This window comes from Rhinolophus ferrumequinum, chromosome 12, assembly GCF_004115265.2.
Source record: "Rhinolophus ferrumequinum isolate MPI-CBG mRhiFer1 chromosome 12, mRhiFer1_v1.p, whole genome shotgun sequence".
Taxonomy (NCBI): domain Eukaryota; kingdom Metazoa; phylum Chordata; class Mammalia; order Chiroptera; family Rhinolophidae; genus Rhinolophus; species Rhinolophus ferrumequinum.
This window is the reverse complement of record NC_046295.1, coordinates 48,283,890-48,355,978: the sequence shown is the minus strand read 5'-3', so window position 1 is coordinate 48,355,978 and position 72,089 is coordinate 48,283,890.

Genomic DNA, 72,089 nt, shown 5'->3' with positions numbered 1-72,089 from the left:
AAATGTCTAACTATTACATTGTTTTACACACCTGAAACTAATAAAAAAGATGTATATGGCTGTCCAAAAGTAGGATAGAAAGAAACTTAGTGTGTTTTCACAGTCTTCAGTGGGTATGTGTAGACTTCCTCTAGGAGCATTTATTAGGTTCCTATTATACGCATAGAAAAACCTCCTGCAGTGGGCATGGTTTTTGGGGGACCCAGCATCTGAACCTCCTTTTTCCGTTTTTGGGAATTCTTTTAATTTATAAGCGTGGGGGCGAGGTAGGTCCTACTTCCTTTTATAGAAATTGGTTTCAAGTTTCTAAGACTTACAATCTGGAATCCCCAAAATATAGGTATTTTTCTGAGACTTGCAAGGGTTGTGAGGATTCTCCTCAAGGGGAGTAATGGTTCAGGAAGAGGAAGAGGTCCTGGAGCAGCAAAAGCTCCAGTGTTCACAGTAGTGTCCAGGATCCAGGTTGGACATCTTTGGGGGTTGGGGGCATGATGTAGCTTCTAATACCTGGTGGTCATGGCCAGGGGCACCTTCACCAGCAGTTCTGTAACATGGTTTCAGGCATTGTTCCTGTAGGCAAACTCCTGAACGTTGTTCTTCAGCCTTCCCAAAATTTCCATGAGATATGTAACACCTTTTAATAATTTTTTTCCTACCTATGTCAGTTAGAGTTGATACTGTTGCTTTCATATGAGAACCCTGAGTGACACCTAAAATAGCACCAGGAATGTTTGCAAGTAACTGACTTTCAAGGAAACTGGGGAATCTGGAATTTTTTGTATGCTCTGGTTGGGGCTGAAGGTTGTGAAAATTCAGCTAAATTTCTTTGTTTGTTTGTTCTTGTATTTTTAGATCAAGTAGACACCAAAAATATGTGTGGCTATAGAAATGTATATATATTCACATGCACATACACTTTTACTTTGAAATAGGGAATATGCAATTTTCTTTCTTTTTACATTTTGACTCTCTTCACCCATTTCTCCCCCACTGCCTCCCCTCCCCCACCACTGCCATCAATCTGTTCTCTGTATCTATGAGTTTGGTGGTAGCTTTCAGATTCCACGTATAAGAAAGATCATATGATATTTGTCTTTCTTTGTTTGACTTATTTCACTTAGCATAATGCCCTTCAGGTCCATACAAATGGCAAGATTTTATTCTTTTTATGGCTGAATAATATTTCATTCTCTCTCTCTCTCTCTCTCTCTCTCTCTCTCTCTCTCTCTCTGTATGTGTACACTTGAGTTGTTCCCATGTCTTGGTTATTGTAAATAATGCTACAATGAGTATAGAGGTGCATGTATCTTTTCAAGTTAGTGTTTTTGTTTTCTTTGGATAAATACCCACAAGTGGAATTGCTAGACTGTATGGTAATTCCATTTAAAATTTTTTGAGGAACCTCCATACTGTTTTTTTAGATTTATTTATTTATTTATTTTTTAAGGAGGGCACAACTTACTTACAATGGCCTATGTGGGGGTCGAACCAGCAACCTTGGTGTTATTAGCACCCACACTCTAACCAACTGAGCTAATCAGTCACTCCATCCATACTGTTTTCCATAGTAGTTGCAACAATTTACAATCCCACCAACAGTGCACAAGGGTTCCCTTTTCTCTACATCTTCTCCAACACTTATCAATTTTTTGTCTTTTTAATAATAGGCATTCTAACATTTTAATAATAGCCATTCTAACAGGTTTGAGGTGATAGATATCTCATTGTGGTTTGATTTGCATTTCTTTGATGATTAGCGATGTTGAGCACCTTTTCATGTACTTGTTGGCCATCTGTATTGGCCAACTAAGTATTAAAGTGGGGACTCTCGTAGCTAATGACACATAGTTGGGAAACAATTGTGAAACAGTTGTGAGTCAAGTAATATGTGGGAAGGGCACTGAAAGACTTTACCAAGTTATAGATCTTCAAAGTCTGTAAATTGGTATAGGAGTGGATTCTCAGATACCTATATAAGGGAAGAAAGAATATAATATTAAATAAATTAAACTTATTAATATGGATGCTCTTTACAAGAATTCTGGATTCAGCGTGCTAGTTCAAGTGGTGGGGAGTAGTTCCAACTGGTCGCTGGTTTTAGTGCTAGATGAAGTTGAGATGCCAGAATTCCTTTGTTATTATATAGGGGAAGAAATTCCAACTCTTTGAAGATGAGAATGTTACAGTGGATTTATCATGTTTAATCTGCACATACTAATTATACCCATTGATAAATACAAGGGGAAAAGATGCATCAACACTTTTGTAACATCCTATAGTATCTATTTTACATAGGCTGAAGATTTAATGTAAGATGTTGAAGTTCAAATGTGTTCTCTGGTTTGAATGTGGAAACCAGAAGTTGGTTAGGTACCACATTAAGAAAGAGAGCTGGCATCAGAACCAGAATTTTCTGATCCACAGGAATCTTTGGTGATGGCAATTGATCAAGGGACAGTAGGATAGAAATGGATGGGCAGCCCATTGAAATATTATTTGATTTGTATCACTGCTAAACAGTAAACCTGGTGAACAGAGGCCTGATTTGAGCTGCCAGAATAGAGGCACAGCCCGGTTTTGTGCTTGGGTCTTAATTTATAAAGTTAACTGAGAGATGACACAGAGAAGCCAATGCCACTGAAAGATTTTTCTTACATTTCCTGAGAGAAGGAGGCACACCATGCAGGGCCCTAGGGGAAGCGTGGGGTTTTGGTCAGGAGGCAGAAGCGGGAGCGAGGGGAAATCTTAGGCCATGTCCTTTACTGGGGTTTCTGTGGGAAAGGCAAGGAGGGGCATGGTAAACAGTTTAGGATTGGCCAATTTGAATGACATCAGTGGGCTCATAATTTACTGGCACATCAGTTTGACTTTGTCAACTTTTATTTTAACCTTTGTTAGGATAGACCCAGTGTAGTCCTTATTCTATTGCTCACTGAAACCTTAAACACATTTTGTGGTTATGTGACCACTTATGAAAGTGTGTCTATAATTCACATGTCAGTTGGCAGAGTCCCTATCCTGGAGTGGTGGCTATTATGGTAGGACAAGCCAAATGGTTGTCCTTAGAACTCCCTCTCCCTGCCCAAATAAGAAACCAAGAGCAATAAACATCACCTGGGAAAATCCCAGAGTTGAAGATCACCAACAAAACACTGAAAGGTGCAGGGATGGTGACCCTATTACATACCTACCCTACTCCTTAGTTTAGCTTATGTTGAAGATGGTTTTCCTGATCAGAAAGGATAGCTACTTGCAGCTACTGTTCCAGATGTGCGCTCCTAATACAATCAATTGATACATCTTCTAATTATAGGTACGCAACTATTAACACAGTGAAACCCTTTTTTTCTCAGGAGTCAGCAACCTTTTTCTTAAAGGACCAGATGATAAATATTTTAGGTATGTGGTACCATCTGATCTCTATTGCAACTACTTAACTCTGACACTGCAGTGCGAAAGGAGCCGTAGACGATATATAAGTGAGTGGGTATAGCTGTGTTCCAATAAAACTTTATTTATAGGTAGCTAGCCCCGGGGCATAGTTTGCCAACCACAACTCTGTTTTAAAACCAGAAAACATAAAAAATAATTCGCTTTAACCAGGATAGGTCAGTGGTACATCTTTACCTGCAAGGCTGGAACAAAGGCTGTTCTAGCAATAGGTATGTGCTGAGACCAGGGCAAATCTCCACCAAGATCAGTTCAGCCCCAAGATTCCATGGCTCTGATGCAAACATTTCCATCCCTTTTTCATCCTATTCCAACATGTGGAAAGAGACACTACAACACCTTATTTGCCTATGAAGAATTTCAAGTTTCTTTGGAACAAGCTACAAATGTCCAGTTACACACTTCTCTCAGAATATTGGGTGGGACTTGTTTTCATTCATATAATTAAAAGGTTCCATTTCCATGACTTTCCCAAACAAAGAATTAGTCTGATATAAAGTGAGTCAGTAAATTCAAGAACAAACTTCCAGCAATTTATCCTTCTAAAAATTAAGTAATGAAGTCTGCCCCATCTAGCACTCTACCACATCTATAGTTCTTTCTCTGTGCTTTTTAATAGTGTAATTCTGGTTGAGAATAATCATTCTGGCCGAGAGATCTCAAATCTGGTATTCCCTCGGAGGACATCAGATATGTTACCTTATTAACAGACTTTAGGACTCAGGTTTGAATGGGGATGAAGCTGAGTATTTTTTTTTTTTTTTAGCTATGCATTTCTAAATTTCAGATATGAGAGCTTTGCTATGGGAAAGAATGCCCAGGCTATCACCTCCTTCTTAATAACTTTTGTCTATTGAAAACTGATCTCTCCCCTGTAGAGATATGCCACGGGTTCTGAATTGCTGTGTGACGATCCTATTAGTCATCGTAAAACTGCTAATGTGCCCCATTTAAACAAGCACATTGGATTTCAGACCAGCGAAGTGATAGAAAGCAGAGCTGACAGCTGCTCCGTCAATCATTTTTCTAGACTGTGCCTTGCAGCTGTTTAGCATTATCACTTATTTACTGTTTAAAATAGACACTTTATAGCAATAACTCAAAAGCCAACATGGCCGCAAAGGGGAAAAAACTGGCCCCTGAGGTCTGGGGAAACTTTGTGGTCCAATGTATATTTAAGCTTATGTTTTTTGAATACATCTCATTACTCACTCTGAGTGACCCTTACTCGGCCACATTAAAGTGATCAAGCACACCGCAGAGTGACTAAATGGAAATATAAAGCCCACTTTGCCTTTAAACCCTTCTCATGAAATTAAAGTGCTTAAATACCTAAGAGAGATTTCCCTGATTCCAGAAGTCAATGGCTATAGCTTAAATGGCTTAGCTTTCGGTCTTGGTTCCTATATACTAATTAAGTTTACCGAGTGCTGGCTCTTTCCATGAGAAGTGTATAAACCCAGTAAATTTTTCTCTTAAGCCAATTTGTGGCAAAATGCAGCAAGTAAATTCTGAGAGAGGGAGCGAGCAAGTGAGAGAGAGAGAGAGAGAGCTGAAGATGACAGTGATTTAGGCTTTGTTTATATATAAGCTGGCTTAGGAAATTTGAGTATTTCAGTCATTGTCATCACTGCCATAAATCAACACAGGTGAATAGATAGTGGTGAGGTCCATTTTGCCCATTAAAATGGCTGTGCCATAGTCCAGCATTCTGGGAATATAAACTGGACCTCAGATATGAATTGTTCTGAAGGCAGACTAGTTAACCACATAAACTACACTGAGCCTATGAAACCTCAAATAAGATATTCTAAAGATAACTTCCCATTTGTTGCCCAAGGGAAAATGTAACGGAAGAAAGATAGAGAGAAAAGCTTCTCTTAATATCTGCTCTAGAGCAAAAGAGCTCTCCTTGGTTTCTCCCAATGTCAGGACTAGGAATTAAAGTGCACAAAAATTAAGGGAAATTCCACTGGCATTATCAGGCAGTCAACCTTGATGAATTTATGTGAACTACAAAGATAAAATAGGAATTTGGGGTTTTATGTATAAAAATCAGCTGCTTGTTAACTAAAAAATTATTTGTGAATGGGTCAGATGTAAATTTATGGTACCTATTATCTGTGAAATAAGGTTTAAATTACCTTCTGTTTATATTTGAATAAGATATATGTTTTGTTTTTTATCAATGGATTTAGTTGCCTTTGAATGGTTTTATTTTTCACTCTGTGAAACTTGAACTTAAAAAAATTTAAAGATCTCAAGAAATCTTTTAAAGTGGAATATTTTTCAAATTAAATCTATGCTTATCTTCAGAAAGAGGAAATTTATTTTGACAAACCCAAATGAAATTACCATGTTTAAATATCCAGGGTTTTAAAATGCTCTCATTTGATGACAATTAAACAATTAAATAAATTAAATACAATTAAATAAATACCAAGTTCTTTTGGGGGGGGACATTGAGAAGTTGTGGGGGAGGGTTTATGCCTGGCTTTCCCAAGCTTTGCCAGCCCTTTTCCTCTCACACTTTCTATTGTCTCAGGAGTACAACCATCAGTGGATGAGGAAGAGAGTGTGGTTGGCACCCCTGCACTGGATACCAACCTAAAACTGTGGGTAAGGTAAGGGTGATTAGGACTGTTGAGGGCAGGAGAGAATAGCAAGATGAAAGAGTAGAGGGGCCATGTGAAACGGGAAGTCTCTGACCCCAAATTCAGCCCCTCTGTGGTCCAGGGTCTTTACACCAGATGTGCAGCCTTTGTGTTCCAGTTAGGATTGAAATAACTTTGCATGTTCAGGACTCATGGACTCCATCGCCATGTGATCCATGACTGTTGTGCACACAGGATCAGGATCCTTTGTGAGGCCATTTGTCTGTCTCTGTATGGAGAGGTTTTTGGTTATGGCTGCAAAAATCGACTGAGGAAGACTTCTCCATCCTTGAGCACTGGGGAAGGTGGCAGAACCATCCCCGTTCACAGACAAGAAAATTAAGGCTCAGAAAAATGGTGCACCCCAACCTGGCCATGGGGGATGGAAAGGGACTATTTGGGGAGCCTATGTCTCAGCCAGAGATGGATGGCCAGAGGGCAGGGGCACATGGGGTGACCCAGGCTGTCTGTTGTCCCTGGATTGGCTAAGACCCATGGTCTCCACGAACCTCAGTTTCCTTCTGTGCAAGTGGCTGATGACACTGGGGGCTTTCCAGGAGCTTTTTATTCCAAGAGGCCAAGAGGAAATAGTCTCAGGAAAGGCTGTGCGTGAGGATGGAGAAGCTCAGACCTTTGCTCAAATTGCCTGGAATTCTATGTCCAGATCTAACTCCAGATCCCTCCCTCTCCTCCTAAAAGTGGTTTTGAGTACAAATGGATTCTCTGAGGGACAAGGAGATGTGCAATTTCCTGCAGAATGTGACTGAGGTTTTGGGCCATCCCTAATATTTGTGGGGTCCTAAGAAAGAATACAATTGGCAGTCCAGCAACCAAATGCCTGTATGTTTACAATGGAAATACCAAGCTACAAACTAAGTAAAAATTGAAAATAAAATGGATCAGGAGAAGAGTTGGCTGGCTGGCTGGCTGGCTGTCACAGGTGCCATATTCCTGGGAAAGACATATCTGTAGTTTGTATGTTAGAGCATCTCCATTCTGATGGAGATAAGAATTACAAATAAGAATTACCTGGAGGCATTTATAAAAAATACTCTTGTTGGTACCAATCTAGAACAATTAAATACAAATACTGTGGGTTGAGTTTGCATAAGCATTTTTAAAAAAGACTTTTTAAAAGGATTTTTATTTTATTTTATTTTTTTTAGACAGGATACTTAGAGATCAAGGGAAAAAAAGACTTAGGCGATTCTAATGTACAACTAAGAGTGATAATCTTTGATTCATAAAAGAAGGGATTTATTCTCTTAGCACTCTTCTGGCTCTTAATATATAAGATTCTATGAAAATTTCATTTCACTGTTCCAAAGTTTGATTTGTTCGTATACTTTTCCCCATAGCTAAATCATTCTGTATTTCCAGGCCACCTTTGCACTGTAACAGCTTTACAACTCTTTTGGAAGAAACACTGTAGCCTAATGCCCTGGTCTTCTAGCTTCATATTCTCTGTATGTACTTTTCCTGCCAAAATTTACTGTATCTACTTAACATCCAGCCACTATTAAACCAATCAACATAGTTTTTTCTTTTCCAATAGTTATTTCTCATTCTGCCCCAAAACACATTTTTCACTCTGGTTCTGGTCAGGCTCTTTTTTGTAAAACTATTAATCAATAAGATTAATTCATTTAACCATTCATTCCTTAAATAGATGTATTTATATTAGGTGCCATCTATGTTCATCTACGTTCACCATCAAGATATTGAGGGTGGTTTCAAATGCTTGGTACACATATATATACACTACACTTCACACCTGTCATTCTAATACTGTGTTTCCCCGAAAATAAGACCTAGCTGGACAATCAGCTCTAATGCGTCTTCTGGAGCAAAAATTAGTATAAGACCCAGTCTTATTTTACTATAAGACCGGGTATAATATAATATAATATAACATAACATAACATAACATAACATAACATAACATAACATAACATAGCATAGCATAGCATAGCATAGCATAGCATAGCATAACATAATATAATATAATATAATATAATATAATAAATATATTATAAGGCCGGGTCTTATATTAATTTTTGCTCCAAAAGACACATTAGAGCTGATTGCCCACCTAGGTCTTATTTTCAGGGAAACACAGTATCTTAAGATGTTAGTCATCCAATTGCTCTAAGCAGGAAAATGATTCTTATTCTCAGCTCAGATATGTAAGGATGGTGTTTTGGCCAAAGAATAAGAGCGGAGAAATATTATTCTTCTGGACCCTTCTATGTTTTGGGTTAATGGACGTTAACTTTCTTTTCTTCCCCTCATGATTTCTAAGAATTGAAGGAGCAATTTATCATGGGCCTATGTGGATTAATAAGTAAGAATCCAGGTGTCACCCCTCCCCATCTCAGCACTCCATTCTGAGATTGCAGCTTGGCTGTCATTTAGGGGATGGGCCTTGGGCTGTCAGTGGTTGTACAACAAAAGCAAGAAGCAGCAGGTGCTTGGAGGGACCTTGAACCTGCCAAAGCCACGAGGTGCCAGGATCCTGCTTTGCCGATGTATAGTATCTCTATTGGAACAAGTATTTTTGTGGTTAATAGCAATAAATCTCCTCTCGCTTGAGTGGCAGTTTGTTGCCACTATTTCTTTCGATTTTGGCAAATTTGTCACAAGAAAAGCAAACCCACATGTTCTGGAGGGGAGAGACTTGATTAACCCTTCAGGTGGAGAGTGAGAAATGTGGAAGGTATATGGGAATTAGGAATTGAATGCAGCCCCTCCTCCCCTGTATACAATTTTAGCAACTGTGTACAGTAGGACATAGTTCTCAGCCAGTGGAGAACTTAATGATGAATGGGTGAAAAAAACCAACCAACCAACCACCCAACCAACCAACCAACCAACCAACCAACCAACCATTGGCTGATCATCTCAGGATGTGAGAAGGGCGAAAAATGAGGTGCACAGGGTACTTAGAGACTAACGAGGTGGGCACTTAGTCTGTAGTGAGTCTTGAAGTTAATCCTTCAAGTAGATGAAGTGGTGGGGCTTGGTGGAGAGGAAGGGTGCTCATTGTTACTGATTGCTCAATGTTGTTGCTTCTAGGACCTCTTGGCTGACAGAGCAAGACAGTATATTTGTGTAGGTATATTCACATACCGACAAATATTTATAATGTAAACATCTGTTTTAAATTAAACATGAGTTCATGCATGATGTCTCCAACTCTAATTGATTCCCACAGAGATCAATCTAGTCTTCTTCCCTTGTTTGTAACTTTGCGCTCCAATCATTCACTTAATTGTTCAGATCCAGTATACATGTATGGTACTTTCAGGATTGTGAACCCATACCCCCTGGGAAACAACTTAGCTACTAGAGCACAGTGCTGGTGTGCTGTTCCTTTTGTTTATGGGGACCACTCATTTCCAAAGTGATGTAGGTTAGCACCTTTTCTTCCCACCGCTTTCAGTGAGGTGGTTTCATATATTTTATATAGTTAGATTATTTTGTCATAGTCTATTAGGTGGTGCAAAAGCAATTGCCGTTTTTGCCATTATTTTTAACCTTTTAAACTGCAATTACTTTTGCACCAACCTAATGTATTCCATCCTCGAAGCCTCTGACCACCTAAATAATTTTTTTTTTTTTGCATTTTCATACATCAAGGCTCACTCTTTATACTGTAAAGTTCTACCACCCTAAAATTTTCTCCTGTGTATATCTGTTCAACACACTCTTGTCCCTTTACCCTCCAGGAAACCTGGCAAGCACTGATCTGTTTACTGTCTCTATACTATAGTTTTGTTTTTTTCTAGAATGACCTAGAAATAGAATCATACCATATGTAGCCTTCTCAGACTGTCTTCTTTTACTTATATGCATTTAAGATTCATCTATATCTTTGCATGGCTTGATAGCTTATTTCTTTTTATTGCTGAGTAGTAATCCATTGTATGGATGTACCAGTTTGTTTATCCCTTATCTTTTAAAGCACATCTTGGTTGTTTCCAATTTTTGGCAAGTAGAAATGATGCTGCTATAAACATTCACATGCTGGCTTTGTGTGGATACAAGTTTTCAAATCAGTTCAGCCTAGGAGTATGATTGCTGAATTTTATAGTTAGATTATGTTTATCTTTGAAAGAAACTGCTGAGCTGTCTTCCAAAGCAGCTGTACCATTTTGCATCCCTACTAGCAGTGAACGAGAGTTCAATTGCTCTTGCCAGAAATTGATACACACTTTTTGAAGTTCAGCCAATTTAATAGGTATGAAGTGGTATCTTGTTATTTTTAGTTGCAGTTTTCTAATTGCAAATGATATTGAACATCTCTTCCTATGCTTTACTTACCATCTGTATGTCTTTTTTGGTGAGGTGTCTGTTCAGATCTTTTGCCCATTTTTTAATTGCATTTTTTGTTCTCTTATTGTTGAGTTTTAAGAGTTCTTTGACTACTTTGTATATGAGTTCTTTTCAAATATGTGTTTGCAAATATTTTTCTCACAGTCTGTGGTTTGTCCTTTCATTTTCTAAACACTGTGTTTCATGGAGAAAAAGTTTTTAATTTTATAATTAAAAACTATATATAAATATAAATTTATTTATCTTTTTTTTCTTTCATGGATTTTGCTTTTGGTATTGTATATAAAACTCATCATCAAACCCAAGGTTATATGTATATTTTTTCCATCTTTTCTTCTAGAAATTTTACAGTTTTGCCTTTTACATTTAGATCTATGATCTATGTTGAGTTAATTTTTGTGAAAGATGTAAGGTCTAAGTTCACAGTTTTTCATATGGACATCCAATTTTTCTAGCACCATTTGTTGAGAAGGCTATCTGTTTTCCATAGAACGGCCTTTGTTCATTTGTCAAAGATCAGCTGACTTTTTATGGCGGACTGTTTCTAGACTCTATTCTTTTGTATTGATTTATGTTTCTATTATTTTGACAATTCATTACTATCTTGGTTATACCATCTTTATAGTAAGTCTTGAAGTCAGGTAGTGTCAGTCTCCAATTTTATTTTATTTTTTGGTATTGTGTTGCTTATTCTAGGTCTTTTGCCTTCCACACAAACTATAGAACCAATTTGTCAGTATCTACAAAATAGCTTGCTGAGATTTGATTAGCATTATGTTAAATTATAGTTAAGTTGGAAAGAATTGAATTGTAACAATATAGGGTCTTCCAATCCATAAACATAGGATAGCTTTTATTTATTTATATCTTTGATTTTTTTAATGAGTGTTTTGTAGTTATCTGCATATAGAATCCCATAATATTTTGTTAGGTTTATAACTAATTATTTCATTTTTTGGTCCTATTTTAAATAGTATTGTGTTTTTAATTTCAACTTCCATGTTTTCATTGCTGGTGCATTGGAAAGCAATAGACTTTTGAATATCAACCTTGTATCTTGTGACCTTGCTATACTCCATTATTTGTTCCAGGAGGTTTCTTTTGTAGATTCTTTAGAATTTTCTACGTAGACAATTATGTTATTTACAAATAAAGAGAGTTTTATTTCTTCCATTCTAATCTGTATATCTTTTATTTCTTTTTATTACTGCACTAACCAGGACTTCCAGTATGATGGTGAATAGGAATTGGGAGAGAGGGTATATTTTGTATTGTACCTCATCTTATGGGGAAAGCATCTACTCTCTTACCATTAAGTATGATGTCAGCTGTAAGTTTATTTTGTAGCTGTTATTTATCAAGTCGTGGAGGTTCTCTTCGTTAACATTTATCTATTTATTTGTTTCAGCATTATTGAGGTGTAATTGACAAATAAAATTGTAAGACATTTAAAATATGCAATGTGATGATATGACATGCATACATGTGGAAGGATTAACAATGTATTCACAATTTTATTTGATGAGAAAATTTAAATTCTACTTAGCAAATTTCAGTTTTACAGTGTTATGAATTATAATCACCATGCTATACATTAGAATCTCAGACCTCATTCATCTTACAGTTGGAGGTCTATACCCTTTTACCAACCTCTGCCTATTTCCCCTATCCCCCATCCCCTGGCAATCACTTTTCTGCTGTCTGTTTCTATGTGTTCTACTTTTTAAAATTTGTTTTATTTCACATATAAGTGATATGATGCAGTATTTATCTTTCTCTGTCTGACTTATTTCACTTAGCATAATATCCTCAAATTTTATTCATGTTGTTGCAGGTGGTGGGATTTTCTTGTTTTTTAAGGCTGGATAATACTCTACCATGTGTACAAATACCACATTTTTTTTTTTATCCATTCATCTATCAATAGATATTTGGGTTGTGTATATCTTGGCTATAGTGAGTAATGCTGCAATAAACATGGGATTACAGATATTTGTTTAAGATAGTAATTTTATTTCCCTTGGCTATATACCCAGAAGTGAGATTATTGGATCATACAATAGTTCTATTTTTAATTTCTTGAGGAACATCCATACTGTTTTCCATAGTGGTTGTACCAGTTTACATTTCTCCCAATAGCGTTCAAGGATTATCTTTCCTCCACATCCTTACCAACATTTGTTATCTCTTGTCTTTTTGACAATAGACATCCTGACAGAAGTCAGTTGACATCTCACTGTGGTTTTGATTTGCATTTCCCTGATGATTAGTGATGCTGAACACCTTTGCCTGTACCTGTTGATCATTTGTATGTCTTCTTTGCAAAAATGTCTATTCAGTTCCTCTGCCCATTTTTAAATTATTTTTATTGTTGCTATTGAGTTGTATGTGTTCCTTACATATTTTGGATATTAACCCCTTATTGGATATGTGAGTTGCCAAAATTTCCCCCTATTCCATAGATTACCATTTCATTTTATTGATGGTTTCCTTTGCGCTACAGAAGCTTTTTAGTTTGATGTAGTCCCACATTTTAATTTTTTGCTTTTGTTGCCTTTTCTTTTGGTGTCAAATCCAAAAAATCACTGCTAAAACCATTGTCAAGAAATTTACCCTCTATGTTTTATTTTAAATGTTTAATCATTTCAGATCTTACAGTCAAGGCTTTAATCTATTTTAAGTTGATTTTTTGTGTATGGTATAAAATAGTGGTCTAGTTCGTTGAGAGATTTTTTTAAAATCGTGAATGCATGTTGAAGTTTTTCTAAATGTCTTCTTTTGCATCAGTTGATACAGTTATACGATTTTTCATCTTTAGTTTGTTAATATGGTAGAGTGCATTGATTGCTTATCTAATGTTGAGATCGCCTTGCATATCTGAAATAAATGTTGGTCTTGGTGTATAATTTTGTTAAGCATTGTTCGTTTCTGTTTGATAATCTTTTGTTGAGAATTTTTCTTTCTATGTTCATGAGAGTTACTGGTCTGTAGTTTTCATTTTGTGTAACGATTTGGTATTAAGATCATGCTGACCTTATAGAATAAGTTAGAAAGTGTTTCCTTTGCTTCTCTGGGTACAAGCAAAGTCCTAAAGGATGTGAGAATGCTGGCCTGGTACCTGACATGGTCTGTCTGTTTGTCATCTGTTGGGCTGAGTGGGGTTGCTGCCACTGAATCTTTCACTTTCAGCTTCTGGTCCACCCAAAGTCTGACTATCATACAGCTGTGTCCTGGGTGCTTTGGACCCCAGGATAAATATGGTTTTGTCCCCATACTTTCTGAGGGACTCTGAAGGTAGATGTCTCCTGCCTGCTCTGTCTAGATAGCCCACACATCCATTACTCCTTTATGGTTCTCTTAGTTTAAGAAAAATTATCCACAACTTGAAAATAAGAAAAGACATGGCTGGGTGTTCTTTAAAATTAATTGTGAAGCATCATCAAACAAGCCCTCTTATGAGTCATGAGATGCTTTAGGGTAGCATTTCTCAACTGGTTTTTATGATCCCCCCACAAGGAGAAAAATTAAATTATAGTCCAATTTAATTCTAATTTATTAATTTAATTAATGATCAATTGATTGATTAGCTGGTTTGATTTACCCCTAATGAGAGAAAGTAAATAGGCATATGATTTTTCAGGTATGGTTGAGTTTTGGAGGGCCAAAATAGGTACGGGTTTAGCCCAAATTTTATTTATTTTCCCAAATTGCATTTGAGAAACTGGCATGCCAAATCTTAATGCAGCAAAGATGTAATGGGATTCTTGTCACTTACCACTCAAAATCTAATCAGTTGGCCAGTTCTTGACGTTGGAGACATAATCTTACACCACAACTTCTCTCAGGTGGTAAAATTTTGTCATAATTTAAGTGCTTAGCATTGTCCTTCCTGAACTTCCTGAGACTCCCATGAATAATTCTGGCAAATGTTATTGCCAAATAAGATGCTCAGTTCTGTGGGTTCATTTAACCAATTCTGCATATACAGTGAATGCTGGCCAGGGCCTGTGCCAGCTGCTGCTACTCTCAGTTTCTAACCCCTAGAAAGTTCCATTGGAGCCTGGGTCATGTTAAAGTTGAAAACCTAGCTTTCATAGAAATATAAGATGAACTTGTATCAGAGATTTCTTCAACTCTTTGATGAAGAAACCAGTAAGATTGTAAAGCTGATTCAAGGAATATTTGAGGAACTGAGTATTTATTCACAAGCATTTAAGAAATGTTAGAATAAATTACTAGGTTAGACACAATAAAACTTGTTAATACCCTCTAGGGCAAATAAAGCTAAAGTGTTCAGGGATTTTTTACGTACCAGACAAAAATCATTACTGTTTCTCCTGGACAGAAATCTATAAGTTATAAAACTTCATGGAATGTAATTACTAGATAGCAAAGCCAAACACATCTGTATTCTCCTAGATAACTGAATAACATTTGTCAGGTCTATTAAGCCATGTTCCAGTGTGACATTGAAAAGACGTGATTCGTCTTCTTTGCCTTATCTCCAAGTTTTGGATAATATATCTTTTCTCCCCCCTTCTTTCGCCTCTCCCCATTCTGGTTCAAGCCATTGTTTCTCAGTCTAGTTGTGTCGGACACAGCTCCCTGGTCCATACTGGTATTATGAGCCTTGCTCTCCCCCACTGAGGCAGTCAGTCGCCAGTTGTCGGTCGGCCACTCACAGCAGCACACAGCAGCCCACGGCAGCTCAAGCCAACCCAGCTCCAGGGAGAACTGTTATTCACAATCTTAGCTGTAGAGGGTGCAGCTCACTGGCCCATGTGGGAATCGAACTGGCGACCTAGGTGGTAGGAGCACAGCACTCCAACCACCAGAGCCATCGGGGCATCCCTGGATAATATATCTTAATAGCAGCTTTTTGAAATGCTGGTGACCGTTTCTAAGACTTATCTTTGAGCAATAATCGCTGCTAAATCAGTGCTTTTGGGCATGAATATATATACATGTCATAGTTACAGAAAACACACAGCACATTGCAGGAGGGCTCAGGCTTGGAGAGATGCAGGGATCAACAGGGATGTGCAGGGAACTAATGGCATTTTATGTCATTGAGCTACATGTGATTATTGTTTTGGACTCAAAAAAGATTTTGGTTCAGTTTGGGTTAAAAGAGAAAACAGAGTAAAGACAATAGGTTGCTTAAATTTTGGTTCAGACACTGACTAAATGCATGACTTGGGCAAGCCACATAAGATTGCTATAAGTGGGGGTGGCCAGATGACTCAGTTGGTTGGAGCGCGAGCTCTTGACAACAAGGTTGCTGGTTTGAGTCCCACATGGGCCAGAGAGAGACAATGGTTTGAGCTTGGAGCTGTAAGTGGTAGACGGCCGGTTGCCTCTGTGGTTGGAGCATGGTGCTCATACCATCAAGGTCGCTGGTTAGAGTTCCACATGGGCCAGTGAGCTGTGCCCTCCACAACTAGATTGAAAACAGCAGCTTGACTTGGAGCTGAGCTGTGTTCCCACAACTAGATTGAAAAGACAACGACTTGACCTCCTGGAAAAACACACTGTTCCCTGATATTCCCCAATAAACAATAAATAAATAAAGATTGCTGTAAGTACCAGCTTGTCCCCAAAGATGGCCCCCAGTGAGCCTGCCTCTACTTTAATACCCTCTTGCGGTCCCCTCCCAGCATTGGTGTGATGTGAACTGGCCCTATGCTTTCTTTTAACGGATAGAATGTAGAAGGAGAGACACTGCCAAACCTTAGGAAGGCCTGATAGCCTCTGCTCTTGTGGTCTTGGCTGCCAGTCTGCATGAAGTCTGACTGTCCTGTTGGAGAGACAGGCCGTCTAAGGGGGCCTGGAGGATAAGGGGCCAGGTGGAGAGTAAGGCCTCAGGGTGGAGCTCTGTGAGTGACGATGCCATCGTGGATGCTCCAGCCCAGCTGAGCCTCTTTAGACCCCTTCATTATATGGCAGCAACCACATGAGAGACCCCAAGTGAGTCTAGCAGAAGTGCTGAGCTGAGCCCTTGAACCCACAGAATTGTGAGAGATACTAAATTGTTGTTGTAATGCATTAAATTTTCTGTTGTTTTGTTCCATGGTGATAGGTAAATGAGACACCGTTCCCAGCAAAAATTCCTTTTCAGATGGACTTTTCCTTGATTCTTCCTCTGATGGACATAGGCATATGGAGCCTGTGAGAAGAGGCTCTCAACATTTATTTTAATGGAGGAAGTATTTTGTTAAATTTGAGAGAGGCGGTAACACTAGTTTGTGGAAGGAAACTCTTGGAAAACAAAATGAGGAATTTTAGTAACTTTCTCTTTACCCAAAAGGAAAACTTCAGCCTAGGTATAAAGGAACCCAAGCCTGCTAAATACCATATTATATTTTCCTCAGGTTTCTTTGTTTGAATTTTTCATGTCACTCCGGCTTTTGTTCAAGCACCATCGTCTCACAGAGACAGATCTTCACTCATCCCCCTGTCTGCAGTAGCACCCCTGCCACGTTATATCCCGCTCCTGTGCTTTGTTTTGCTTCGTCGTGCTTCTTTACCCAATATTATATAACTCCTTGTTGTTGTTGTTTGTCTCTCCTGAGAATGTTGGCTTCTTGAGAGCAAAGACTTAGTGTTTCCTGCTCATGTAACATCTCCTGCTCCTAGAACATTACTTGGAACATACTTGCTAGTCAAGGAATGCTTGTTGAATTGACTAGAGTCAATTACTACTATTTCCCAATTTGGAAAAGAAAGACTAGAAATATGAAGGGCCTTGGGGGTCCCAAGAGGAAAAGCCCACGATGTCTTGAAGGAAAAAGTCTTGTGCCTCTACTTGGCTGCACTGAGAGAGAAGACAAACCAGGATGTTACAAAAATGCAGAGGAATTTAGGAATAAACCTCTATAATGGTGAAAACACTGGAGCTAAATGGGTTTAAAAAAAAGCAAACAAAAGGCTATTAAAAAAAAAGCTAAAGATGATTTAGGAGTAAACTTTAATAATGGTGGAAACACTGGAGCTAAATGCCTTAAAAACAAGCAAACAAAAGTCATTTTAAAAAAGCTAAAGTTGTCATTGCCAAGTAATGACAGACTGTGCGAGAGGCCCCTGAGGGGCCTAATGAGGAGTTGAACCTAATGAGGAAAGAGGGGTTTTGGAGGGAAAATTAAACTTAATTGCAATGATGAATAGTTGTGGCATATTCTTTTAACAGAAGCCAATGGATGTTACTATTTCTTGAGTTATTGTAAAGTTGTGCAAATCACTGGAAAAGATGCCTTAGGGAAGACTCCCGCGAGATACTTGGTGAGAAAAAGAGAGGCTCTAGATGACCAGATAGGTCTTTCCCATCTCTGGATGGTTTTATTGCTGCATAGCTAAGAGCTCAGAGCAAACCTGAAAATGGAAGAATTACTTGAGGATGAGATTTACTAGAGCAACAAAATATTTGTCTTCCAAGGAAACCTGGTTGAAAAACAAAGTTTATAAGATTTTAAACAGAAACATACTTTATTTAAAAAATACAATAATCTCATGATTGTTTTAAAGTACTTGAGCCTACCTCAAAATTAGCTATACTGTCCATAAATCTTGTCTGCAGACTAATTTTTGAATTTAGAAGAACTAACCTTTGAAAATGTGTAATTCAATGTAAAATAAAACTAAGCTCTCTTTCCTTTGAATTATTTAGAATAGCAAATTTTAATATTTACTGACACTGTAAATGAAGGCTTTCAAGCTCTGCAGTGTAATATCAATAAAGAAACATCAGTATCAAATGCAGTCTTAGATGTGGTTCTCGGGTTTTCTTAAAAAATTCTAAAACCTCCAACCTCAAGTTGTTTCTTTCTGTCCACTGTTTGTTCTGTGTTAGTGACTCAGTTTATGTTTTATGAGCCATCTGCTGAATCCAAGGTGCCCGTGTTATGTTTGTCTCTAGAATCTTTTCTTGAGATCTGGGAGAGAGGCAGGAGAGGATTCACCAGATCCTGAAATATCACAGGGAATGAGAATAGAAGGTCATGGAACAACACATAAGAAGAACATCTGTTGCAAAAGAGATACACACACAACTTGATTCCGAGTTGAATCTTCCTCTCAGCTCTCAACACTTTTAATCTGAAAGGAGCTCCAGAAATCATTAGATTTCCATTTTGATAGCCAATGACAAAGACAGAAAATATGGAAGAAACTGTTTTAATGGCTTAATATTATAGTTAAGGACACCAAGGCTCATAGAAGTGAAGCAATTTGCCTAATGATCCAGAATGAATTAATGATAGAATTTGGACAAGGGTGTGAATCACGTTCTGGTAACACTTAAGAAAAACTTTGATGCAGGGAAATCATGGATAATCTTTACATGTCATGACCTTATGTGTTCCTATATGTTTTCCTAACCACAAAATGTTTTGTACAAAGAAGCATTTAGGGCTTCCAAACTGTTAGGATTTTTTGACTCTGTCAGATAATAGATATAAAGGAACCTCTGTGCATATGAAAACTTGCACATGGATGTCGTCTCTTATGGTTAATTTTATTAATATGATTTTTGCACATAGTTTATAACAATAAAAATCTGCTCTCTGTCTCACTTGATGACCACCATGCCATTTTTCTTCTTAAAGGAACCACTTTCTTCTAAGTCTTCTGGTATTTATACCTATATTTCCATATAATAGGCTATTTTATAGAAATAGCAAGCTGGCCTAATTCTCCTTAATTTTGGACATTATTTGTTAAGTTCCAATTATGGCAATTGAGGATTTAGTTGTGTTATAGGAAGGTGAATGCTGAAAGTGGGAGTGAATGCTGACCTTACCTTATTTGAAGAACAGCTTGATTCTACAGCAAAGACCATCTGGGCTTTGAAGATCTTGGATCATTTATCTTGGAAAAGTCAACATCTGCTTCATTTTTTCATTTTACTTATTTGTACATTTAGGATATTGAAGGAACAACTAATGTGAAGATACTGCCTGTGATTCAAAGAAACAAATTAAAATACATGCTTTTGATAACTCTATGAAAATGGTGGTGGTGTTGGCAACAACTTAGGTTTTTGAATTTTTCAACTGTTCCTAAAAAGTAGAGCAATGAGATAACAAAACCAAAAGCCCACGGGAAACATGAACAAAGTCCGACAACAAAGTATCCCCAGGAATCTCAAAATATAGGTGAATGTGGACCAACCATCAACAGACACGAGAGCTGTGTGCTATCGTCTTCTGTGTGAGAGAAAGTGGGGTAACCACAAGGCACATGGATGTGTGATAGATGTGAGAACAGGAGAGTTAGCCACATGGCCAGCAGGGTTTCACTGGGAAGTAAAATGGGAATTTGAGGGCAGTGCCTGAAGCTTAGAGAGTTTATTAATTACCATCCCAGTTAAGTATTATATAAGGGGATGGTGTAAGCAAGACCTGGAGGCCCAACTCCTATGAGCTCTCAGGCCTGAGCAAGCATGGCTTTCTTCCATGACCAGGCCCACACTAAGAGGGGCCACTGGGTGGGATCAAGGTTAGCAGGTGAAGGATAAGAGAAATAAAGAAAAGAAAGTGCTCAGACAGAAGTGGGAGAGGACATGGGGCAAGGGCATCCCAGGAAGCAAAATACCTTAAGGCTTCATACGACGTGGGAATGACAGAGGAGGGAGCTCTGTGAAGTTAGACGAGCTGCTGGTATGACGTCTTTGTCTAAAATTTCAGGAAAATGAAATTCACATGAAAATGAGCAGCAGAACAATAACTAGTGAAAATTCCACACACAGTTACTGAAGGATAAAAGGAAATAGTGAACAGAATAACATCTTTATGGATGATGAAAGCATGTTAGAAAGACACACTGCATAATGTTGTTTAACCTCTTCATATTAAAGATGAGGAAAGTGAGAACTGCAGAACTTTGGCAAATGGCCACATTTTCAGAAAATTAAATAATGGCAGAGCTAGGATGTCTGATCCATAAACATGTAGACCTTATGGATTTTAAATCTGATCCTTTAAAATATCATAGATAACTTTGAACCCTTTAAAAATTATTCCTTGTCGTCCCTTGGGTATGTTCAGTGAGAAGCTCAGACTGGGGTAAAAATTCTCCTTTGAGATGCTACAGGGTGACAATTGATCAAAAAATTTGAAATACAATTTGTGACTTTCTGGCTTACTTTTAGTTCCATTAGAAGAAAAAAAAGAAAAGGAAAAAGTACATTTTAAAGAAGGAATCTTATATGAAAGAAACCCACAATGTTATAGAGGCACATGGATATGTATTAGCTCTGCATACTATATTTAATCTTGTTCTCCCTAAAGGTAGAGAGATTTGAGAAGATAAATGGGGCAGAAGGAAAATAGGTCAAGAAAAATTGAACAATATACATTCTTAGAATTTTGTGTGTTTGAATTTGTGTGTGTGTGTGTGAAAGAGAGAGAGAGAGAGAGAGAGAGAGAGAGAGAGAGAGAGAGAGAGAGAGAGAGAGAGAAGAGAAGAGAAGAGAAGAGAAAGGAAAGGAAGGGAAGGGAAGGGAAAGGAAGGGGAGAGGAGAGGAGAGGAGAGGAGAGGAAAGGAGAAAACAAAAAAGAATACAGGGAGTTAATAAAGCTAGAATTAGGCAAGTGCCCTCTTTTGTGTCTTTGTTACTATTGAAAAGAATGTAAGTTTCCTCTTGGTCTCAGCTTGGTCTTCAAATTGCCTCTTATTGTGCAATTTGTGACTTGGTGAAGTAGACAGTCTACCCCTCGTGTCACTATCACCTCCATGATTCCATTCTGGTAGTTGTCCTCACAAGATGGGGCAGGGAGATATATCTGGGCAGGGTTTCTTAAGGCCCAGACAATCTTTAATTCCAATCGGACCCTCCGTGGGGACCCCCTGGTGGCTCTGAGATGGTGAGTTCAGGGCTGAGTACGCTTCCACTTGGCTCCCTACTGTGCTTCAGAAGTTTATTTCCCTTAAGAATTCAAATTTCTCCATTTCTGTTTTTCCTTGTTATCGATGTTCTGCTCACTCCACCTCTTTCCTTTATCTGTCTTTGATATTTTATAGACTTCGTGAGTGAAAAACTAATTCTGGGCTCTTCCTGTCTCTCATGTCATTCCCAACTATTGTTTGTGTTTTTGCAGTGGATGACTCACATCTGTTTAGTTACAGGGAGGAAAGAATTCCTTAGGGTATAATTGAAAAAAATTGGTGAGAATAGAAAGGGTTAGAAACACAAACTAATGTTTAGAAATATTACCCCACAACCCTGACATTATGCAGACAGTTTCTTTGCTCCATCGCTTCTCTATAAGTGGGCACCATATACACTTCCTGATCACCATGTCTTTGAGAAAAGGTAACAGTATCACCTTGATAGAACTGAAAATGGATCTAGAAAAACAAAGACAAAAGATATATAAAAAGAAGGCACAGCTGGAAAAATTTCCCATATATGTACAATACATTTGCTTTGTGTGCACAAGAGATCCAAAGTTACAATGTTGACAGAACCCCCATCATGACCTCTGAGACTAAGCTGTTTGGGTTACTACAGTTTGCAAATCTAAGTCATTCTAAGTTGGTACATTTTGGCTGTTGGCCAATATAAGGTCTGAAGTCTAGACCTCCCAGTGACTGAGTACAGAAAATTGTTAATGCTTTGGAAGTGTTTCAAATCCTTTGGGCCATTAGGGGACTATTTGGTATTCTAAGAAAGATAATTCACCAAAACAAGCTGTAATAGTATGAAATAGCTAATGCAATTCTCCAAGTCTCCAAGTTGTTTATTTCTTTCTCCCTAGCAGACTAAGGGCACACCAGTTGGCATTCATCCCTTCCCACAGATTCTCACACTGCCCTTTGAGTGTTACCCTGTAATAACACTTGGGCCAATCTGCCTTGTGTTAAAGTTGTTTGGTACTAAAGTAAAACAAGACTGTATCATAAGGGTATCAGATGAAGCCGGCTGAGTTGGAGGACCAGGTGGGCCCAAGACCCATGGAGGAGTCAGTGGGACAAGAAAGGGCTCCCTGAGGTTTCCATAGTGGGGAAGACACATGTAGATGTTCCAGTTGACTGCGCCCTCTGAGCTCTCAGCCAACAGCCAGCCACAGCTGCCGGCCATGTGCTTCTGCTAAGCTGCACGCTTGCATCAAGATGCAAGATGCAAGCCATGCATCTTGAAGCCCCAGGTGACATCTGACCTCAGCCATGTGAGAGAGTGAAGCAAGAATTGTCCAGTCCAGCCCTCCCCAGATTCCTGAACCACAGAACCATGAGCAAAAGAAAATGGTGGTCTTAAGCCATTAAGTTTTGGGGTAATTTGTTATATAGCAATAATAACTGGAATTGTTTCCATCTCTTGTCAACAACCCTATGGCTTCCATATGGCCCTGAGGAAGGCAGGGACCCCATTATAACACAGAGGAGTCTCCTACCAGCCATGTAAGATAGAAGTCCTGAGTCAGATTGATAAGATTTTACTTTTGATATAATACGAGTTTTCCTGCATACAATTCCCCTTGTGAAGGGGAATTCACACTTGCTATACTTATCTGCCCAACTTTTCCTTTAGAATGAGTTTTCCCTTGCAGTTCCTCATCCTTTCTGTAAAGAGGCTGCTGGGAGACCTACCCCAGAGCCTCGTCAGACCTGGCAATCATGTCTGAAATTTGTGGTGAATACCGCTGAGACTCAGGTTGGAACCTCAGCTGCTCTCTCCACTCATGGGTTACTGTGAGAGAACTGGCACAGTTAATTTAGTCTGTGACACCACCAGAACACAACTGCCCTTTCGGTCACCAAAGTAGGCCACATCAGTGGCACTGGCCATCATCACCATATCCACTGCTGCATACTCAGCCCCTGGCATGATGCCTGGCTCATAGTAGCTGCTCAGTAAATATTAATAGAATGCAAAAACTAATATTGATAAATAAGGCCGAAAGCATGGAATAAAGGATTTAAGTTAAATTTAGGACAGGAGAGTTAACAAATGCTGTATTTTTTACTTGCCAATTTCCATAGTGCACGTGCACGCTCACGCATGCGCGCGCGCGCGCGCGCGCGCGCACACACACACACACACATCTTATCTATTGCTTCAACCTAGAGGAACTCCAGTCCTTGTCCAAAAGGGAAAAATTAATTCAACCTCTAGGATTAGTCATAAGTGGAGTAATCCATAGATAAGTTCAGGTTTCAGTTTCAACTTCTATTTCTCCCTCTGTCAAGCTGATTGCTTTAACAATTCTTTTCATCTGAAAGAGCACATTTCCCTTTAGAAGTTGCTCTAGCTTAATTTATTATCAAGCTTAATTAAAAAATAGTACTTCAGGCTTCTGAAGCATTCCGGTTCCTAGTTGTACAAAATTTAAATGAAATATTTAATTGCTCTCTCTCTAATTTTTCTGCTTGGCCAATAAGTCTGGGTTGACCACAACACTGTGTTCAGATCAGATTCCCTTCAAAGAGAGTCATTTTTAGGTCTGGAAACAAAAGTGAATATTTATACAATGGAATATTATCTACCCAGTTGTCTAGAGGGTAAGTCTGTGCAAACTTTTACAATCATGACTTTCATCACTTCTGTTACTGTCAAGTACAGGAGTTCAGTTTGAATTCCTACTGCTGCCTCTTTATTTTCAATTTGAAAGTAAATTAAATAAGTCAAGGACAAGTTTAAGATAATTTCTATAGGGATCCCTTCTGTATGAGTAGCATTTGCATAATAGTATTTGCAATCTTGCTATTTTAGATATATTCTTTCAAGAATGGGGATAATGATACCTGCTTCATAGGATTGTGATAGTTATTTAAAGAAGTTAAGTTATTGATGTTCTCTTGCCAATGTGCTACATAAATCACACTTTTGTCCTTTGAGTTCCTTGCATGTTCCTCTCTTCATTAGCCATGTTGCCAGCATCGCATGATTCTGCACTTAAATACCATTTTGTATTGTTTATTATTTTAACTTTGTCCATCTTATTTTTGCAACTGGATTGTAAGGTTTTAGACTTCTGTATTCTCAGAATGGCAAGCATGGCGATGAACAATGTCAGGCCTCAAGAAACACGTGCTTCTTTGTCCTCCCTTCACGTTTTCAAATCTGTGTTCTTGATATCAAAAGATACTTCTGAGTTGACTGATGGCTGACTTATTCAGACCCGCCTTTATTTTGGAAAAGTCTGCTCAGTGGTGAGCCTTGTCTCCGAACTCTTAGACACATATTGAAGAGAGGACATTTTTCAGTGGAGCCATTGATGTGCTTCCAAAACTAACAGAAGTTTTATTAGGAGGGTGTTTATTAAACGAACGTGTCCCCATGTTTTGAATAAAGCTGGGGAGATGTATGAGCTAACTCTCTTCATTAATAACGGGACCTCTGATCTCTGAAGGGAGGGTTCAGTGTCATCACCTAGCCAAGAAGTGCTGAAAGTCAGCTCCAGAGCAAGGAGGGAAGAAGGAAATGTGTGAACAGTGCAGCCAAACCCAGCTCCAGATGACAAGACTTCTCAGGAAAACATATGTGGTGAATTCAAGCACATCCTGAAATAATCAGTTTCAGGAGACGGACCTTTCGCTTGCTGTCTGATAATGGGGACTGTCTGAGGGACAGTCTCGGGGACATGGTGGCAATGGTGTGCACTGAAGTCAGTGTCCTTATGCTGCATCTTCACATGGGCTTTCTTCTTGGGAGACGCAGAGCTGGACGCAGGACAGCAGGTGGTCCCCTGCATGTTCCCTTATTTCCTACCTGAGTGACCTGGAGCACTTTGTTTAATCTCTCTACACCTGAGTTTTGTCATCTATCACATTGGGTCGATAATATCTACCTCAGAGGATTGTTGGGATGATTAATTAGGGGAATGTGTATAAAACCTTCCAGGTGGTTCTTGGCAGTAAATGGTAGTATTGGAATTCTTATGTCTGCTTTGGAACCTTCTCCTATGGCATAACAGTTTGCTCACAGTCTCCAGATAGAAAGGACCCTGTGTAGAAACTGTTAAAACCACCAGTCCAGGTGTGGTGCATGGCTGGCTGTTGTGAGTAAAGAGGAGCCTGAGAAGGGGAGACCAGCTGAGACCAAAAAAACAAGTTGCTTCTCTGGGGAGCAGAGAGATTTTTCTCCCTTTGTAGCAAAAAGTGGCTCTCTGGACCCTACTAAATGAATCATAGTACAAAGAGGCTTCAGACCAAGGGACGTCGTTCAGCTCTCATCCTCCTTGCTTGTCCTTAGGGAATGGCTGATGCCTCTTGGGAAGAATTGCAAAGAGTTCTGTTTTTAATGGTAAATCTGCACATAGATTATGCTTTTATTACTATTTCTCATTCAAACTTTATTACCCAGGACATGTGCATGGAAATAAGCATTTGGGTTTTAAAAGATGGTAAGCATTTAGTCGTTGAAGCATTTGGCTAGTGCCACTCAGCCTCGGTGGAACCACAGTTATGGCTCCTTGGAGGGAAATCCCACTTCTTGTTTTAAGGCAGTTTAGCAGGACAGGATGCTATCATCCTTTTCTTTGGGTTTCAAAGATAAGCTTTCTGTTTTCCTCCTCATTCTGACTGCAAAACACATGGGTAGCAGGGTGCCAGGTGCACTTTCTGGGGAGACACTGTAGGTATGAGTGATGAATAGAATAAATCCTTGAGGGGCCAGGCAGTTTTTGTGGTTTTATGTAGGACACAGGGAGAAAGAAAAACAGTCTTTCTGTCATGCAGACTCCATGTCTCTGGTGGGTATCCCCGTGGAGTTTCAGGCAGGGCAAAACCACTGGGATGTTACAGACATTAGCTTCTTTTGAAAACAAGGAGGTTGTTAAATCAAGATGACTTCAGAGTGAGACGATGTGGGGAGAAAAATGGGGCTGATGGGGGCTCTGGGTCATTCTGTGTGTGCTCCGAGGCCTTTTCAAGGCATTCTGGAAAATGTTTCATCATGCTCCATGAAAGCATCATCGGTTATTAATTGCTACTTTCTCTTGGGTGGAGAACAACCCCCCAGCCCCCACTCTGTCTTCGTTTACATTGTTCTGTTTTCAGCCTTTGTCAAGTGCAAAAAACCCTGGATGTCTCTTCTCCCATTTCCTTACTAACTCCACAAGCCTGCAAGGCTCCTTATGTTCTTGGTATTCAGGGGTCTGTGAGAGGCATGGATGGGGGACAAGTCACCTTAGAAAGCATTTATGGAGGAACCTGGAGCTTCCATGACTCCGCCACGGATTGTAGAGCATCTCCCTTCCCCTGACCCAGCCAAGCTGCTCTTCTGTCTTCTTCTATCTAAAACATAAGCAATTACCTATTGATTGCTGAGATATGTTTTAAAAGCATCTGGAATCAGGCAATTAGTTTCTGCTTAATGCAAAATGTCAAATCGGGGCCACCGATTCTCTAATTGATCAATTGATTCATTATTTCCCTCGCATGATTAGATGTGGACCCAGGCCAACGGGAGAAATGAAGTAGAAGGAAAAGTTGAGAAAGTGGAACCAAAGATTTATTAGACCCCAAAAGAAATACGTTGTTTATCCATTCATCTCCCAGTAATTGCTTGTTTATTAAGGTGGCCACTCAAAGAGAAAGCCAATAGCAGAGATTGTCGATAATAAAGAGGGGTTATGTATTTACTGTAAGTAGATGGTGTTGTGTTTCAGATCTTAGAGCTCCCAGATCATGCAGAAGCACAGTGGAATGCCTAGGCTATAAAACTAAATATGCTCTTGTCCATAGGGAAGGGGAATATCACTAGAGCCTATGGGCTTTCAGAGAAAGCTGCTCTGGGTAACGGGAGTTACCGGATATGATCAAGTTACTCTTTGGAGCTGAGTCCTTGGGAGATAGTATGTTGCATTGCAAAGAGTGGAGGTTTTTAGGTCAATTAATCATAGTTTCAAGGACAAGTTTATTAGTATGAACTGCATTAGCAACTGTGCAACCTTGGGCTTGTTTCTTAGTATCTCTGATCATTTTTTTTTCTTTTTATGAATGTAGTCCTTTCATTTTTTAAAAAAATTTATATTGGGGAATATTGGGGAAGAGTGCGTTTTTCCAGGACCCATCAGCTCCAAGTTAAGTCGTTGTCTTCAGTCTAGTTGTGGAGGGTGCAGCTCACTGGCCCATGTGGGAATTGAACCTGTGACCTTGGTGTTATGGGCAGTGCGCTCTAACCAACTGAGCCAAGCGGCCGCCCCTGATCATTCTTATCTTAGAGGAAAAACAGCATCTTAGTTATGAATGTGGACATTGCCGCGAGGATGCTGAATCCCAGGCCTGTCACTGCTATGGCATCTCGAGCAAGTTATTTTACTTGTTTTTCCTCCTCTGGTCAGATTAGCCTGATAATCTATAGCAGAATTGGTTGATGTCCAGACCCGGATTGCCCTGACCCACCTGAGTTTACCTGCAGGTGGGTTTCCTGGTCTGATAGCTTCCCATCTCAAGCTCCTTGTATCTCTTCCTTAGAAGGCTGAGTGCTTTCTCCCAGCACCAGGAAGCTTGCTCGACTGCAAGGCCTGGCCCTGCTGGAGCTGATAGCCCTGGGGCAACCTAAGCAATGGGAATGGGAATCTTGGAAAAATATCCCAGTTCCCCATCCTCGGGTGGAACAAGTCTAAGAGTGTCTTACCAGGTTCCTTTGAAAGTCACCAGTAGGACTGAGCCCACTTGCCCACAGCAGAGATGTATCCTTTATTGAGCAGTCTCCCTTTTGTGTCTCACATTCACCATACCATTCATTGTTCATTCATTTCTTCACCTCCCTAAATCAATTCCCTGAACCCATGCTCTTTTCTCAGGGGCTGATTTGGGGAGAATCCAAATTAAGGTACCCAGTGGCTACGCTAAATAAATTAAGGCACTTAGAGCAATGCCCAGCACATGGTCAATATTTATTACATGTTAGTGATGTTATTATCTTTACTTTGAAGAATTGGAGAATTAAATCAACATATAGTACTTACTACACGGCACTTCCCATTCCACCTACTAATGCCAGACATGAGCTCAGTACCATTTTTTCTCCACGGTTTGCTCTCATGCCCTGGCCTCCGAATGTCTCTCTGTTCTCTCTGACATCATCCATGTCTCCCCTTTCTTCTCCAAACTTATTGGGGTTCTTGCTCATCTGAATTCCTGACCCATAAAATCGTCAGATGTAATGAAATGGTTGCTGTCTTAAGCCATTCATTTTTTAAAGGCTTTACAGAGGTGTAATTGGTACGGTAACTGCATATATTTAAAATACTTGATTGATAAAGTTTGACAAATATGTATATATCCATGAAACCATCAGCACAATCAAGATAATAAACATATTCACCATCCCCAAATCTCCTCATGCTCTTCCTCTTCCACCAAGGCAACCACTGATTTGTTTTCTGTCACTAGAGATTAGTTTGCATTTTCTAAAGTTTTGTATATCAATAGACATAAAGAGTAAATGTATTCTTATTATATCTGGTTTCTTTCACTCAGCACATTATTTGAGCTGCATCCATGTAGTTTGTTCCTTTTCATTGTTGAGTAGTATTCAATTGTATGAGTGTATCACAGTTTATCTGTCCACCTGTTGATGGGCACTCAGGTTGTTTCCAATTTTTGGCTGTTACAAAGAGTGCTGCTATGCTCATCTCTATTCAAGTCTTTGTGTGGACACATTTCTCTTGGGTAAACACCAAGGAGTGGAATGACTGGATCATATAATAGGTGTGCACTTAACATTTTTAAGAAACTACCAAACTGTTTTTTCCAAGTGAGCATTTTTGAAAGTTCTATTTCCTCGACTTCCTAGCCAACATTTTGTATGTTCAGTCTTTTCAATCTTTGCCATTCTAATAGGTGAGCAGTAAAACTCCACTGTGGTTTTAATTTGCATTTTCCTAATGACTAATGATGCTGAGCATATTTACAAACGATCATTTACCATCTCTTTGATAAATCCTCTGTGAGAACATTTTGTGCATTTTCAATTGAGATGTTTGTTTTCAATCATTGTTTTAAAATATTCGTTATATATTTTACATTCAAGTCCTTTACAAGGTATATGATTTGCAAGTAATTCCTCTCAGTCTGTAGCTAGTCTTTTCATTCTATTAATGGTATCTTTTGAAGAGCAGAGGTTTCAATTTAGATGGAGTTAAATTCATTGTTTTTTTTTCTTTCATGGATCATGCACTTGCTGTCATAGCCAAGAAATTTTTGCCTAACACAAAGTCACAAAGGTTTTGTTCATATATGTTTCATATTTTTAGATTTTACGTGTAAGGTACCCAGTGGCTACGCATTTGACTTAATTTTTGTATCTGATGAGAGGTACGGGTAGAAGTTTATTTTTTGCATATGATTATCTAATTTTTCAAGCATCATTTGTTCTTCACTGATTGCCTTTGCAACTTTGTCAGAAAACATTTGCCTCTATATGTATGCCTCTAGATTATTTCTGGGCTCTTTATTCTGTTCCACTGATCTCTCTGTCTATCTTTCCATCAACACCACACTATCCTGATTACTTGAGCGTCATAGTAAGTCTTGAAATGAGGTAGTGTGAGTACTCCAAATTTGTTCTTTTTCAAAGTTGTTTTGGCTATTCTTGGTCCTTTGCATTCCTATACGAATTTTAGACTCAATTTTCAATCTCTGCAAAAATGTGAACTGGGATTTTGATTGGATTGTGTTGACTCTATAGATCAATTTGAGGATAGTTGACAACTTAACAATATTGAGACTTCTGATCTATGAATACTACATATCTCTCTATTTACATATTCTTAATTTCTTTCAGCCATGTTTTGTGTCTATGTACAGATCTTTTAAGTATTTGTCAGAGTCAGGATTATCTTTATGTATTTTATACTTTCTGATGTTGTTGTAAGTGGTATTTATTTTTATTTTTAATTTTTATTTGCTCATTGCTGGCTATAACCTCCAGTACAATGTTGAATAGAGAGGTTGAGAGTAGCCTATTGCCATTAAAAATGATGTTAATTTTCATAGACGTCTTTTATTAGCTTGAGGAAGTTCTCTTCTATTTCTAGTTTACTGGAAGTTTGTATCAAGAGTAGATATTGAATTTTACCAAATGATTTTTCTCATCTGTATGGCTTTTCTGTTTTAGTTTGTTAATATGGTGCATTACTTGATTGCACTTCTTTCTTTTTCTTTTCAGTTTTATTAAAGTATAACTGACAGATACTTGCAATATATTGAAAGTGTATACTATGTGATGATTTGATATATGTATACATTATGAAGGATTCTGGCCATCGATTACCTTACATATTTACTTTTACCTCACATATTTACTTTTTTTTTTAAAAAAACACTTGAGTTCTACTCTCAGTACATTTAATTATGTAATACGGTACTTTCAACTATAGTCACCCTGTTGTACAGTAGACCCTCAGAGCTTATTCATCTTACAACTGAAAGTCTGTACCTTTTTATCAACCTTTCCCTCTTTCTCCAACTCTCTCTTCCCTGTCAACAACCATTCTACTCTCTGCTTCTGAGTTTGATTTTTAAAAAATTTCATATATAAGTGAAACCATGCAGCATTTGTCTTTCACTGTCTGACTTACCTTAATTAGCATATAGCTCTCCAGATTCATCCATGTTGTTGCAAATGGCTAGATTTTCTTCTTTTTAAAGGCTGAATAATATCCCACTATGTATATCTCACATTTTCTTTATCCATTCATTCATTAATGAATACATTGGTTGTTTGCGTACCTTGGCTATTGTGAATAATGCTGTTATGAACATTGGAGTACAGCTATATCTTCAAGATAATGAGTTTGTTCCCCTTGGATATATACCTAGAAGTGAAATTGCTGGATTAGATGGTACGTCTATTTTTAATTTCTTAAGGAACCAACATACTGTTTTCCATAGTGGTTGCATCAGTTTCCATGTCCATACCTTCACTTAATGAGATTTGAGGATTTAGAGGGTCCACTAAACAAAACATTTCACTATGAAAAATATGATTTCTTTGTCATTTGTTCCCTCTTCTTTCTAGGAAGAATAAACAAATTTAGATATCAGGAAGCATGCTTAATTTCAATTTTGTACTCTTGGCTAAAAAACATCTCTGCTTTTTGGTTTGTACATATATACGATACAGATCACATACTTCACAGAGGTTTTATAATAGATGGTAGTGATGCATTTACTGATAGAAAGCATTATCTCTAATAATTAATAAAGTTCCTACCATTCCAAGAATAAACCTAAAAAATAAAAAGGACCATCTCCAGTTAATTATTGCAGGCCTGTTTGTTCTTTGACTAAGTAATTGCCCAGTAACTTATATTTATTTCTGGTTTAAACACACTTTAATAGCAGTAGCTTGTTCCTGACTGGAGACCAAATAGCTATGCTGTTATGTAGGTAGCTAACAGATGACTCTCAGAGGATGAAAATGCAGAGTGTGTGTTTGGAGAGAGGCGATGGAGGACAAAAGTAATGAGCGTAAGCCAATCGTAGAGAAAACAGTTTGCTGGTTCAGAGACACATCTGCCCATGGCTGTTTGTAAGTTGTGGCCCAGTTTGGCCCTGTTGGGTGATACTTCTGCCTCACTTCCCCTTTGAGAACAGCCCATGTGAATCTGAGGAGGAGATTAGGAACAAGAATTGTTCCTAACATGAAAATATTTCTGGACCCCACACCTGCTATATTGCAATGCTTTAGTCACTACTCTTGCAATTCAGACACGGTTTCCTGGCTGTTGTCAGAGATGACTAACATGTGGTTTTAGTAGCCTTCCCCTTGTTCATTTGTGTCATGTTCCTTAGAAAGAAGCGATTTAACATATGGAAACACTTCCCCTTTGACACTCTGTAGGATTATTGAGTTCAGTTACCTGGAAGGCAAATAACTCTAACTGTGGGTAAAAAAAACAGCAACAACACATACACACACACACAAGAACACATCATATGTCATTAAGTACCTTGTGAAATAGTTAATTCTTTATTAGTATATATACATGTGTGTGTATATATATATATATATATATATATATATATATATGTTGCAGCATGCATACTTGCAAAATAATTCCAAATTTTTTACTTAAATATAGATGACTATAGAAGTACTATTCTTAAAGTCAAGAGTTAGTACAGTAGGTAAGAGATTATAGTTACTAAAAAGAGAAAAGACTTTTTTTTTTCCGGTGTAGCTGGTTATAATTTATTGCATTTTAGGTTGACATCTGCACAATGGTTTCCGTCAAGTTCTAGTCATTTAAATATTTACAAGAAAGCTATATGCTCCAGAGCAGTGATTCACTCTATGGTGAGCCATGAAAGTTGGCTGATGCACCATAACACGAATCAAAATATTATTATGTTTCCCATGTATGTCTTATAAGAATAAGCATGCAATTCCATTGATAATTTTTCTTTTCAATGAAAATTGAGGATGGATAAGTAAAGTAAGCCATTGAGGTCTTAATTTTCTTTATAATTTGGTCTCTATTGATATGTGTTACAAATTCTTTGAGAATCACCAGTCCAGGGTAGCATTTCCAAACCAAAAACCACATATAAGTCTGGGAACATTGCTTTTTGTGTCCTTACTTGGAGATGCTCGATGCATTTGACCACCGTGAAGACTCCAAGTGGTTGAAGCAAGGGTTTAACATTGTTTAATGAATGCTTTCCTCTCAAGTACTTTGAAGCAAAACCACTTTTGTTTTTTGTTTATGAAATATTTAACACCATTTTAGAGATTACCCGGGTTCCAGAGAAAAATGTTTGGAAACTGGGGCCTTAGGGAAAATGAAAACAAAATCTAAATCTGCATGCAATCACAGCCAACCAGTCCCAGACCTACAAACGTGGCTACTTTAACTATAAAATTTGACTACCTTTGTTCCTGTTGGTGTTTGGCTATTTTAAACTATGATTATTTCAACTGTGGTTATTAAAGAATGTGTATTGAGACACTGGTATTATCAAAGGAAGATCTACAAATGACTGCTATACACATGGCAATACACACACACACGCACGCACGCACACACACACACACGTGCACCCGCACACACGGTTTCCGAGAAGAACAAGTCACATTGTATATTATGTGAAAGGAACCCTCTAGAGGAAGTCGTATATATGCATATAGCCACGTGCATACACACATGGAATTAGGAAATAAAAGTGAATCCAATGCACATGTCTGACCACAGTAGGGGTTGAAACAAGTACGGCTTCACTTACCCCGACAGGTGAGGGCTTCGGGAAAGCAATTTCTCTCTCCCTCTTGCCACTTCAATACTATTTTTCCACATTAATAATCTCCTTCTTGTATTTGGTGCTGTTTAAAATAATTTAATAGATATTTTCTCTTCTCTTTGGGAAATACAGCTTGAAGATTCACTCTTGTCTAGGCAATGAGGGGCTTTTGATGATGGTAATTGAAGATTTAAGATAAACGTAGTAAACAATTACTTGAGAGAGGGCAGTAGAACTTGAGGTGGTCTAAAGAATTCTTTCCACCTACAAGTAACCAATGTTCTGACTTTCATGTAACTTCTTGCTTTACTTTGGTCTCTTATTTATACATCCCTAAAAAAGATAGAGTAGTTTTATCTAATTTTGATCTAAATAGAGATTGACTGCTTCTGTGTAATTTCTTCGTTTCTTGCTTATTACATTCAACATTGTTCATAAGATTCGTCTATGCTATTATATATAGTTTGTTCATTTTCCTCGCTATGTATTATTCCAAAATATGAATGTACTATATTATATTTACCCATTCTACTGTTGATGTGTACATCCATTTTTTGAAAGAAGCCCACATCACAGAGTGGCAGCTTGGATGATAGCCACCAGAAGTTCTGCCCAACCTGCATATAAGTGTGATGTAAATAAGAAATAAACTTTCGCTATCCTATGCTACTGAGACCTTGGGTGTATTTATTACTATAGAATAGGCTATCTTATCATGAATAATATAACTAGTAATAAAACAAATCCTTTCATTAAGAAAATTTTAGGCCTCTGTTGCTTCACTGCAAGTTTTATCAAACAGTGAAGGAAGTAAAAGAATGTCGATTTAACCAACAGTTATAGAGACTAGAAGCAAATAGTAAACTCCCTGATTTAGTAGGAAGAATAATGACTCCCCAAGGATGCCAGTGGCCTAATCCCTGGAATCTGTGAATATGCTAGTCTACATGCAAAAGTGACTTTGCAGATATGTTTAGGTTATGGTCCTTGAGATGGGGAGATTATCCTAAATTATCTAAGTGGGTTTAATCTAATCACATGACTTTCTAAAAGAGTATTATCTTGGTTGCTGTCAGAGCAAGATGTGACTAGAAAGAAGAATCAGAGAGATGTGACACAAGAGAACTCTGACTGGATGTTGCTAGCTTGAAGATGGAGGATGAAGGTTTCCAAGCAAACTACAAAGAAGCCTTTAGAAGCTGGGAATGGCCCTTTGTTTACAGCCAGCATGAAAACAGCAACCTTGGTCCTATAATCTCTAGGAATCACGTTCCGCCAACATCCAGAATAGTAGGAAACAGATCCTTCCCTAGAGCCTTCACAAAGGTGCTTAAAAAGCCTGCAAGACCTGTCTCAGACTTCTGACCTTAGAACTGTAAGCTATGTTGTTTAAGCCACTAAATTTGTGGTAATTTGTTATGTAAGCAATACAAAACTAGTACACTGGTATAACCTTGATACCAAAACCAGGCATAATAACATTATGAGAAAGAAAAATATTAGGCCAATTTCATTTATGAACATAAATTCTATCATAAACAAAATATTAGCAAACTAAATCTAACAATATATGTAAAAGGAAAAACATTATAATCAAGTTGTGTTTTTACCAAGAATGCAAGGTTGCCTGACAATCCATCAATATGATTCACCACATTGACAAATTTAAGGGATAAATCACATGCTATCTTCAATGGGTGAGGAACAGCATTTGATATAATTTGACATCCATTCATAATTAAGAAAGAAACTCTTAGAAAACGAGGAATGGAAATAAACTTTCCAACCGTGGTAAAGGTTATCTACAAAACCATACATCAAATGTTATACTAAATTGACTGACATTAAAGGTTTTCTTCAAAATTGGGACCAAAACAAGAGTTTTTGAGATTACTACTTGTATTCAACACTGTGCTGGAATCCTTAGCCTGTACAGTATTATAAGTGTTAAGTATTAGAAAGGAAGAAACAAATCATCTTTATTTGCCAATGATATGTTTGCATATGTACAAAATCCAAAAGAACATACAGATGAACTATTAGAATTTTAAATAAAATTCAGCAAGTTCATTGCAGAGAAAAGTAAAAATAACTGTACTTCTGTGTACCAGGAATATACATGTGACGAGTAACATCACTTAAATGTGAAAGCTGAAATCATGCAGTCTGTGCAAGATAACATGGAAGAATACACTCATGCTGTCAGAAAGGAAAAGAATTTTAAAAAAGACCCAACGGGCACTAACCATCTAGGATGTGTCATTTGAGAGCTTGCTCTCAGGTTATTTCCTATTCTTCTGCTCTTCTCTGTATAGAGAAGGGCTGACTTTGCAAACTATGGTGTCCAAGCTCCGTTGCTGGCTGGCTCTTGACGAGGTTGGACAAATGGGATTCAGTGGTGAGAGCTTGGCAGGAGGGAGGAAGAAAAAAGCTCCGTCTCCTCCTTCTACTGTACTGGCCTCTCTGGCAGTGACGTCATCTCCTCGGTGAGACAGTGACTTCATCTCCTCAGTGAGACAGTGACTTCATCTCCTCCTTGATTCCTGCTCCCAGACAGTCCCTCCTTCCATGGTCCCAGCCCACGCTGGATTCAGCTCCCACTAGTGGTGCGAGCTCCTTAGCTCAGGCTAACAGTCCTCTTCTCTTTCTCCCTCCATCCCTTGGGGTGGTAGCCACTTCCTGCTGTAGCTCATCACCCATTGCTTCAGCATCCTCTGCTTGGCTTTTCGACAATCCCAAAACTTTTTGACCAGTTCTTTATATTAAATTGTCTCTATTGAACCATGTGGCGTGGTTCTTTTGTCCTCTTTTTTGGACTGTGTTTTCTTGACTCATCTCTGAGCAATACAGGAAAAGATAGATAAATTCAAATTACCTTAAAATTAGGAACTTCTGTCCACCCCCCAACATATATATATATATACATATATATATATATATATATATATACATATATATATATACATATATATATACAGGGAAACTATTAAATATCTTTAACCAGAATATATGTAATTATCCTGAAAATAATTAAAAACAACAACAGCAACAACAAAAAAAAACAACACATCTGACAAACCAACAGAAAATGTGCAAAGATTTGGCATCTGCAATCAACACGGTCTTATGTAATCCAATTAAATTTTATTGTTTCCAATAAAAAGCAAGCAATCCCCTTTTTGCTCTTATTTATTCTTTTTTTCTATTGTAGATATGGGCTGGCAGTCAGTCTTTAGCTCAACATCTGTTTTATACTCGTCCACAGTATGCTTTTGCCATGTCGCCTGTAATGCTGCCACTTGGTGAAGGTATACCTGGGGACCACTCACTCATTACCAAGCAGATAACCACTGTTCAGTTTGATATATTTTCTTTCAGTATTTTTCCTCTAAACACATATATGTGTGTATATATATATATATATATATATATATACACACATGTGAGAAAGCTAGAGAGTAAGAGAGAATGCAAATAAGTTTTTCAAAATGGAGAATAGGTTTCACTTAAATTTTTCTTTGAAAAACCTTAAATAGTCTGCCCAATATTCTATTAAATGTAATTTAATCATTCTTTTACTCTTGATAATTAAGGTTGTGTAAAATATGTGCAACACTGAAATGGCAGTATTTGTGCATAAATCTTTGTCTAACAAGCCCCCAGGGGATGCTTATATGCTGCTGGTTCGGGGATCACACTTTGAGTACCCTGGCCCAGCAGGTCTTGGAGTGGAAATGTCTCCTCCTAGGGGTGCTTTACTACCCCTTTGGGTTTGCCTTAACCATCCTACTTCTTGTAAACAGAACTGTTTTCAAGGATTACCCTGTTTGAGGGGGCCACCTGTTTCTGCTAAGCCCCTGACCGATCCTGCACCTTTAAGGAAGTTTAGAGACATCCGCTGAGACACTCTTTTCAGTTAAGACCTCATGCAAACTGATTTTTAAAAGAGAGGGAGAGAGGGAGAGAGGGAGAGAGGGAGAGAGGGAGAGAGGGAGAGAAGGAGAGAGAGAGAGAGAGAGAGAGAGAGAGAGAGAGAGAGAGAGAGAGAGAGAAAGTAAAAGCTAAAAGCTGGTCTTTCTAATAGCAAGTGACCCAGGCCAGCAAGGGACACCCTGACAACAGCACCAACTGCTGCCTGTGGGTGGAGCCCCTGAGGGAGACCAGACCAGGTGGGCAGATATCTTCCCTGAGCCCTGGGCTCTGATTCTCCCAACGCTATCATCCCACCTCTTTTTTGAACAAAGTTAGGGCACCAAAGCACTCCCCACACCAAACCAGCCCAGGCTTCTGCACGGGTGGTTTTGGGAGACAGGCGGACCTCCCTTCATTCAGACTTACACCATGACAGGGGCTCTCTCAGGCTCTCCAAACACCCCTCTTTTCCTGGCTGCTGCCTGAACTGTCCACAGGGAGCGTCACTAAGATTTTGCTTTCTGATAATTTGCAACCCTCCTTCTGTCATCTAAATTTTAATGTGAATAATAAAGTTCAGGTCCCTTCTTGAGAAAATTTTTGGGTAGAGGGAGCATGAGGATGCTCTCTATAAAAGAGAGAAAGTTTATCAGAAAGGAAGCCTGCGAGGGTCGGATTTAAGCACCCCACCCCCACAGTTTCTCCAGGGGGTGTTCAGGTTTTAGATATTTCCCTGACTCACACAGCAGATGGAAAACTCTGGTCACTGAGTGAACTGGTGCCCAGATGACACACAGTATCTCCCAGGGACAAAAATTGAAAAGTATGGAAATAAAAGTTGCCTATTACTTCCTTATGTGTTTGGTACTTGGTGCTTGACAATGAAAAAATATCTCCACATGATGACTGAATACAAATATTCCCAATTCATTCTTTGACTTCCATTTCTGTTTTTCAGGTATATATTCTGTTTTTTTAAAAAATATTTTATTAATAAACAAGTGAAAAATTCTTCTTGGAGAGCTCAGCTTTCAGACACAGAGGGAAGGTTTCCACAAAATGGATGTGCACTACATTTGCCTCTCAAATGCTTGACAGTCTAAACATGGAAATGCATGCTCCCCATTAAGGCATAGCTTCCCTCCCAAGGATGATGACAAAGCACACCTACAGTTCATTCCCTGCTCCAACTGGATGCTTTATTTGTCATAAAAACATGGATGGACCCAGAGAGTATTATGCGAAGTGAAATGTCAGACACTCTCTCTCTCCTTTTGATTTCTCTCTTTGGTTCACCTATAGGTTACCAGGCAGAAATTATGGGACTGGGAAATCTAACTTTCCCCACCAGAAAGCGTCATAGTTTTCCCAACGGCTGAGTCCAACACAGAGCAGTTTTCACAGAATGGACTGAATGGAATTGCTTTCCATTCTCCCCAGCCCTTGGACACTAGAAGTTTCCTTTGGCATGGACTCACCCTTGGCTTTTTCTTTCCAAATAGCAGTGATCAACCTCTAATTGTCACCTCTGAAATTATAGGATGTGACAACTAAGCAACCAACTTCCTTAGAGTTCCTATTAAAATTCTGGTCAAAAATTTTTATTTTGGCTTCTCACTCTGATTTTAAGCAAGATCTCTACATACTTTTTTACATTTGTAATATATTTTCACATTTCCCCCTCCCGTCTGTTAGACAATTGTAGTTTCTTATTCTTTCTAAGGCATGCAGGAAGAGGCTTCCTATCTCCACACCAACCATCTTTCTCTTCTTCGTTTTGTTTGCTTAGATTTATAGTAATTATCTTCATTTATGTGTATGATTTTTAAAAATCACAACTTTACAGTTAGGTCAAAGGCAGATGTGTAGGAATTTGTCAAGTGAACAAAAGAGACAAGTGCTCCAGACAAAAGATATCACTGTTAGAATTTGCAATACATTCTTGTTATTATTTAAATGTGGTTTGATACTGGACAAGTTACTTCACCCTTGGAGCTTCCATATACTCACCTGTAAAATCTTTTTCATCTTTAGCTTAGCAAGAATAAAAGAGATAACATAAAAATGTAATTTAGTAAACTTTAATGTGAATTCAATGCAGGTTATTGTAATTGTCGCAAAGAAAATTGGAAATAAGCTGTATTTACACTGGACTAGACTCTGATGTTTTACTTCTAAACACCGAAATCTGATTATTGCAAAGTTCTTCTTACCTGAGAGCTTTACGCTGGCAGTTGGTCCATACTTAATTGCTAAGCAGGGCAAACTGGAGACGTATGAGTGAACATAGTCAAAGTCAGCCAAGCCTAGCCCAGATCAACAGAATGCCCCGGTCAACTCACAGACTCATGAGCTCAATTATTGCTCTTTTAAGGCACTAGATTTTAAACCATTAAATATTACACAGCAACAGATAGTGTCTCTAGTTTTTGCTGCCTCAGGCAGCCACAATACAAGGGCTATGATCACAGCCTCCAGGTCTGTATATTTTCTCTCCTGAAGACCCACAAAACCCCTGAGAGCCAATCCTCTTTGTGTACATTAGGGAAGGGGATGATAAACACAATGTTAGTAGAAGTTACTTTTTTTTGGAGCTAGCTCAAACAGAAAAGTATAAGCATCTGAGGGGTAAAGGGTAATGGAAATGTTAAAGTCTACCAGACTTGCTATAAATTTGCTTACCATCACTCCAAAATGTTTTAAATAGGAAAATTTGGAAATAAAGTGAATTGTGGAGCCAAACAATTTTAATAGATCTGATGGAAATTTAACATTTTGGTCCAACTAGACACAGAGAATTAATAGTTGTATTTGAGGATAGTTGCAAAATCATAACCAGGAGCAGTTCAGTGTAGACAGAATCTACCATTTTGAAGCGTTGGTCATGTCTGAGTATGTTGGCTCCTTACCTCCTCCCCATATGACACGGGTTAGGAGTGGGGAGAGCAAAACCTAAATGACCCCTCAGGACCTGTGTGTCAGAGAAAAATGGACCCGGTTATTGAAGCAGGCCGTCTCCCAACAGTGACCATTTTGTCTTCCTTCCCGTGAGCCACCAACTTTCAGGGCATAAACCAATCTAGAATTTGTAGGAAGGAGTTAAATTTTCTAGGTGCAAATCAGTTACCTGGCGTTCCATTTTATTGTCACCATGGGATGAAGCTAAGGTGTCTCCACTTGTAGCTTTATCAAGTGATGTCATGACCTCTAATTCTACAACAGAAACTATTGTGTCAAGTTGTTTCCTCTCTGTTCATTAGCAAGTCAAAAACTCTCCCAATGAGATGTAGACATCTTGCTCATATGTGTTTCAGTTAGAGGTTAATACTTTCATAAACTTTATAATTTTTTTCCATTAGTGTGATCTAATCCAGAGGTATTCTAATTTCTGAACAAGTCAGTATCTTCAGTGGTTCCAATATGGCTTTCTTAAAACTGTAGGAAAAATCAGGCTGGACAAACATAAAAAAAAAAACAAAACTTACAGGCAAAAGCTGGAATAGCTCTTGACAGATGAGCAATAAACAACTTTTATTTCTCAGATTCCCTAATTATTCTTTGCTAATCCTTTGTAGTTGTTCCAAAATATTTAGAAAAAGAAGATAATGGTAAAAACATTGTCTTATTTTTAAATACTTGTCTACATTGGCTTTTAGTTTTTATTTGCAAGTAAATGCTCATGGTAACCATAGAATCACTTATGCTCAGCACTGGAAGAGAATTCAAAGATTGTATAGATCAACCACCTAAATCCCTTTTGCAACATCTAACTAAGTGGTCATTCACTTTCCGCTTGCATAACTGCAAAGATGGGGAGCACACCAGCTTGTATGGATCCCGTTACCTCTTTGGACATCCCTGACCATTTGGAAGGTCTTCTGTATACCGAGCCAAGATAAGTTTCCAGGAAACTTGTAACAATCAGTTATTGTTTACAGAATTATCAAATATCGGAACTGAAAAGGACTTTCTAGATGTTACATTCCAATGATTTACAAACTAGAAACCACTAGTGGTTATAAAAACCAATTTAGTAGGGCTCAACCAGCATTTTGTAAAAATGAAATAGACTATCCAAGTACAACACCTATAGCAAGGATACATTTTGTTTTGTGAAATGTTGTTTTACCTAAAAATACATGCATGCGTATGTTGGATTGCAATGCAACATTTATTTGTCACCATTGGCTAATTTTAAAGAGTTTAAGAGACACGGATATAGTTTACCTTCATTTTGTAGATGAGATATATTAGGATCAGAAAAGTAAAATGACTTGTCCAAGATCCCACAACTGGCCAGAGGAAGAGTCCAGGGGGAATTTTCTGAACCTACATTTAGTGCTCTTTCTGCTACAACATCAAATGCCTGGGGCCTTGCTGAACAAACATAATATCTTTTCCATATATTGGTCCTTCAAATGTCAGTAGCCCTGTTGGCTCCCCGCGGAGCTTTCTCTTTTTCACAAAAAATATTCCTATTAAAAAAAATGAAAACCAAATGGTTTTCAAGTCCTCCATCATCCTCATTGGCCCTTCTATATACATATATGTGCTTCAGATTGTTTCTATCCCTTTTAAAGTGTGGTACTCAGAACAAAAAAAAAGAAGAAGAATTTAGATGTGTTATCATTGTTAGCGTTTCCATTGCCTCCATTATTCCAGACACTATACTTCTATAAAGGCAATCTAAGTTTGCATTATCATTCTGAGAAGCCATATCATACTATCAAGTCTTACTGAGTTTGTTTTCAATTCAACCACTTACCCCTTTTACTCATGATGGGAAGAAAGGAAGGGAGCAAGTCAAGACAACAAGGAAGGAAGAAAAAAATGAGCATCTATTAAATGTCCACCATACCCTAGTTACTTCCACAGGTGTAAATTTCCTTCTTAGAATAATTTTGTGAGATATTTATTAGCATCATTTTATAGATGACTACACCGAAGTCAAGAATGGGATATCAATAAACTTGCCAAGACCACAAGACTCTCCACCAGCAAAAAGAGTATGACTCACTTTCTTGTGGTGGTTTGGAACTGAACCTGCACTATCTCCGAGGTGTGTCTGTATCTTACTTCTGTCACTATACAAAGGGGAATGGGTGGCAGATGCCCCAACACTCATCATTCTGGTTAACATTGGATAAAGGTCTGGTGTCCTGAGGACTCTTTAACAGTTCTTAGCTTTCCTAGGCTCAGCGTCCTCATGCTTTCTTCTCCCATCACCATATTCCAACATTGTGTGAAATATCACACTCTACTTGGGCCCTCCAAAATACATAAATCAGACGCTTCACTGGTTTCAACAAGAAATCCACTCATACACTGTATTTTATCACAGAGTATTTTAATATGCATTAGAGTCCCTATAGTGACAATGGGGAAGGCATACAATAATTTTCAGGGTAAATTTAATGCATGTATTCATTCCATAGTGGTGATGGCAAAGGTGTGTAAAGGCTTCCCTGTTTCATGGGCTTTATTTCATCTTCTCTCCCTCCCTAGAATAATTTCTAAAAGTTATCCTCTTTGCCAAGTCAGGAGTTTCTACCCACAGTCAGGTCCCTTGGGGACCTCAGCTTCTCTCTCATGAAATTTATGCCAAACAAATATTACATTCTCCTTTCAAGAACTTGTAGTGAATATAATTTTCTTCTTCTCATTATGCCATTATTAAATTTCATATTATTATACAGCATTTAAAAAGAGAGCTTTTCTGCCTCAGTTTTGGCCGAGTCTACAAAAGCTGTGAATATTTAATAAAGTAGGCACCAAAGACCCAAAAATAATATGGACAGGGATTAAAGCACATATGCAGAATACATATTATTCTAAGAGAGTGTATTAGGTTGGTGCAAAAGTAATTGCGGTTTCAAAAGTTAAAAATAACTGCAAAAACTGCAATTACATTTGCATCAACATATTAGCAGTCTGGCCAGCACTCGACTGTCTCCCATCAGGAGGGTATGAAAGAGGCAAGGAGAAGGAGGGTTGGTGCAGTTCTTGTGCATTGACTTTCTGCACCCATGGGACAAGGAGTGGATTTATCTCACTCAGTGCAAACTCTGTGAGAGGAGATTTAAGGCACCCCATGGAATTTGGGAACCCAAGGACTGGTGTTGGACTCTTGCCAGGAAAAGTCTAATGGCAGGAGGGTATGTGCAGATGAACAGAAGGCAACAGAGCTGACTCTGGAAAGAGCTGTTCATCCACTGAGCAAGAACAAAGATCCATGCTTTGCATGGCCCAGGTATGGCTCCTGCAAAAGGAGCCTAGTCTAGATTGTCTTAAAAAGTATCTTGTTCAAATGAGGTCCTGGACGGTGGACAGACGGGTTGACACCAGAATCTCTGAGGATATGGGAGGAGTCTTAAGTGATCAGCTGCGAGAAAGCCACTTCCCAATCAAGGGACCTATAGGTAGAAGACCCCAGCAGAGGATCTCAGACAAACCCACAAAAGCAGCCCACAACATAAAATTCGTTTTGGACGTCCATCATGCTCAGAGAATGCAATGATGACGAGCAAGAGCCAGTCAAGACAGAGCTCTTCAGCCCCCATTCCTCTTTTCGTTCCATCTGCTCCATCCCTAGAAGGACTAGAAACTGGAGGGACCCTACCTAGTGAGTGTGTGTCCTAGCTCCACTGCCATCAGGGTTCTTAGTTCATTTGGGCTGCTATAACAAAATACCGGAGACTAGATAGCTAATAAACGACAGAAATACATCTCACAGTTCAGGAGAGTAAAAATCCAAGATCAGGGTGCCAGCATGGTTGGCTGAGGGCTCTGTTTCGGGTTGCAAGTTTCTCCTTGTATCCTCCTGGGAGGAAGGGCTGGGGAGCTCTGTGGGTCTCTTATATAAGGGCACTAATCTGACTCATGAGGGCTGCACTCTCATGACCTAACCACTTCCCAAGACCCCACCTCCTAATACCATCTATCACACTGGAGATTAGCATTTCAGCATTTGAATTTTGGGGGACATTCAAGCCATAGAACCAGGATACATTTTTACAAACTCTCCATTTCTTTTTGTAAAGTAATATTAGTAAGTCAGTAAATGTACAATCTTGATTATTACTTTAGCTGAAGTATTATTTTGGCGGAGTATAATAAGTGGCTATTTTAAGTTCTATTTTAGAATAAGTATTATAAGTCTATCTCTTGGACTATAAAAGCTATTATGGCAAGGTTTACAACTTTTATTTAACTACATTCAGTACCTATCAAAGAGGTCTGGGGATTCTCTGAAGATGTTGACAGGTATTCTGCATTTAAATTAAGCTCTTAGCTCCCCAGCTCTGTTCCACCTTATTCAGAAGGTCACTCAAGCTTGGGTGCCTGTTTTCTTTAAATCATCTCAATATCTCATTTAAGACAATCTACAACATTTAATACAATTGGAAGTACCATGATGTAGGGCTAAATTTTTTCCTTAAGAAAACATTATTACAGAATTTCAGAAGGGTGCTGTTCAATTTCAAAGACTGGTCTTAACAAATATTTATTAAAATCTTAAGAAATTTGTAAACTTCACCAATTACTGGACATTTTAATGGAAGTTCACTTTATTTATTTGAAAAGACTCTTGTAAATATCTTGTTTATATTCTAGTGTGTTGTGTTAATTGAGTTTTCTCAAGAATAGACACTCAGACTCAGTTGCCAGTAGTTTATTTGAAAGTGGATTCCAGGAGACACCAGAAGAAGAGTGAGGACACAAGGAAGGGATGGCAACCAAGTAAGAGTGTGTGATCCAGCTCAAATCTCCGGGGAGCTTAGGAGTCAGTAAAGCACACCTCAGAGTTATCTCAACCAGGAGGTGAGGAAGTTATCTACCCATCACTTGTTGGGGGCTGCGCCAGGGACACTAAATGTCTGGCAGTTTTGGCCTGCTCTGGGTCAGCTGAGGGGACTCCTACAGTCAGAATAAGAGAGCCGACATCAGTCACAGGTCTTTGCTGTAAGCAGACTTGAGATCCTTCAGATCGTGGAAGGAAGTGATTGGGGAACATGGGCCAGACACTGGCAGCATCTGCTAGACTTGGTCTAATAAAAATTAAAAGTTACTGCTGAAATGGGTAGTGGTCCCTGCTATAAATCACAAGACCATGTGAATTTCAAGTCCATTATCGCCTTTCTTAAGGTGAATAGGATGGGCAAAGGTTATATTCATAAACCAATACATTTGGAATAATGGAGGTCATTGAACTCAGACGACACTTTGTGAAGGACATTAAACCTATGTAGTGAAATGTCACGACCCCACATAAGGGGATAAAGTGGGGCTAAGCCAGAATTAGGGTTAAGTATGGTTAGAGGCAAGTAGAAAGGTCTGTGGGTACCTGAGTGGGAGCATATGTGTGTGCGTTAACCATACACTCAAAAGAGTTTGAAAAGTTGGAAAGACTTTATGATGCCTTGTGAAGAAGTTGGTGAGAATAGATTTTATTTTCAGTACATATTTAAGAATAGGACAAATTATAAATGCGTGGGAAGTTTGTTCTCCTCTGTTATGACCTGTAAATTTGAATCTTGGTTACCTTTACAAACAAACATCACAAGCAATTGCTCTATTCATTGCCAAGGTAACATCTAGAAATCTCTGTTCTGTCCTTCGAACAACTATAGCAAACCAAAAATCTAATCTGGTGCCTCATAAACGATTGCATTCCATCTTCTGACATTTATTTTTAAATTCTACGAAAACACTGGCTCACAGGATGTTGTGTTTTGTTTTTGTTTTTTTTTTCTTTCCAGTATTTCTGCTATTCCCCAGCTGTTGGAAACATGTTGTGTCTTTGAGTTCCTCAAACTACCTCCTGTGATGAAGATTACCTTAATTGCTTGTTTGTGGAACATTCAGTCAGAGACAGAAGATGCTGTAACAATTACCAGTAGGTGAAGGCTGACATTTTACATTCCTTGATATTCCATTAGCAGTTTCTTGGCTTTTTTTTACTTCTTTGAAACCAGAATTTCCTTTGAAGTTTTGTGATCACAGCTCCATCATCCCCCAGCAGAAAGGCCACATCATGGTCAGAGAAAAGACTTGTCCTTTAAAACAACATTCAACAACCATTTATTGAGCACCTCTTATGTGCCACACGCTAGTCTAGATGTAGGGGATACAGATGTGAACTTAGACTGGGTCTTGCCTCTACAGTATCTGTATTCTAGTGCAAGAAACACAAAATAAATATGTAAACAAATCAATCTGTGAGGTAATTTCACATAATGACAATGCTATGAAGAAAATAAAGGAACAATCAATGTTATCTTTTTTTTGATGTTTTCTCTCCCCACAGCTATTTTATGCACATATAAAAAGTCCAAATACATATTCCATTTTCTTTCCTCTTATGCAAAAGTGGTAGCTTACCTTTGAACAAATACAGTTGACCTTTGAACAACACAGTTTGAACTACATGGGCCCACTTATACACGGATTTTTTTCAATAAATACCTGTGCCATTTTCAATGCACAGTGGGGTTCTGTGCATTCAGAGGGCCCACTCTATGCAGTGATCTACACCATTTTATATAGGAAACTTGAGCATCTGCCCTTTTGGTATCTGAGGGATAGGGTAGTGGGGACTGGTTTCTTGGAAGAAATCCCCTGCAGATACCAAGGGACAACTAAATTTTTGGGGAGTCAAAAGTTATACACAAATTTTTGACTGCATGTGTGTGTGTGTGTGTGTGTGTGTGGGGGGGGGGTCGGTGTCCCTAACCCCTGCCATTGTTCAAGGGTTAACTTACTGTCTTACCTTTTCTACTTACCCATGTATCTCAGAGATCATTTCTCATCAGTATTAATGAATTTCTTCATTCTTGTTTATAGGGCTACACAATATTTCTTTATGCAGTGGTATATAATTTAGTCCACCAGACTTATTTTGATGGATATTTAGGTCATTTCTAGTCTTTTGCTTTTACAACCAATGTTGTAGTGACTATCTTTTTATGTAATTCTGACTATCCTTTACATGATTTTGCACATGGAAGACATAACTGCTAGATAGTTTCCGAGAGGTGAGAATTGTTGGGTCAAAGGTATACATATTTATAATTTTTAAGTGAATGTGTTTTATATCATAACTTTTATGATATAACCCACACACATAGTAAATCTTCAAAAGGAACAAAATTATATACAATGCAAACTAAAACCTTATACCTCTTTTCTCCTAACACCAAATTTGCTTTTCCAGAGACAAATGTTATTTTGTTACTTGTTTCTTGTGTATCATTTCAGACACATAATATACTATATATATACACATACATACATATATGTGTGTATGTGTGTGTGTGTATGTGTATGTATATGTATGTATGTATATATTATATATATATAAAATGTAGTCTATATAATCACAATATACACACATGTAATTTATTGCCTCATCATTGTATTTCAGCCATAAAGCATCATTATGTTGGATGTCATTAATAAAAATGTTGGTTTCATTGACTCTCCCTATATCTTTCTTTGTTGTGAAGGAAGGACTTTTATGGGTACGGTGTCCTATACTACCCTTGGCCACAATTTTTTGAACCTGTTCTGACATGTCCTTGTTTCATTTTGTGCTCAGTGCATATCAATCATCCTGGAATTCTCCTTAATCATTAATCTAAAGATTCCCTCAGCTGTGTACGTGTGTGTGTGTGTGTGTGTGTGTGTGTGTGTTTCTTCTATCACCTGTGTCATATGAATTTTTCATTGGAAGTTTATTCTCAACTTTAGGTGATACACATTTTTCAATAGTTCCCTGAGGAAGAGTTTGTGGAAGGTAAATTTTTTGAGACATTGAATGTCTGAAATGTTTTTTACTCTGTCTTCTCACATAAAGAATTGTTTGGCTAGACACAAAATTCTAAGATAGAAAATAATTTTCTTTTGAAGAGGTTTTTTTCATTATCTGTGAACTTCTGCTGTTGCTCTTGAAGATCCAAAACAATTTTAATTACTAATACTTTGTAGTGAACTTCCAGTTCCTCTCCGTAACTCTTAGAATATTCTTGTTCTCAGTGTTCTATAATTTTACAATGATGGACCTTAGTGTGGGTCTGTTTTTATTCATTTTGCTGAGCATTAAGGGGCTCTCTTAATGTGGAAAAATATGTTTTACAGGTCTTGGTAATTTTCTTGTATTATTTTACTGACTATTTCCTCCCCGAACTTTCTTTATTCTGGATTTCCTATTATTCAGATATTTCAACTTCTGAACTAGTGGTCTCCCAACTTTGTTAACTTGTTATTCTTATTTTCTATCTTTGTCTTCTTAGGTTCCAGGAGATTTTCTCAATTTTGCCTTCAAAATTGCCCCTGACATTTTTCTTCTCTTGTCTCATGTTTTTAATTTCAAATACTTTTGAAAAAAGATCTCTGAATGTTTCTTTCTTATACCATTCTGTTCTTGTTTCATGGTTATCATGCAAGCAGATGAACCACCATCTCTTTGCTCCCTTTTCCCTTGGAAAGATGAGTATGAGGCTGTCAGAGCTATAGATGTAAAAGAAAGTTGAAGTAGAGGGTTGTGATAGGTAACTGAGAGCTAAAAACGTTGGGATTATGATCAATGACTGAAATTTGAATTAACTAGATTAAAAAATTACTAAGCTTGATTTAGTTCACTGGGATAGATTAGACCAAATTGTCTTCTCTAGTTGAGTTAAATGTTCAAAGCCAAGAAAATATGTGCAATCATAGAAACAAAAATAAGCCTAATAAGCAGAAATAAACCTAATAATAGTAAGTCTAATAAAAATAAGCCTAATATATATAGGCTTTCTCTGTTTTTCTGATCACATCTGTTTTCTATAATATCTGCCTATTCTGTAGGTTTTTGAGTGATGCTGAAATTCCCACATACCTGTCATGGAGCAGAGGTGCTATGAGAGATTTCTTACTTATGGACAACTATAACAAAGAGAAGTAGCTGACCAGTAAATGTCCCTGTTCTCCTTTCAAGTGGCTGCTCATCCAGACACTATGTAGCCCATCTCCCCTTGCATCTAGGTAGGGTCATATGATTAATTCTCCCCTAACGTGTGTGAACAGAAGTGATATATACCATTCTCACCCAAAGTGCTAATATTGGGTGCATATCTGTAGTCTTTCTTCTCCCTATGAAATCTTAGCTACAGGAAGGATCCCTACGTCATCGGTTGGAGGAAAATCTCATTTCAAACAGAGTCACGAACAAGAAATAAACTTTCAAAATTGTGTTCAGCCATTGAGATGTTAGGGTTGTTTGTTTTAATAGTTTATGCTGATAAATACACACATTTTCTGTATTTATTTGACTAACTGAAGCTAATGGGAATGCTCCTTGTGTTATTGAGATTGCTACCTATGACAAAGATCATAAATATTCTTATATCTAGGTACATATTCAATCTTGGGTCACGTTTTACAAAGCTACTATGGTAGAGCTATATCCCACTGTAAAAAAACAAAACAAAACAAAACAAAACCAAGAAAAAAAACAGTAGATGAAAATCCAAACTCATACCAATAGATAAAATTGATAATTATTCTCACAACAAGAGGATTATTCACGTTACTGAGTCATCCATCTTATCATTAAAAAAAATACATCAGGCTTCCTTAGGACTTTTGGAACTATAATTTAACTTAAGATATGAATTCCTTTCATGCAAGAACCAGCTCATGCTTCCCATGAGCTATCCAGTTCACTTGAAATTTGGTGTACATTGGAACTGCTACGCCAAAGGCCGAGGAAGAGCAGTTTCTACTCAATTGACTTTCCTTCCAAGCACTCATCACATTGGCAGTAACACTACAGGATACACTTCTCACAAGTGCAAAGTAGGCAGAAACAATGAGAAGTTCCAGCCACCTCAGGCTCAGAGCACTGATTTACCTCCTGTGGGACTTTGGGTTCTGGATCTCTAGATCCCTTCTCTGGCTTGTCCCTGGAAGCCCCCTAGGATATGTTACTCTCTAGAATATCACAGAGTGTGCTCACCTCAGTTCCCTTCAAGGGTCACCTAGGACACATCCTCTTATCATTTGTGCCCAGTCACTCCTTACTACACAAAAAGCAAGCACTTAACTTTGGAGAGAAATAAGAAAAGTGTCTTAAAACCATCTCACCTCTTCTCTCCATTTTTTGACACTTGTATCTTGGGAAAGGCTGAAGAAGTAAAAGAAATGTACAAATTCTAGTGGGTCAATGAACATTCCAAATTTCTTGAACTTTAGCAACAGATCAAGGTATTTGTGATCATATTTGAGTCTCATGATATTTCCAGAAATCTACCTATTTTAAATTATATACAACTGTTTATGATAACAGCTAATATTTATTGAGCCCTTACCATGTGCTGAGTGCCGGTCTAGTGCTTTACAAGTATTAACTCATTTCATTCTCAAAATTGTTCTCTATGTGTTTGAAGAGCAATGGTTAATTGCCCAAAAAATGTTCACTGTTTCATCCAGTCTACTTATTCAATAGCCTCTTCCTGTCATTCTGATTCTTTTGTCCTGGAGAATCTGTCTCATTTCTGGGTTGCTGGCTCATAGGCCTTGCTCATCTGGCCTTTAACTAAATCAGGTTGTGACAATTAATTATAGTTGTTTTGATTTTCTGTTTACAGTCTCTGCCACATTCTCTCCCACACCACCCCTTTCTCTTCTACACATCTTTTCCTTCAGTTGTAATAAAAGTAAATACAACACACATGCTTTGGTATTTGCAGAATCATTTTTCATAGAATCATAAGATTTTGGAAGTAGAAAGAATCTCATAAAATGTTCTGCTTTTTGCAGATATGGAAACTGAGCTCAGATTGATGAGGTTACTCGCCCAAGATTACATCGTTGATTTGATTGTTCCGCTGTTACTATTCTTCAGAAATTCAGAAATGCTGCTTTCAAGTCCATTCTCATCATTCCATACAGACTCACTAAAAGAGAAAAAGGCCTTCATCTTAAAACTTTTTTGAAATAATGATATGGGTAAAAATCTCTCTCTCTCCGTTCTCTCTCTCTGTCGCTCTCTCTCTCTCTGTCTCTCTCTCTCTCTGTCTCTCTGTCTCTCTCTCTCTGTCTCTCCATCCATCTGTCTTTCCATCATCTAAATTGCTTAGGTAAGTTTTTTCGAAGTGCAACTAGGCATAATTTTCACATGATCATACTGTCATATTGCCAATTAATATGGAGATATCCACTGATCATTTGAATACCATGTCTGTTCATTTATAAATGTCATAAGTGATGAAAATGCAGTGACTGCAAAAAATTGTATGCATTTCTGTGCACGTTGTTATTTAATCACAGAATTTTATGCAGTTTGGTGCATTTCTTTACCTTAGAAGCTTTAAGCTGGGCACAAGTGGTTGAACCATGTACAAGAACTCTAGAAACCATAGAAGAAATGCTAATGAAGAAAGATCAAATGGACTATTAAATTTAAATGACACTCAGTGTTGGTGACAATGAAGATGGATAGAAAAATTGAATAATAAAAATAATTAGAAACATAAGAGTTAAATGCAATCAATTGATCAAGCAGTACAAAATCTTAAGAGCATAATGTAGGAGATTTGTTAAAACTGAGAGCTTGAGAATGGAAGATTTTGGGAACAATCTTTAAAGACATTGAATAAATCCTCAATGCTATCAAGATGAAAAGGTTTTATGGGCCCATTGTCTGAGCCAGCCACTCAATAACAAAATCTTTGTGTATACATGTGAAGAAAATAATCCACAAAGTATATACTAAAAAGCAAAACTCAGCAATGACTTTCACATTGTAGGATGCCAGTATAAAGTCACCACCTGGAAACGGGCCAGGCTATTTTCAAACATTTGGCCACGTAAACAAATGCATCAATATTTCATTAATAACTATTAAGTTCTGCTTAATGCATGCATGATGCAGTGTATGGTTAAGTTATTATTCATTCCCATATGGAGAAACAAAATCTCCAATGGGTATTTGGCCCAATGGGTGTTAGGCCCATTGGAGATTTTAACCACCAAGCTATTAGAATCCCACATTCTTGGATTCTGACTAAGTCTGAATGACCTCAGAGTAAGAAGAGCTGAAAGAGGGATAGTTGGACCTGAAATACAGGTCATATAAAATTTTAGATTTCTTTCTTAGGGTTTTTTTCCCCCTCCGTTGACCTCAGGATAAAGGCTGAGTTCAGAAGTTAAGTTTTAGTTAGAACATTGATAAACTTGAGGATATATGAGGAGGTGGTGGGGGAATGACCAGGATCATGGATGATCTAGTGACCAAGTCATAGGAAGAAAGATTGAAGAAGCTGGATTCATCATCCAACAAAGAATAATGGTGCTTTTGCAATACACCAGGGACTGAACTGCACTTGGGATATAGCAGTGAACAAGACAGTAGAATTCTATTCATGGAGCTACATTTTAGTATAGAGACAGACAGTGAATAGATATTTTAATGTAGTGCATTAATATTTAGAGTATGGATTAAGAGCAGAGTGCCATGGGAGGGGTGCCTGATTCATCTATATGAGGGGGATGGTGAGAGACGAGTTTGAAAGAATGAGCAGGAGTGATCCAGTTGATGGGAAAAGAGGGCATTATAGGGAGAGGGCATGTATTAAGGTCCACATGGGAGAACAAGATGGATTTGGAAACTCAACGTAATTCAGAGTTTGATATATATTGTGTAAAAGCGAAGGAATGATGAGTGATGAGCCTGGAGAAAGAAGCATGGAACAGACAATTAGGACTTAACAGGACTTAAAAAGAAACTGAGTTTTGTTGTTGTTGGGTTTTTTTTTTAGAAGATGTTTGTGTTAAAAATATTATTCAGGCTAATGTATTAAGAATGGATTGGAGGAGGCAAGAATGGAGGCAGGAAGGTCTCCCAGGACACCGGGGATAATTCAAGGGAGAGGAAGTAATGGGAGTAAGAATAGAGAGGAATGGGCAGTTATTAAATATATTGAGGTGGCCTTTGAACAACCCGATGGTCGATAAGATGCTGGGCAGATGTCTTCAAATATTGGAAAGACTGTAATTTGGAGGCTCTTATGGGCTCATGGCATAAGTGATTATTGGGTAGAACTGAGTTATATAAGCAGGCAGTACTTCCAAACAATGAGCATGGTTCAACAGTGGGATGGGCTAACTTTGGAGGCCATGGAGTCCTGGTAATCACTGTACCCCATGAAGATTTCAAGCAGAAGATGGGACATATGTCTGTTGGGAATGCTGCAGAGGATACTCCTATATGGCAGTTGGTCTGGGTGACTTTGAATGTCTACTCAAATTCTGAGATTCTGTCATGGTTGACATGACACCATGTAGCTTCCCCTAAGACTGTCTCCAGGCCAGCAATAATGTCCTGATATTCACCTAGCTCTCTTGGCTCTTTGGATTTGCATTTTTTGTTCTGAAATGGAGGTATTTAAGGGGACATTGAGAAGAATGGAGGGGGAATTAAGGTAGTAAAACTTTGAAATGGGAGCTAGTGGAGTCCAGAAAACATTCACTTTGGTGGCAGTGGCAGGACAGTAAAACTGAATTTCCAGGAGAGTGTTGTCAGTGAGGGTTATTGTGGTTTCCCGTACCCTCTACCAGCAGGCTGGTGGCACAGGCTGCAATATCTGGAGCTTGAAGTCATTGGCAATGGTGACCTCACCAGTTCCTTTACCAGATATGGGGTTTTGTTTCTGCCTGCATTGTTTGTGAGTGTGGTTGTCACCCTTTTTTGGTGATCATGTGAACTATCCAATATTCTTAAATTCAATTTCTGCTTCAAATCAACCAGAGTTGATTTCTATTGTGGCAACTAATAATCTTAATTAAAAGAGGACAATGCTCTAATAATCTAATTCTAAACATGAAAAGAGTTACGTCAACAACTACTTTCTCTGTTTACTATTAAACTCTCTCTAATGAAATAATTATTCACACAATGTATAGGAAAGAGGAAAAGGAGAGCGGAGTATAACTGAGTTGCTTATATTCTGTTATGTTCTATGGGTAAAGGGTTCAGAAAAAGAAGGTGTGGTATGGAAACTAATTCATACTAAAGTATAAATTACTCTGTTCTGTGACTAATTTGCATTTGAAAAGAGAAACTTGCATTTCCACCAAATCTTTAAGGCACAGTGAGAAGATTTTTAGTACGTTGATTGGGCAAGTTATCTCATTCCACTTCAAATATCCTAGCTACTCTGAAAAGAATTCTATGTCGGAACAAATATGAAGAGAGAGATGGTGAGGTAGGGAGGAGCCTCTCAATTTCCTGTTTCCTTCGCCAGAATTCTCTCCAGAGAATAAAGTCCTTTGGACTATGGGACCAGAGTATTTAAATTTGAGTATTTAAATATTGAAACCTGTAATCTCCTTGCTACAGGACACACTGGGAGAGTTATACTGTTGACACCTTGACTGCTTAGAGTGAATTGTGGAGTTAAGGAAATCCTGTGCTCACCATTCTTTTTCAGATTAAGGTATTTGTTTTTCATTGGTTTTATTTGCTTGTTTTATTAGGATAGTCAGCATTTACTGAAAAATAGTCTAAGAATTATTGTCATATGTTTCTAGTTAGTCTTCTACTCACAGGTCCATCTTCTGTTTAAATAGGGTTTTTTGCCTTTATCAAGGCTGTTAATGTGTAAAAAGGTACTGGCAGAATGGGGTTTCTGCGATGAGGCAAACATATTTTCAGAGTTTAAAGGTTCCAGTCAAGGCAGAAAGCCTTAAATAAAAAAGTTTTGAATAAAGCAAGGCACAAATTTGGTAATTATGTTTCTTTCATAGGGGTCATTAACCCACACTTTATCTTTAATTTCTTCTAGTGAAATAATTAAAAAGAACTTTGCCTTTTTCCATTCATTCAGCAAAACCCATGCATCGAGCACTTTCAATGTGCCATATTCTATGCTTGGCTTGGAGGATTCGAAGATAGGATGAGACATAATCCCATATCTCAAAGAGCTCAAGGCCCAGTTCTATTAGTTACTAGCTCTAAATTCTGGCTACCATTTTAGGAAGGCACTGGAAGGACTTCAGGACTTGTGCTCACTGGGGGGGAATTGCTCCGTAATTCTCATTAGTGTAAAATGAAAAAGAGGTGTAAATCCACAGTGATCTGGCTGAGAAAACAAACATTCCTTCTTTGACTTCTGTTGTTTGTTTCTATTTGTTCCAGCTTGAGTCAGGGAAATAATCAAGAAAATTATACATGCTCAATTGCCCGGTTGCTCCAGAACCCTTGGAGTATCTAATCACAGTTAATAATTAAAACAAAGCAAGGAGACTCAAATGCTGGATTTAAGCACTATCAAGAGGGAAAGAAACCATTTGAAGGGGAAAGTATGAGGAGTGCTTTGTGGTAGATAGATTTTTATAGACAGAAACATCGGCTATAAAGGGAGAACGTTCTTTTAAAATGGATGTAGATTATGACAGATCAGTTAATAAATATATATTAAGCTCCTACTGTGTCCCTAGCTCTGTGTTTGACCATATGGTGGACAAAGGATATTTTTCACAGTCCATCAGGGGAGATGAAACTATCAAATTATATGTGATTGAAACAAAAACTGTGACTGGTGGTATCAAAATGGGACAGGATGTTTGAAGTAAGAGCATTGACAGAAATTGCAGAACCTGTGATCGTAAGTCCTGATGTCAGTTATTCAGATACTATAAACTTTGCTGCAGCCATAAATAACAACAAAATCTTAGTGGCTTATAACAACAAAGGTTTGGGGCCCTGTTTATGTCTCCTTGCTCTGGGATCCAGGCTAATGGTGTAACCACTATCTTGAACATTGCTATAAAGGGAAAGGAAAGCTCTGTAGGGTCATGAACTGGCAATCAAACGCTCCCTTTTACAACTCACTGGCAAGACTTAGTCTTATGGTCCCATTCAACCACAAGGGGGCCAGGAAACACAATCCTACTATCTGGCCAGAACACAGATAGCTAGAAATAGGTGAGCAACACTGATGATGATGACTCTAAGCTCACCGTGCAGAGTGTTCAAATGAAGTCACACTAAAAGTTAAATTCAATGTGATGCCTGCCCCTTCACCTGTGTGAGATTTTACTGAAGGCCTAGTGGTTCTCATACTTGGGTGTGCACTGGAATCACCTGAAGGGCTTGTTAAACCATAGATCACTGAGCCCCACAGCTTGTGGGATGGGACCCCAAATTTTTATTCCTACCAAGTTCCCAGAGAATACTGGTGCTGCTCATTTGAGAACTCCACTTTGAGAACCACTGGTCTAGGAAAATCCAATGAAACATTCCTCTCTCAAACTTCCGTGAAATCATATTATATGAGCCTGATTGGTAGTCTGGGGAATGGATTGAAGGGATGCTCCAGCCAGAGGGATGGTTGTTTGCAGAACCGACAGGGTCCTGATACAACCTTATGAGGGGACTTTAGGGTCTGCCTCTCTCCTTTGTCTCTTGGATGCCTCCTCTGGCAGGGGCCATCTTTCTCTTACTGGCTGGAAGATTCCAGAAACATGTCTTCAGATTCCATGACCAAGAAAATAAGATCCAGAGAGAATTTCTTCCTCTTCTTCCTTCTAAGGTCAGGTTTCCCAGTCTTCATTTCCTCCTTTGGGAACCTCCTTTCCCCAGGATTATTGATGATTTAAAAATATTCAAGTCCTTGTTGTGACACCTTGACCCAGACTCACAAATATGTGGCCGCCACAGCACAATCACATCAGAAAACAGCAATGCCAGATCCTTAAAAAAAGATAAACAAAAAGTAAGGAGGGAAAGAGTGGCAAGCTGTTTCCATTGCATTTCTCCTTCTGTATCACAGAAAAAGAATGGCTCTTTTAATTTGAAGTATTTTCTTAAATCTGGGTTGTTTAGACTTAAGTAAAACCAGATGTGGGTTGTTAGTCTTTCAGTCCAGGCTGAGCAACACCAGGCCTGCCCAGCTTTCTTGTTGTTGTCCCCTCTCCACGTCATCCTGCTGGTCCTTCTTGTACTCCTTTGATTCTCAAACTTCTGAGTTCCTGTGAACATCAGTTCAAACGAGAGCATGCTTATCTGCCGGGAAACAAGCAAGGTGATGCACGGTGCCATTTACGAGAGATCAGAGAGATTTAGGGACATGTCTCTGCCTACAGCACTCAGTCTCTGCATAGTCACACAGAGCTCTTGGCTCCACAGAGTCACTGATGTTCTGGCCCATTTGAGATTACTTCCAGAAAAAGGAATAAATGCACTACAGGTGCATTCAAAGCTCTACCTCCTGAAATTCAGAAAACTGTAGCTTTGAAATGGCAGTTTCCCCAATTCCTATCATCCTTGCTAAACTTTCAATTTTTTTTTTTAATTTAAATTTATTGGGGGGACAATTGTTAGTAAAGTTACATAGGTTTCAGGTGTACAATTCTGTATTACATCATCTATAAATCCCATTGTGTGTTCACCACCCAGAGTCTGTTCTCCTTCCATCACCATATATTGGATCCCCCTTACCCTCATCTCCCACCCCCCACCCCCCTTACCCTCTGGTAACCACTAAACTATTGTCTGTGTCTATGAGTTTTTGTTTCTCATTTGTTTGTCTTGTTCTTTTGTTGTTTTTGGTTTATATACCACATATCAGTGAAATCATATGGATCTCTGCTTTTTCTGTCTGACTTATTTCGCTTAGCATTATACTCTCAAGATCCATCCATGTTGTCACAAATGTTCCTATATCATCTTTTCTTACCGTCGAATAGTATTCCATTGTGTATATATACCACAACTTCTTTATCCATTCATCTATCAAAGGACATTTGGGTTGTTTCCATGTCTTGGCCACCGTAAACAAAGCTGCAATGAACATTGGAGCACACGTGTCTTTATGTTTTCAGATTTTTTTGGGTAGATACTGAGGAGAGGGATTGCTGGGTTATATGGTAATTCTATTCTTAATTTTTTGAGGAACCTCCACACTGCCTTCCATAACGGCTGCACCAGTCTGCATTCCCACCAACAGTGTATGAGGGTTCCTTTTTCTCCACAGCCTCTCCAACACTTGTTACTATTTGTCTTGTTGATGGTAGCCATTCTAACTGGGGTGAGGTGATATCTCATTGTGGTTTTTATTTGCATTTCTCTGATGATTAGTGATGTTGAGCATTTTTTCATATGTCTATTTGCCACTTGTATGTCCTTTTTGGAGAAATGTCTCTTCAGGTCCTCTGCCCATGTTTCAATTGGGTTGTTTGTTTTTTTGTTGTTGAGTTTCATGAGTTCCTTGTATATTTTGGATATTAGCCCCTTATCGGAGGCACTGTTTGCAAAAATCTTCTCCCATTCAGTTGGTTGCCTCTTTATTTTGTCAATGGTTTCTTTTGCTGTGCAGAAGCTTTTAAGGTTCATATAGTCCCATTCGTTTATTTTAGCTTTTACTTCCCTTGCCTTTGGAGTCAAATTCATAAAATGCTCTTTGAACCCAAGGTCCATAAGTTTAGTACCTATGTTTTCTTCTATGCAGTTTATTGTATCAGGCCTTAGACTTAAGTCTTTGATCCATTTTGAATTAATTTTGGTACATGGTGACAGATAGCAGTCCAGTTTCATTCTTTTGCACGTGGCTATCTAATTCTCCCAGCACTATTTATTGAAGAGGCTGTTTTTCCTCCATTGTATGTGTTAGGCTTCTTTGTCAAAAATTATCTGTCCATATTTATGTGGTTTTATTTCTGGGTTCTCAATTCTATTCCATTGGTCTATGTGTCTGTTTTTCTGCCAATACCATGCTGTTTTGATTATTGTAGCCCTGTAGTACAAGCTAAAGTCAGGGAGTGTGATACCTCCAGTATAGTTCTTTTTTCTTAAGATTGCTTTGGCTATTCGGGATTTTTGGTGGTTCCAAACAAATCTGATGATTTTTTGTTCTATTTCTTTAAAAAATGCCATTGGGATTTTGATGGGGATTGCATTAAATCTGGATATTACTTGGGTAATATGGCCATTTTAACAATGTTGATTCTTCCAATCCATGAGCACGGAATGTTTTTCTATTTCTTTGTGTCTTCTTCAATTTCTTTCAAAAATGTCTTATAGTTTTCAGCATATAGGTCCTTCACATCCTTGGTTAAGTTTATTCCTAGGTATTTTATTCTTTTTGCTGCTATTGCAAAAGGAATTGTTTTTTGTGTTTCTTTTTCTGAGATTTCACTGTTAGTATATAGGAATGCAATGGACTTTTGTACGTTGATTTTGTAGCCAGCAACTTTACTGTATTCGTTGATTGTTTGTAATAGCTTTTTGGTGGAGTCTTTAGGGTTTTCTATATAGAGCATCATGTCATCTGCAAAGAGTGATAATTTAACTTCTTCATTCCCAATGTGGATGCCTTTTATTTCTTTCTCTTGCCTGATTGCTCTGGCAAGGACTTCCAACACTATGTTGAAAAGCAGACATGATAGGGGACAGCCTTGTCGTGTTCCTGAACATAGAGCAAAGGGCTTCAGGTTTTCACCATTAATTATGAGATTAGCTGAGGGCTTGTCATATATGGCCTTTATTATGTTAAGGTATTTTCCTTCTACACCTATTTTATTAAGTGTTTTAATCATAAATGGATGTTGTATCTTGTCAAATGTTTTTTCTGCATCAATTGCTATAATCATATGATTTTTGTCCTTTATTTTATTTATGTGATGTATCACATTGATGGATTTGCAGATGTTGAACCATCCTTGTGCCCCGGGGATGAACCCCACTTGGTCGTGATGAATAATCTTTTTAATGCATTGTGGTATTCAATTTGCTAGAATTTTGTTTAGGATTTTTGCATCTGTATTCATCAGAGATATTGGTCTGTAGCTTTCATTTTTTGTGTTGTCCTACCAGGTTTTGGTATCAGGGTAATGATGGCCTCATAAAATGCGTTGCGGAGTACTGTCTCTTCTTCAATTTTTTGGAAGAGTTTGAGCAGGATTGGTATTAGATCTTCTTTTAAAGTTTGGTAGAATTCACTAGTAAAGCCATCTGTTCTCGGACTTTTGCTTTTGGGAAGGTTTTGAATGACTGAATTTTGTTACTGGTGATCGGTCTGTTTAGATTTTCCAGTTCTTCATGGTTCAGCCTTGGAAGGCTATTTGTTTCTAAGAACTTGTCCATTTCTTCTAGGTTATTGAATTTGGTGGCATATAGTCCTTCATAGTATTCTTGGATGATCCTTTGTATTTCTGTGGTGTCCATGATAACTTCCCCTTTTTCATTTCTGATTTTGTTAATTAGTGTCTTCTCTCTTTTTATCTTAGTGAGTCTAGCCAAGGGTTTGTCAATTTTGTTAATCTTTTCAAAGAACCAGCTCTTTGTCACCTTAATTTTTTTCTATTGTCTTTTTGTTCTCTATTTCATTTAGTTCTGCTCTGATTTTTGTTATTTCCTTTCTTCTGCTGACCTTGGGTTTCACTTGTTCTTCTTTTTCTAGTTTTTTAAGGTGTAACATGAGGTTATTTGGGATTTTTCTTGTTTCTTGAGATAGGCCTGTAATGATATAAATTTCCCTCTTAAAACTGCTTTCGCTGCATCCCAAAAATTTTGATAGGATGTGTTTTCATTGTCATTTGTTTCTATGTATCTTTTGATCTCTCCTCTAATTTCTTCTTTGACCCAGTCGTTCTTTAAAAGTATGTTGTTTAATCTCCATGTATTTGTGTTTTTTCCTGCTTTCTTTTTGTAGTTGATATCCAATTTCAAAGCCTTGTGATCAGAGAATATGCTTGGTATGATTTCAATCTTAAATTTGCTGAGGCTGATTTTATGTCCCAATATATGTCTATCCTTGAGAATGTTCCATGTACACTAGAAAAGAATGTATAGTCTGATGTTTTAGGATGAAGTGCTCTATATATGTCAGTTACGTCCATTTCATCTAATGTGTCATTTAGGGCTGCTATTTCGTTACTTATTTTCTGTTTGGGTGATTTATCCATAGCTGTCAACGATGTATTTAAGTCCCCTAGTATAATTGTGTTTTGGTCAATTTCTCCCTTTAGTTCTGTTAGTAGTTGCTTGGTATATTTCGGTGTTCCCTGATTGGGGGCATAAATATTGATGACTGTTATGTCTTCTTGTTGTATAGTCCCCTTTACCATTATGAAATGTCCATCTTTGTCTCTTGTTATCTTTTTCACCCTGAAGTCTGTTTCATCTGATATCATTATGGCTACACCTGATTTTCTCTGGGTACCATTTGCTTGGTGTGTCAATTTCCACCCTTTCACTTTGAGTCTATGCTTGTCCTTGTAGGTGAGATGTATCTGTTCGAGACAGCATATGCTTGGGTTTAGTTTTTGATCCAATCTGCTACTCTGTGCCTTTTTATTGGTGAGTTCAGCCCATTTACATTTAGGGTGATTATTGATATGTGAGGATTTCCTGTCATTCTATCTTTAGTTTTCTGGTAAAGCTGTGTCTCCATTGTTTCTTTGCCTTTTTGTTGTTGTCTATTATTTCTGTGTGGTGGTATTCTATGATGTTTCCCTCTGTTTCTTCTTTTATTACAGTATATATTTCAGTTCTGGATTTTTTTTGAGTGGTCACCCTTAAGTTTATGTAAAAGAAAGTTTGATATTTAGAGTATTCCATTTTCTTCAGCATGCTTACTTTCTCCATTCCTATATTCCGGTTCAGGCCTTTACTCTCCCCCTTTTTATGTTTCGGTTGCCACAAATTGTCCCTGTTGATGGTGGTCGAACAGCCTCCTTTAGTATTTCTTGTAGTGCAGGTCGTGCATTAGAAAATTCCCTCAGCTTCTGTATGTCTGGAAAGGTCTTTATTCCTCCTTCATATCTAAAGGATATCTTTGCTGGATATATTATTCTTGGCTCATAATTTCTCTCTTTCAATAGTTTGAATATTTGGTTCCACTCCCTCCTGGCTTGTAGAGTTTCTGCTGAAAAATCTGATGATAATCTAATGGGCTTTCCTTTGTAGGTTACTGTCTTCTTTTCCCTGGCTGCCTTGAGGATTCTTTCTTTGTTGTTGATTTTAGACAGCTTCAATACAGTGTGCCTTGGAGAAGGCCTGTTGGGATTGAGGCCTGTTGGGATTGAGGTTCTATTTGCTTCTTGGATTCGAGGATCCAGTTCTGTCCACAAGTTTGGGAAGTTCTCATCAACAATTTGTTTGAATATATTCTCTGTTCCCTTCTCTCTTTCTTCTCCTTCTGGTATGCCCATTATTCTTATATTCTCTTTCTGATGGAGTCAGACAGTTCTTGTAGAGTTCTTTCATTATTTTTAAGTCTCAAGTCTCTTTCTTCCATCTGTGTAATTTCCAGGTTTCTATCTTTGATGTCACTGATTCTTTCCTCCATCTGGTCAACTCTACTACCTAAGCTGGTTATTTCATTCTTGATTTCTTCTATTGAGTTCTTAATCTCCAGAAATTCTATTTGGTTCTTTTGTAAAATTTCAATCTCTTTCATAAAATGCTCATCTTGTTCTTTGATTGTGTTTCTGAGTTCATTAAACTGCCTTTCTGTGTTTTCTTGCATCTCGTTGAGTTTTTTCAGAACTGCAATCTTGAATTCTCTGTCATTTAAATCACATATTTCCATATCTTTAAGTTCCTTTTCTGGAGACTTTTCACTTTCTTTCTGAGCTGTCTTGTTGCCTTGGTTATTCATAGTAATTACTGATTCATTATTTCTCTTCCTAGACATCTATAGGAGTGGCTTCTGCAACAGGTTGATAGGAAGGGATCTTTCTTTTGTTTTCCAGTACTTGTTGGTAGAATGTTTTATTTTTCTCTCCAACTGCAGCCTTTTTTTTCTCTCTCACATGGTAGTGCTATGTTTTCTCTGCACTATTCCAGTTTCTCACACAATGGGGGGATTCTCTGGGAGACGGGCTTCTCCTCTGTTAATAGTTCACCTGGGTCACAGGGCGCAGTGTCCGTGTGGGTATGCGGAGAGCTTTTGACGTTCCAAAGCTCTTCCTGCACCAGATTCAGAGCCCGTATGTTTCAGCAGTTCTGTTTACTCCTGCAGGGATCCTCCCAGATAGGTGGGGACAGGGGCGGGGTGAATTGTGAGAGGTGGCCCAGAGCAATAACTGCGACCACCACACAGCCGGTCCTGCTTCCACAGCTCCCTCCCCTTTGCCGGAACTAATTGGGCTGCGAATCTGTGTCTGCGATCCACAGTTCTCAGAATAGCAAATATTCTGTTCTTTTGATCTGACACTGCTACTGTTCTGCTTCTAGCACTGGGCAGGTGGGGGAGGGGCGAGCTCTGGGAGGGTAGGGAGGGGGTGGCTAGTCTCAGTGCCTAAGGCTTCCATTCTCTGCTTGGCAGTGAGGGCTTAAATCACCGTTTTCAGCCTTCTTCCCTCAGTCTTTGCTCCGAGGTCTCTGCCGTAAGCGTTGGGTTTAGCCGTGTTATATGCTGCTCCCTTAGCCCTGTGGGCCATAAGTGGAGCCCTAGCAGTCCGAGTTCTTCCCTCTCCTGCAGCTCCCGGGATGCAGCGAACTCGGAGCACTGAGCTATGTCTGCGTCCTGTGCCCGCCCGTGCGGCTCTGTCTCCACACTTCTCCCTTCCCTCCTCCCCCACTCACACGCGATTCGCCCACCTTTAGGTGAATTCAGTAGTGGGCCTCTTTGTCTTGCCTGTCTGCTGTGCAGGGAGTCCTTTGTGGAGTTATTGTTGTTCGAATAGTTGTAAATTCCAGGGGCGCTTTACAGAGGCTCACCTCACACCACCATTTTGATCCACTGTGTGTCTTCAAAATTTTAAGGGCGTTTCAAGCCAGAGTTCAGCTCAAGGTGCCATGCATGTGCTTCCTCTTTCTCAATAGTCTTTTCAAATATAATATAATATAATATAATATAATATAATATAATATAATATAATATGAAAAACAACTTTTATTCTAGATATAACTTAGAAATAAGAGCTCATTCCTGTGGTGTCAGCAGGACAAGGACCACTTTTATGTTCTATCATGTGATTTACTTTTTCTCCCAGGATCCCCACCAGAGTGGTACATTTGTTAGAATTGATGTACCTACGTTGACACATCATAATCACCCTCAGTCACAGTTTACATTAGGGTTCATTCTTGGTGTTGCATATTCCATGGATTTTGACAATATATATATGTATTACTTCAAATGCCAGAAGTTCTTGTTCACTGAACACTTAACCTGTGCCCAGCTCTGTGAGGGGCACCATAGACTCAGAATCTTATTTAAGCCCCACAATTGTGTGCTAAGTACTGTTATTATCCCTATCTTACAGGTAGGTAAACTGAGGCCCAGACAGGTTGAGTAAGTTGTCCTAAGGTTGCATATCTGGGAATGGGACCAGAGTCCCAAGCTGTGTGACCCCTAAGTCCAAACCTCTCTCTCTCTCTCTCTCTCTCTCTCTCTATATATATATATATATATATATATATATATATATATATATATATGTGTGTGTGTGTGTGTGTGTGTGTGTGTATACACACATATGCATATAATGATATATATATGTATGTGTGTGTGTATATATATATATATATATCCACCATTATAATATCAAACAGAATAGTTTCACTGTCCTAAATATCCTCTATGCCCTGCCTACTCATCCCTCCTTCCCTACCAACTCTTTGCGACCACTGATCATTTTACTGTCTCCAATTGTTTTGCCTTTTCCAGAATGTCAAATAGTTGGAATCATACAGAATGTATCCTTTTCAGATTGATTTATTTTTTTCACTTAGTAATATGCATTTAAGTTTCCTCCACATCTTCTCATGGCTTAATAGCTCATTTCTTTTTAGCACTGAATAGTATACCATTGTCTGGATGTAGCACAGTTTATTTATCAATTCACCACCTGAAAGATGTCTTTGTTGCTTCCAAAACTTGGCAGTTATGAATAAAGCTGCTGTAAACATCTGTGTGCATGTTTTTGTGTATTTACTCAAAGGAGTTGACATAATTTTCAACTCCTTTGAGTAAATATCAAGAAGCATGATTGTATGGATTGTATGGTAGCTTTGTACGAAGCCATTGAATTGTCTTCCCAAATGGCTGTACCCTTTACTGCTTTTCCAGCAGTAATGAATGACGGTGCCTGTTGCCCTACATCCTCACCAGCATTTGTTGTTGTCAGTGTTTTGGATTTTTGCCATTCTAGTACATGTATTGATTGTTATTCTACACATTATTATTTTAATTATTTTAATTTTCATTTTCCTGGTGACGTGTGATGTGGAGCATCTTTTCATATGCTTATTTGTCACCTGTATATTTTCTTTAGTGAAGTGTCTGTTGGCACTATTCTAATTTTTCAAAGGAAGGTCTTTGGCACTATTCTAATTTTTCAAATTAGATATTCTAATTGTTTGTTGTTGATGTATAAAAATGCAATTGTCTTCCATATTTTAAACTTACATCCAGGAAGTTTGCTAAATCTCTAGTTAATTCTAACATGTTTCTCTGTAGACTCTTTTGAGTTTTCTTTGTGGACAATTACAAGTAATTAGTGGCAGTTTTGTTTGCTCCTTTCCAGTCAGTGTGTATTTTTTCTTTTTCTATTGTACTGGCTAGAACATCCAGGAAAATATTGAAGAGAGGCAGTCATTCTTGTCTTATTTCTGAGAGAAAAAAGAATAGTTTTAGTATTTCATTATTGTCTATGATTCTTATGGTAGATACACTTTATCGGATTAGGGAAGTTTCCCTTTCTTCACACTTTAATATTTCTCTCATGAATGAATGTTAATTTTTGAATGTCTTTTTTTTGGGTCTATTGAGATCATGTTTTCTTTTTTAAAATCTTTTAATGTGGTACATTACAATAGTGACTTGTATATGTCAAATCAAACCTAGATTTCTGTAATAAATCAGTTCAGTCACAGTGTATTCTTTATAAATTGTGGGATTCAGCTTGATAATATTTTCGTTTAGAATTTTGCATTGCTGTTCTTTTTTAAATTTTATTAAATATATTGGGGTGACATTGGTTAGTAAAATTATATAGGTTTCAACTGTACATTTCTATAGTACGTCATCTATATATTGTACTGTGTGTTCACCACACTGTCAGTTCTCCTTCCATCACTGTATATTTGATGCCCTTTTCCTCTGTTCTTGAATGAGGTAGGCTTATAATTGTCCTTTCCTGTACTATCCATGTCTTGTTTTTATATGATGAGTGTTAAGATTCACGAGTGTGTGTGTTCATGAACGATAAACACTGATTATTAACTGTGATTATGGCTGATTAATTAAATTAAAGGTGGTTGTGTTTTCTTTATAATTTGCTGCATTTTCTACTTTTCCACAGTGGGAAAGGATTATATATGATCACAAATCATTCATACAAACACAGACATAATCACAGACACAGACATACAGTCCAACACAGGGTTTGATTGTTGATTGCAAGGCATGGATGTCCTGTACTTTATCTGGATTTTAGGATGCTCCCAGATGTGGAAAATAACACTGTCCTTTGGGAATGCTAAAACTAACACGGAATGCTAGGGTGTACTGTGTAAGGAAAATACAGTAGACTTGGAGGCCCACGTTTGAATATGTAGTAATAAACTATGTGACCTTGGGCTTGTTCATTTAACTCCTCTGAACTTGAATTTTCTCACTTGTAGAATGAGGAAAATAATTTATACTCATGCTTACTTCATAAGTTGTTGGCATATTGGAAGCACAGTGAATGTGAAAGTGCTTTGTAACTTAATTTTAATTTGTCTTCACACATATCATATGTATATGAATATACCGGGGGTGCCAAAAAATATACACAAGTAGACACTTTGGACAACGTTCCTCAAGCAGTAGTTCGCCATAATCAGAAGTGTCTGGACACTGATGGTAAACACTTTGAGCACCTCTTGTAATTGAAGAAGTCAAATGTGACTTGTATTTTTCTTTTGTTTTTGGTATTACAATTTTAATACAGTTTTCCTTTCTTAAAATGTGTATATATTTTTTGGCTGTGTGTGTGTGTGTGAATAAGAATCAAAAGAAAATGATTTAAGAGACTCAAATAGAGGTCGCTAAGGCTTTATCCAACTGATTCTTTGATTCAGGGAGCATCTGAAGACCTGGTGACATCCCAACAAAAGCAGGATCAAAGTTTCATAGAATAGGAAAAGTTGAGTCCCTGCCCTTATCTCTTTGACTTAGGCAGCAGTTTGCAATCGTAACTGAAACTCATGGTTGGGGTCATTCCTATTTTGTGCTCCTTGCTCACTAACCACCAGAACAATATTTTCCAAGAACTAGTATTTATGCAAGTCTTATAGTTTATTGACTCGTCAAAGTTCATAAGGTGGAAGAGGTAGTTGGATAAAAAGAAAGAAAGAGGGTAAGGTAAAAGACAAGAGAAAACCAAGAATTTTCTATTATGTTTGTTTTCAACCTTTTCCAATAAACAGATGTAGAAAGATATAGAGCAATAGACAAATTGATGTAGAAAGTAAAAAAAAAAAGAACAAAATTATTAACATATAAGTCAGTATTCACTAACTGTCTCACATCATACATTATAACCCTCCACAAGCATTTATCTCACTATGGCTCCTAGAGGGAAGAATAGATGCTTCTGATAGCATTTGTTGTACAGGTCATATGCAGTGGCAAAGAAACAACAACAACAAACCCAAAGAGGATGTTAGTTCATGTTACAAAAAAAGTGGCAGGTGAGGGGAGAGATACAAGTTATGAGGATTGAAATTAGGAGAGTTTTGAGGTATGGGAAGTGAAGAGTGGGCAAAAAAAGTTTTGGTGAACAGCTGTCATTCCTGAGAATGATACTGAGAAGGCAGAGATAGGGAGAGAAAATTATAAAAATGGTATTCTGTGCATAAAGGCTCAATAGACTAAGTAAAGATTTGAAGTTTTTAAGTTACTTTTTGTCTGCTGATCGAAACCAAGGGTTTCTTTTAATATGACACTATCCTGAGAGTGGAACACATGGGGCCCCAGTTAAATTTAGGTTATTCATAAGAAATTTGCTTTGGAAGTAGAAGGCTTAAAAAAAATACAGTGTATACATTTACTGATTTTTCTTTTCTTACCTGGGACATTAGGCAGATATTGGTCTGTGATATAAAGAGACAAGAAGAGACAATTCTCACTGAATGATTCCCATCGGTCATTATTGTTAATCAAAGCAGAGTTATTTAGTAAAAATACAAGACAAGAATTTCCCTCTGATCTGCCATCAGTTCTGCAGAAACCATCCCTTGGGATCCAAACCTCATCAAGATAACTCTTATTCAGGTTTTTTAATATCACTACATACTCAAGGGTTCTCCTTTTACTCAATGTTTTCCCCCCATATTCTCATCCTCCTGCAGAAGAAAGATAACGAACTTTAAAATGCTGGGAGAAGAGAAAGACATGGAGAGAACAGGGTTTGGGAATGCTGAGCAAATACAAGACGGGATGGTGTAGCAGACTGTCTGTGTCCTGCCCATATAATCTTGGCATGCACCTTTCTAGTGCTTACCCACCACCTCTTACTGCCACCTGCAATGTGCCACATGAGGGCTTTCTCTGGGGAGGGCTAGCTGGGTAGTTAATGCCTCTGAGAATGGCCCAGTCCATGATGGATGGGGGCTCGTGGATGAATACCCCAGCTTTCTTGCTCCTAGCTGGGATTAATTAAAAGGTTTTGCTATCTGTAAACATTCTCACTGGGTTAAGCCTCAGTTGTCCTATTGCTAATTTGCTTGACAATGCTCCTTTTTTCATTGCCCTACTTCCTTAACAGAGCTTTCTGGGATCACCTCCTAAATAAGGTACTTGCACTTGTATCTGGTGTTAGGGTCTGCTTCTGGGAGCAACCATCCTGAGATAGGTGGGTATGGAAGGCATTTGAAAGGGGAGTAAGGACATCGAAGACAAACAGTCCCTACTTCTGTGTTGTGCTTGAGTTCAGATCTTCTCATTCTCCTATGTTCTTTTTCTGTGGTGAGATTTTGCCAGCACAACTCTGTTGTCTTGCATAAGAAAGTTGAAATAAAAACACCGAGTAACTGCATGATGAGCGTCTAATGGATGAGATGTCACATTTAAAAAGACAAAAACTCAGAGGAAAGGTTGTGCTTCCTATAGCACTCTGGGAATAAAAATCCACGTCTGACTGATTTCTTTCTTAACGTCGCATCCTCTCTCCCAAGTCCCCTCCCCTCACTTGGATAATCTGGGCACTTATCTACCTCAGGTTTCAGGCAATGTGCTTTGGACCTGGATTGTCTTCCAGAAAACCTTGACAAGAGATGCATTTTTAAAAGATTTTGTACTATGTCAGCACTATATTTAGTGTTCCAATAGTCTGTCAGACATTCTTCTTTTAGGGGATTGAAGATAGCAGTCAGAGAATGAGTAGTTAGGAGACTGCCCATGATGGTTAATGTCCAATACTTTGAGGACCCAGAGATGATAAAGGATGATTCCTAATGATTGCTGGAAATTATGATATTAGTGGAATATCTTTATATGTAGAATGAAAAACGCTATTCTTTTGAATCTCATTGGTTTTTCGGTGTGCAGTTCTTTTGAGCTACCTTGGGCCTAAGTTTACCTCCCTTTCATTTTCTAAAAACTTTAGAAGAGGAATATACGGAGCCAAATTTCAAGGTGCTCCATGTACCATTATCTCTGTGTCCAGGTGGAATTTAAAAATAGTACCATAATAATCACTTTCTGAGGATATCCACAGCTATCCTTCTAGCACTTCCCTCTCTTCACCAGACCATAATCATTACCTTGTATTCTCCATTTTTGTATCTCTCTTTACTTTGAATAGTGAGCTCTTCTAAGGACATGGATATATTTCAGTCATCTTCAGATTCTAGACAATAATGACTACATAGTCTGTGCTCAGTAAATGGTTGTTGAGTTGAATTTTGAAGACTTTCATGTACCTACCTGAAAACAAATCATTGATATACTAATTTCAAGTGACTGACCTTTTTATGAGAACACTGGCTATAGATCTTGGCTTTTCCAAGCTTTGTTAATTTTTAGTTCATACAGTTAATATAAAAAAAAAACAAACAAACACTGCAATTCTCAGTAATTATTCTGTAATTTGGACTTGTTACTATTTCATATTGTTCTTCTTCTATCTCTTTTCATATTAAATGGTATTTTACTGTATTTCCAAAGAAAGAAATGTTTGGAAGGCCAAAAGGAGTTAAAATGGAGAATAAAGTGATGATTAAAGTTGCAAGAAAGGAAGAAGAGAATTTCAAGGGAAACATAATATATGTTTGTGAAAGTTTGCAGGAATTCAGTTCTGTTTTGTCAGCATTAATTTAGCACTTACTAGCAACAAAGAACATGTCTTCTGAGGGATTAAAAGATTAATAATAGTTCTCTAAAAACTGTAAAAAAATCATCTTTGCATAGCACAATAATTGATAAGGGGCAGGCTTTTGGAAATATATTTTAAAATGATACTATATTTGGTTAAATGTAATATATTTGTATTTATATAATGTAAATAGGAGTTAGGCAAAGAGAAACTTAAGAATAACACAGAAATAGGAGGTGGGATTGGGGAGGAAGTTTATTTTTTATTTATTTTATATCCTTCCCTTTGCAATTTTTAATGAGTATATGCATTATTTTTATAATAAAAATGCTTTAAAAAGTAGAATAAATAATTCTAAGTCCTCAGAGCATTTAAAATGACCTCACAGAACAGTAATGCATGATATTGCAGATCCATTTCCAAAGATGGCTGCCGTTAAGTTCCTCTTCCTGTAAGTAACTTCCACTCCACTCATCAAAAGATGGAGCAGATTTCTCTTACACTTGTGACTTTGCAATGAATATCATGTTATGCCAGATGCCTAGCACATAGAAGGGTCTTAGGAAATATTAATTCTTATCCCCTCCTCTACTCTTTGTGTTATGGGAGGAGATTAGCCTTCTTATTCATGGCATAAAAAAATACTAGTGAAAGGAAGGAGAACTATCTGGAAAGAGAGAAGACTCAGAAGGGCTTGAAAAATCTCAAACTAGAAAACAAACTAGGCTCAGTGTAGGTTGGGCCTTGTGTAGAACATAAAAGTGCCGATCAGGGGCATTCCTGGGCCCCTTAGATTTGGGGCATATTCCCTCACATATCTGCCTAGGGTCTTATTTTTCTGAGACTGCAAATTCTTAGTAATATCCCCCTCACTCACTATCCCTGTCTTATTACTCTCTCTCTCTTTGATTTCTTATCTCTTCTCAGCCACCCAAGATGTGAAAGAAAATCAGAATCAGCCCATGGCATGGATATGTGCATTCTAGAGCCTGGGGCTGGAGGCTCTAAAGCCAGAACTGCTGCATTACTTAGTTTTGTTGGGTGAGGGGAGATCCTCATATAAGATCTGTTGAGTTTTTCAGGGTACAAGTGATGAACACAAAGATCTTGAATTTCCAAACACTTGCCCTTCCAGGGGAGGAGCCTCATTCAGTCTGTCCAGTGAGACACAGACCAGGGGAGTCACGCCACCTGAAGGCAATCTCTTATCCTGACAAGAAATAAAATATGTTCATGGAGATATTCATATAGGGA